At 37.5% G+C, this 72,089-nt stretch overlaps 1 protein-coding gene and 3 pseudogenes across 1 annotated transcript; all 4 read left to right on the top strand.

Annotated features, from left to right (window-relative positions):
• Positions 1–112, top strand: part of LOC123852072 (olfactory receptor 2T29-like) — a 961-nt pseudogene extending 849 nt beyond the window's left edge.
• An 11,279-nt stretch (positions 113–11,391) lies between these two features.
• Positions 11,392–12,374, top strand: LOC123853909 (olfactory receptor 2T29-like; annotated as a pseudogene).
• A 2,980-nt stretch (positions 12,375–15,354) lies between these two features.
• Positions 15,355–16,314, top strand: LOC123853912 (olfactory receptor 2T6-like). The gene has a single exon (XM_045888749.1). It carries the CDS (start codon positions 15,355–15,357, stop codon positions 16,312–16,314), a length of 960 nt encoding a protein of 319 aa, XP_045744705.1.
• Positions 16,315–48,004: 31,690 nt separating this feature from the next.
• Positions 48,005–49,087, top strand: LOC123841708 (olfactory receptor 2T1-like; annotated as a pseudogene).
• The last annotated feature ends 23,002 nt before the right edge of the window (positions 49,088–72,089 follow it).

A 72,089-nucleotide genomic window follows, 5' to 3' on the forward strand; every position in this document is an offset into this window, starting at 1 on the left:
CCTCACTCCTGTGTTAAACCCTTTAATCTATAGTCTCAGGAATAAGGATGTCATAGGAGCTCTGAAGAAAATATTGAATGTGGGACCTGCCTTTCAAGAAACTATAAAATAGGACATTTTTATATTAATGCTTTTATTCTTTTTCTCCAAATATTATAACTTCAGGGCGCCTGGGTGGCTCAGATGGTTAAGCGTCTGCCTTCGGCTCAGGTCATGATCCCAGGGTCCTGGGATCGAGTCCCACATCGGGCTCCCTGCTCCTTGGGAGCCTGCTTCTCCCTCTGCCTCTCTCTCTCTCTCTCTCTGTCTCTCATGAATAAATAAATAAAATCTTTTAAAAAAAACACAAATATTATAACTTCAGAATCTTATGCCAATATTATTCCATAGATTTTCATCTCATAATGCCTCCTATCATTTGCATACCTCTTTTGAGAATTACTTCTGTGTATTACAGAGCTCTTTGATTACATAATATTTGTCCATTCAAAATGAATTTTACTATCATATTGTACTGGCATTACATTTACTGACATTGATTATTACACACTTATTCTGTAGGAGAATATTCATACTTTTAGAAAATACATTATAAGAATATAGGGCAGTAAAGGTTATGAGGTAGTATTAAATTGTCTTTATTTTTTGTATTTGTCTTTAATAAGATAGATAAAAAGAGAGAAACAGAGTTTGACAGAATGAAGGAATAGGTACAATATTACCTATTTGAGAGAGAAAGAAAGACTGACAGAGAAATTATGAAGCAAATGGGTACAATTTTAACAGTAGGCAAAGAGTATATGGGTGTTCTTTGTACCTTCTTATTTGTACTACATTTATACAAATCTGAAATTAACCCCAAATAAAGAATTGAAACATCTTTCTCTCCCCCAACTTTAAAAGAATTGATTATCTGCTTTGTGGTTGTGTAAATAACATGATATCCTAGAAAACACTCACTCATTTCAGTTTGGCTTTTCATCACTGAGGTGATCGAATCATTGGTTCACATTTATTTGAAACTATCTTGTTCTACATGATCCATTCCTAAAGACATATAGTGGAAGTTAATAGTCACCACAATGTGGTAAATTTAGGATTCAGAATTGCATAGGGGATTGTGGGGGAAATGGAAACCCCACGGTGGAATGAAAATTTAGGGAAGGTTCTTTGCATGAGGTGACATTTGAATTGAAAGTTTTAAACTATGTAATTTATTAAACAAATAGATAGGGCACCAGATAGCCTTTCATTTATTCAATAAATATTTTATGATATATTATAATAAAGATATAGTTAAAGGTTATTAAAATATAAATAATATTTGAGTGCTATCTCTAAGAAATTTGAACTAGTAGTTGTAGTTGTATATTTCAATAAGTGGTAAAAATTATATGATATGCTTTGATGTTGATTTGGAAAGGGCACAACTCATAAGGACACATCAGTTATACTGTGATGTGTGAGTTCATTCAAGCCAAGAGGACTGAGAGAAGAAGTTGGAGTTGATTTTTGAATGGTGACTAGATGTTACCCTCAGATAAGTACTGGGTTTTGGGTTGAAGGGATTTACTCAGGGACAAGATGTCTCATAAAAGGCACAGAATGAGCAAAGGAGATGGTTGACCAAATAGGAGCAGTAAATATTCCAGTGGAACCTCCTTTTTTATCTTTAGTTTAGATACTCATTTCTCGCCTTTCCTTAACTCAGAGTTTTACAAAAAGCAATGAAGTTATTTGACTTATATTTTGGAAATGTTAAATCAGTGCTCACCAATTGGAACAGTACAAGCCTGAAGGCAAGAAGTCCAGGTAAGTAAGAATGGTGAACAAAATAGTGTTAATCTAACTGGAATGAACCATGCTTTAACATCAGGAGGCACTAGAGGAAAGATATTTGGGGTAAATATAACCCTGTTGAACTTGTACCATAAAACCACAGACATGGTTTTATGTCAAGCATTTTTCAACTGGCTGTGTCCAAATTCTTCAAATTGAGAATTGTCAGCTTGTTTCAAACATATACATTCTATTTTGCTTTGAGAGACACTCAATTATTGTATCACTGTAAAATAAGGATCTTGCAGTATTTGAGATTGCAAATTGGAAAACCAATTTCCAATATTTTTGCTTCAAACTGAATGAATAAAATAATGCATTCTTTTTTTTTACTTTTTTATTGTTATGTTAATCACCATATATTACATCATTAGTTTTTGATGCAGTGTTCCATGATTCATTGTTTGCATATAACACCCAGTGCTCCATGCAGAACGTGCCCTCTTCAATACCCATCACCAGGCTAACCCATCCCCCCACCCCCCTCCCCTCTAGAACCCTCAGTTTGTTTTTCAGAGTCCATTGTCTCTCATGGCTCATCTCCCCCTCCAATTTCCCCTCCTTCATTCTTCCCCTCCTACTATCTTCTTTTTTTTTTTTCTTAACATATATTGCATTATTTGTTTCAGAGGTACAGATCAGTGATTCAACACTCTTGCACAATTCACAGCGCTCACCATAGCACATACCCTCCCCAATGTCTATCACCCAGCCACCCCAAAAATAATGCATTCTTTAACTTTCAAAAAGAATTGAAGATAATGCATCTCCTCTCCAATATTCTAGACTATATCATAAACACATTTGATGCTTCCTTTTGTAACACCCTAGAAATGGAAGACAAAATATAATGAAGAGAAACATGATGTGAAGTAGAACAACTTTCTATGAATCATGACTTTATTTTTAATGTGTCTTAAACCAGAAATTTTTTTTAATATTCTAAAACAATGAGTTATCTTTTTTGCTTTATCTTTTTATTTTATTATTATTTTCTTAAATTTTTTCATTATGTTCAGTTAGCCAACATATAGTAGTACATCATAGGTTTTTGTTGTAGTGTTCAATAATTCATTAGTTGCCTATAGCACCCAGTGCTCATCCCAGCACATGCCCTCCTCAATACCCATCACGTGGTCACCCCATCCCCCCACCCCTCCCCTCTGCAACCCTCAGTTTGTTTCCTGGAGTCCAGAGTTCTCATGGTTTGTCTCACTATCTGATTTCTTCCCATTACTCAGGGACTCAGTTTTCCCTCCCTTCCCCTGTGGTCATCTGCTCTATTCCTTATGTTCCACATATGATTGAAACCATATGGTAATTCTCCTTCTCTGCTTGGTTTATTTCACTTAGCATAATCCTCTCCAGTTCCATGCATGTCAGTGCTAATGATAGGTATTCATCCTTTCTGATGGCTGAGTAATATCCCATTGTATATATGTACCACATCTTCTTTTTTTTTTAAGATTTTATTTATTTATTTGAGAGAGAGAGAATGAGAGAGAGAGAGAGAGCATGAGGCGGGGAGGGTCAGAGGGAGAAGCAGACTCCTCGCTGAACAAGGAGCCTGATGCGGGACTCGATCCCGGGACTCCAGGATCATGACCTGAGCTGAAGGCAGTCGCTTAACCAACTGAGCCACCCAGGCGCCCTGTACCACATCTTCTTTATCCATTCATCTCTTGAAGGGCATCTCAGCTCCTTCCACAGTTTGGCTATTGTGGACATTGCTGCTGTGAACATTGGGGTGCATGTGCCCTTCTTTTCACTACATCTGTACCTTTGCAGTAAATGCCCAGTAGTGAAATTGCTGGGTCATAGGGTAGCTCTATTTTTAACGTCTTGAGGAACCTCCCTACTGTTTTCCAGAGTGGCTGTACCAACTTGCATTCCCACCAACAATGTAAGAGGGTTCCCACTTCTCTACAACCCCACCAACACTTGTTATTTCCTGCCTAGTTAATTTTTGCCATTCTAACTGGTGTAAGGTGGTATCTCATTGTGGTTGTGATTTGTATTTCTCTGATGGCTATTGATGTTGAACATTTTCTCATGTATCTGTTAGCCATCTGAATGTCTTCTTTGGAGAAGTGTCTGGTTCATGTATTCTGCCCATTTCTTAACTTGATTATTTGTTTTCTGGGTGTTGAGTTTGAGAAGTTCTTTATAGATTTTGGATATTAGCCCTTTATCCTGTCTCACATTGAGGTCTTTCATCCATTTTGAGCTTATCTTTGTGTATGGTGTAAGAGAATGGTCTAGTTTCATTCTTCTGCATGTGGCTGTCCAGTTTCCCAGCACCATTTATTGAAGAGACTGTCGTTTCTTCATTGGATATTTTTTCCTGATTTGTTGAAGATTAGTTGACCATATAGTTGAGGGTCCATTTCTAGGCTTTCTATTCTGTTCCATTGATCTTTGGGCCTGTTTCTGTGTCAATAAAATGTCTTGATGGTCACAGCTTTGTAATATAACATGAAGTCAGGCATTGTGATGCCCCCAGCTTTGGTGTTCTTTTTCAACAATACCCTGGTGATTCAGGGTCTTTTCTGGTTCCATACAAATTTTAGGATTGTTCTTTCCAGCTCTGTTAAAAATGCCAATGGTATTTTGATAGGGATTGCTTTGGGAAAGTGTGAATTGCTTTGGGAAGCATAGACATTTTCATAATGTTTATTCTTCCAATCCATGGGCATGGAATGTCTTTCCATCTCTTTGTGTCTCCCTCAATTTTCTTCATAAGTGTTCTGCAGTTTCTAGATTATAGATCCTTTACCTCTTTGATTAGGTTTATTCCTAGGTATCTTGTGGTTTTTGGTGCTATTGTAAATGGAATTAATTCCTTAATTTCTGTTTCTTTAGTTACATTGTTAATGTATATAAATGCAACTGATTTCTGTGCATTAATTTTGTATCCTGCCACACTGAACACTACATAAAAAATTAATGATGTCCTATATGTTGGCTAGTTGAACATTGAAAAAAAGAAACACAAACTCTCAAAAAAAACTGAGTATAGTTGACACACAATGTTACATCAGTTTCAAGTGTACAACTTAGTGATTTGACAAGTTTATACATTATGCTGTGTTTGACACAGCATTCCATACATCACAGTATCATTGACTGTAATTCTTTATGCTCTGCTTTTTATTCCTATGACTCATTCCACTAATAAATTTTTATTAAAAATAAAAAATGGAAAAAAATGAAATAATAAATAAATGCAACATTAAGGTAATGTAGATTCCATGTGAATAACAGCAGAAAGTATATAATCAGCAATCTAATGAATTGAGCTCTAGATAAAAAATGTGAAAGAGAGTATCTCAATTTTAATTTCAACCATAGGACTAATTAATGGTATTAGCTTTGAAAAATTGATTGAACTATGAATTTCAGATTGTACATCAGTAAAAAGTAAAAAGAAAAATAGAAAAATTATATTTCAAATGTTTTCTTTAATCTTAAAATAAGAAAAAGATATATATTCACACCTATATGAAATATGCATTTTGTAAAATGAAAAGGCTACATATAAAACTAACTCATATATTTCATAGCCAAAAATTCATTAGTGATGTGATGTATGAATATTGTCAATCTTGGTTAAGATTTTGATACATATTGACATTAACAATAAAAGATTTTTTAAAAGGTGAGCAAAATACAGAACAGTGCAACAGGGATATCTATTAGCTTCTTTAGCTCTTATAATTGCATTCCTCTTTATAGTGTCAGAGGGGATTTGTTGACAAAAAACCTTCATCCACTCACTTAATGGGCATAGTAAAGCCCTCCTACTTCTCTCTGTACACTTAACCTGGTCACACTCCATTAGCCCATCTGGATGAGAATAGCTATATCATTTGATGTTGCATTCAACCAGACAAGCAGACAGAACTGCAAGAACAAAAGGGTGATTATTTTCTATCTTTACTTGTTCTGCTTCTGATATTTTCCATTATAGTTGTTGAAAATACGTCCTTAATTTTCTTTTTACCTATTTGTAAGTGGAAAAACAAATTTACCTTTTCTCTTGAATCTCTTTGTATAGCACATTAAAAATGTATTTTTGCTTTCTAGTTATTTGTGGATGGAAGAATATACACATTTCCTATATAATTGGATAATGTATCTGTTTTCCTGAGATAGAAATTTTACTGAAGATATATTGATTTTACTTAAAGTGGGGATAATTTTTGAGGGTTAGAAACAAATATCTCAATCATATTTATATTTTCTAATGAAACTGACAATGGGTGACCTAATACCCAAATTATCTACTATGGAGGGAAGAACTTGTCCCCCAAAATTCTGAGGCATATTTACAGCCATGGGCTCAACTCAATGTAGTTGTGTGGTGTTAAGCAGACCATAAGAATCTGAATTCCTTAATGTGTAAAAGGAGAAAATAGGATGAATATGTACGTCATAGGATCTTGGGAAAAATAAAATATGATAAAGCATTAGAACAATTCTTAGGATGCTGTCAGCTTCAAATAAAGGTTTAACATTAATCCACCACCACTATCAATGAATTTCCATGTTAAATATGCACCAAGTGGTTTATATGAAACTCAAGGAATTATATTAAAGAAGAGTAACGGTGAACAGAGGGACCAGTTGCTGTGCATAAAACAGACAGTGTTCACTTGTGTGTCTGGTAACCAGGTGGACTGTTCAGTGTAGCTTAATGGCAGTGACCCATATTCACAAAAGTACAGCAGAGATTTCCCAGTACCCCCCAAGTGCCCTTCTGTTCTCCCTTTGTTCACTCAGCAAGGTCTTCGCATTTGTTGCTCACTGTGCTGGTCCTTACTTTACTTTGACCACAAATATAGACTTTGTCATCAGGTGTGTTTTGTAATTTATCAGGTTGTTGTTTTCAGTTTTCACAGGGCTCAGATTTTATCTGTCAGTGAGGGTGGGATGTGATAGAAAGGCTATAGTTTTTGATGCGATGTGTCAAAAATTTGTTGAATAAATATATTAAGAATTCAAAATCATTTCAAGTGTTCTCAACATGCTAAAAGTTTTATCTGCTTTATCAACTTGGGAATATTATTAATTTGATGTTTTAATTAGTCTTAGAATTATTTCAAAAGTATAAAATATATTTTTAAAAGTATAAAACATATTTGAGATTTGGAAATTCTTCCCAAAATATCCAGATATGATAATTGCCTCTAATCTCTTCCCAGAAAGAGGAGTCAATATTTCCTTCCTCTTAGTAAGGACTTTTGAATTTTGACTTTTAACATGTCAGAAATTGAAAGTTTGCAAAGGTTTAAGCTTCAAAACAAAAAATGTAGAAGCTGTTATTCTCTTAAGAAAGGTCAGATGCATTTTGTGTTTATTGTTCTTATTTATTTTGTAGCTATTTTAGAATTCTGCTTTAAATCACATTTCTATTTTTGTCTCTGAATAGACTGACTGTGACCTCATTAATTGTAATTAGGTTTAATTTTGTTTTGATTCATCTTTAATATCTGATAAAGATGCTGGCTGTGAACAGCAAGATAAAGTAGTAAACAGTAAATTGGAGTCAGAAATATCTTAGCGCTGTTCAGTTTTCCTCTCTGCATCTCAGTTCCATGAACAATTAATTGCTATGTTCATTAAAGCAGGTAACATTTGGGAAAACAACTAAAGCTTTCTATGATAAATGGCAAAGACCCTCTTAAATACTACTTCCTATCCTCTGAAATATAAAGCAGATAGTAGAAACTTTAAGGAGATGAATTTCAAATTGGAAAAACATGTACTGGATACAAATTAGATAGATTTCTACAAAAAGCTCTGCTTAATCAGGGTTAAAATAAGAAATATACATATACATGTATATATATATTACTTAAAGTTTATATATTTTTATAGAATAATTATATATGTATATAATAAGTATATATAATACATATACACATATATTGTAAGACAAGACATTATCCTTACCTCTTTTTTTATGTATGTAGAGCAAATGAAGAAATAGTGTGTAGAGGATAAGCTGGACCCACAGCCAGTATGGCTTCAAAGTCTGGGTTCCAAAATGATGCCCCTAGCTATCCAAGGGTTTGGTCATTGGTGAGGACCATAATCTTGTTTTGGGGGATTTGTGGCTTACTCCATACAATCACAGTGCCTCACAATGTGACTTAATCTTATGAGAAAAAGGAGGTTCAAGCATTTCATATAGATTTTCCCCAAATTGTGTTGAAGTTACTTTTTATTTATTTTATTTTTCTTTTTTAAATTTTATTGTATTATGTTATGTTAATCACCATACATCATTATTTTTTTATGTATTCATCCACGATTCATTGTTTTCGTATAACACCCAGTGCTCCATGCAGTATGTGCTGTCCTTAATACCCATCACTGGGCTAACCCATCCCACCACCACCCTCCCCTCTAAAACCCTCATTTTGTTTCTCAGAGTCCATAGTCTCTCATGGGTTCATCTCTCCCTCTGATTTCCCTTCCTTCTCCTATGTCCTCCAGGCTATTCCTTATGTTCCACAAATAAGTGAAACCATAGGATAATTAACTTTCTCTGCTTGACTTATTTCACTTAGCATAATCTCCTCCAGTCCCATCCATGTGGATGTAAAAGTTGGGTATTCATCCTTTCTGATGGCTAAGTAATATTCCATTGTATATATGGACCACATCTTCCTTATCTATTCATCTATTGAAGGGCATCTCAGCTCTTTCCACAATTTGGCTATTGTGGACATTGCTGCTATGAACATTGGGGTGCATATGGCCCTTCTTTTCACTACATCTGTGTCTTTGGGGTAAATACCCAGGAGTGCAATTCCTGGGTCATAGGGTAGCTCTACTTTTAAATTTTTGAGGAACCTGCACACTTTTCCAAAGTGGCTGTACCAACTTGCATTCCCACCAACAGTGTAAGAGGGATCCCCTTTCTCCACAACCTCTCCAACATTTGTTGTTTCTTGCCTTGTCAATTTTTGCCATTCTAACTGGTGTAAGGTGGTATCTCAATGTGGTTTTGATTTGTTTCCCTGATGGCTAATGATGATGAACATTTTTTCATGTGTCTGTTAGCCATTTGTATGTCTTCTTCAGAGAATTGTGTGTTCATATCTTCCGCCCATTTTTTTATTTGATTATTTGTTTTTTGGGTGTTGAGTTTGAGAAGTTCTTTATAGATCTTGGATACCAGCCCTTTATCTGTAGTGTCATGTGCAAATATCTTCTCCCATTCTGTGGGTTGCCTCTTTGTTTTGTTGACTGTTTCCTTTGTTGTCCAGAAGCTTTTTATCTTGATGAAGTTCCAAAAGTTCGTTTTTCCTTTTGTTTCACTAGCTTTTGGAGAGGTATCTTGAAAGAAGTTGCTGTGGCCGATACTGCCTATGTTCTCCTCTAGGATTTTGATGAATTCCTGTCTCACATTGAGGTCTTTCATCCATTTTGAGTTTATCTTTGTGTATGGTGTTAGAGAATGGTCGAGTTTCATTCTTCTGCATGTGGCTGTCCAATTTTCCTAGCACCATTTGTTGAAGAGACTGTCTTTTCCATTGCAAGTCTTTTCCTGCTTTGTCGAAGATTACTTGACCATAGAGTTGAGGGTCCATATCTGGGCTCTCTATTCTGTTCCATTGGTCTATGTGTCTGTTTTTGTGCCAGTACCATGCTCTGTTGGTGATCACAGCTTTGTAATATAGCTTGAAATCAGGCAATGTGATGCCCCATGATTTGTTTTTTTCTTTTTCAATATTTCCTTGGGCATTCGGGGTCTTTTCTGATTCCATACAAATTTTAGGATTGTTTGTTCCAGCACTTTGAAAAATGTCATTGAAATTTTGATCAGGATGGCATTGCAGGATGATGATAGCATAGACATTTTAACAATGTTTATTCTTCCTATCCATGAACATGGAATGTTTTTCCATCTTTTTGTGTCTTCTTCAATTTCTTTCATGAGTGTTCTGTAGTTCCTAGAGTATAGACCCTTTACCTCTTTGGTTAGGTTTATTCCAAGGTACCTAATGGTTTTTGGTGCTATTGTAAATGGAATCGTTTCTCTAATTTCTCTTTCTGCAGTTGCATTGTTAGTGTATAAGAAAGCAACTGATTTCTGTGCATTGATTTTGTATTTTGCAACATTACTGAATTGCTGTATGAGTTCTAGTAATTTGGGGGTGGAGTCTTTTGGATTTTCCACATAAAGTATCATGTCAACTGAGAAAAGAGAGAGTTTGACTTCTTTTTTGCCAAACTGAATACCTTTTATTTTGTTGTTGTTGTTGTTGTTGTCTGATTGCTGTTGCTAAGACTTCTAGTACCAGGGCCTGATCGATTCCCTGGGGAATTCTACCAAACAGTCAAAGAAGAAATAATACCTATTCTACTGAAACTGTTTCAAAAAATAGAAACAGAAGGAAAGCTTCCAGACTCATTCTATGAGGCCAGCATTACCTTAATCCCCAAACCAGGCAAAGACCCCAACAAAAAGGAGTATTTCAGACCGATATCCCTGATGAATATGGATTCCAAAATCCTCAACAAAATCCTAGCTAATAGCATCCAAAAATACATTAAAAGGCTCATCCACCACGACCAAGTGGGATTTATCCCTGGGATGCAAGGGTGGTTCAACATTCACAAATCAAACAATGTGATAGAACACATTAATAAGAGGAGGGAGAAGAACTATATGGTCCTCTCAATGGATGCAGAAAAAGCATTTGACAAAATATAGCATCCTTTCCTGATTAAAACTCTTCAGAGTATAGGGATAGAGGGAACATTCCTCAAGTTCATAAAATCCATTTATGAAAAACCCACAGCAAATATCATCCTCAATGGGGAAAAGCTGAGAGCCTTTCCCTTAAGATCACGAACACATCAAGGATGACCACTCTTGCCACTATTGTCCAACATAGTACTAGAAGTCTTTTTTTTTATTATTATTTAAATTCAATTAGTGAACACAGAGTACATCATTAGTTTTTGATTATAATGTTCAATGATTCATTAGATTGTTCTCTTTTTCTGGGGTATTACTGACATATAACATTCTACTAGTTTCAGTGGTAGAAGGTAATGATTTGATATTTTTGTGCACTGTGAAATTATTTTTTCTGAAATAGAATATACCTTGAAGAGTTTTTAAAATCTCAGTTGGATTCTTAGACCAGAGAGGTTAATGATATTTGGATATCTACAACAAAGATTCTAGAAGGGTATATACATATATAATTTTTTTTTGCATTTTGATTCATTTTTTGTGTTTGCTTAAGGCAACTGCTAAACTAAACAAATTTACATGCTTATTGGTAAAGGATACTATAGCAAAAGGTAAGCTCACAATGCAATGAACAATGTAACATCACTATATGGTAAATTTATAGAATTATAGGTAATTTGTAATCTCTAAATCTACAGGACCATGGATTTTTTTCCTGCTAGCATAACTGGGTTCTCTTTCTCTCTTTCTCTCTCAACACATTCATTTCAAGGGGTGGTGTTTCATGATTGAATCATTAATCCCAAAGCTTTCCTAGGTTGCCCCAGTGAAATATCATGGAGAACACCTACTGGCTGGCTAACTACACTGGGAGATCAGATTTCATCCTGGTGGGAATCTTCAGTGAATCAAACACCCAGCTCTCCTTTGTTTGGTCATTTTTGTGGTTTTCCTAATGGCCTTGTCTGGAAACACCATCCTGATTCTACTGATACATTCTGATACCCACCTCCACACTCCCATGTACTTTTTCATCAGCAAGCTATCTCTCTTGGACATGATGTACATTTCTGTTACTGTACCCAAGATGCTTATGGACCAAGTCATGGGTATGAACAAGATCTCAGCCACAGAATGTGGGATACAAATGTTTCTCTATGTGACACTAGGAGGTTCAGAATTTTTTCTTCTAGCCTCCATGGCCTATGACCACTATGTGGCCATCTGCCATCCTCTCCATTACCCTGTCTTCATGAACCATCGGGTGTTGCTCCTCCTAGCATCTGGCTGCTGGTTCCTGGGCTCAGTGGATGGCTTCTTATTCACTCCCATCATCATGACCTTCCCCTTCTGCAGATCTCGGGAAATCCATCATTTTTTCTGTGAAGTCCCTGCTGTATTGAAACTCTCTTGTTCAGACACTTCTATCTATGAAATTTTCATTTACCTGTGCTGTGTCCTCATGCTTCTCATTCCTGTGACAGTCATTTTAGGCTCTTACTACTTTATCCTCATCACCGTCCATAGGATGAACTCAGCAGAAGGCCAGAAGAAGAACTTTGCCACTTGTTCTTCCCACATGACTGTGGTCATCCTCTTCTATGGGGCTGCCATTTATACTTACATGCTCCCCAACTCCTACCATACACCTGAGAAGGACATGATGGTATCTGTCTTTTACACCATACTCACTCCTGTGCTCTGGACATACAGAAGCCAAATAAAAAACCATCTCCTCCCCACTCCTCAACACACAATCCATTCAGCCTGTCTAAAATTAACAAGCAAAACTGTACAATCATGTTTTAATTTTTGTTGAAAGATTAGGAAAAAGTTAGAGAAAATATTAGATTTCTAGTTAGCTTACTTGTATTTTCCATCATTTGTACATGTTTCCCACTTTCCTGAGTCAGGTCTCCAATTCACTCTGTTGAGACTGTTCCTCTAAGCACCTCTCTTGTAGGCATTTTGGCAAAACTCTACTCCTCTTCTAAATAATTACATGAGGAAATTATTTCTGGGGTGTGGGGATGAAGATGGGAAAGCAGAATCTACCCCAGAGTAGATAATGACTCAGAGAGAGGCAGCCAGTCCTTTGAGTGGATCATTACTTGTCAGCCTCCTGTAATTTGGTGGGCAAAACTGGACAGATCTTTCCAAACCAGGTAATGACTAGTGTCCATCTTTTTATTTGTCAACATTGTTGAGAGGGAATTATTTTTTCAGCTTCAAAGTATATTAACTAACTGGAATTAAAATTTAAAAAAAAAACCTCAATAAAAGTAAATAGAAAGAAAAAAAAGTAAATTTGAGCCAGGCTATGTGGGGAGTTTGCAGACACCTTCAAATTATTTTTTTAAATATTCTGGTTGTTCATGCAATGGTAATTATTACCTAGTGTCTTATTCCTCAGTGATTAATCTGAAAGTGAAATTTAGAAATGATAATCTTTCTGGAATGAGTTTTTCCAGAAACTAGTTTGCACAAGTCCCAACCTCTCACTGAGAATTCCCACAAATGACAATCATTAGTGTGATCAAGAAGAATGTTCTGAAAGTCTATCATTTTAAGTAATTTGGAAGACAGTGCATGGAAGGATTGGGTAGTATGTGTTCCATGGGTTGTAACTAAGAAATGAAATGTTCCCACAGCAACAAATTGTGAGTATTCATAACACCAGAATAATCCCCCTACCATAGTAGCTTATGCTAGATTAGCAATTAAATATATTTAACTATATAATTAAATATAATTAATATATAATTAAATATATATTAACATTTGCATAAATAATATGATATTTAATCATTACAGCAACACATAGGGTTTCTGTGATGACCTTTTTTTTTTAAAGATTTTATTTATTTATTTGAGAGAGAGACACAGCGAGAGAGGGAATACAAGAGGTGGAATGGGAGAGGGAGAAGCAGGCTTCCCGCGGAGCAGGGAGCCCGATGCGGGGCTCGATTCCAGGACCCTGGGATCATGACCTGAGCCGAAGGCAGACGCTTAACGACTAAGCCACCCAGGCGCCCCTGTGATAACCTTTAATAAGGATAGTAGAACTGACACCATAAAGACCCCTTACTCCAAACTGCTGTTCCTGGCCCAGGACACTGCCTCCTAATTCCACACACATATAGCTGCATCACCTGCCTCTTTCCACGGTACAATAGCTCAGTACATGCAATGGGTAAAATAATTTTCCAATAATTGAAAAATTATATTTGGCCTTGGAAGAATGGCAAAACTAGTGAAGAATTTTGGGGAGGATTCTCTTATTTTCATTCTATATAAAAGATGCAAATATACTACCAGTAGGAGGATTCTCTTATTTTCATTCTATATAAAAGATGCAAATATACTACCAGTAGGAGGATTCTCTTATTTTCATTCTATATAAAAGATGCAAAGATACTACCAGTCCTTATACTCTCTGAGACCTTGCAGGATATCCTGTTGCCCTTTAACCTATGTAGTACTTCATGTACCCTTTTTTCGGGTATCATGCCTAAGGCTTATGACTGACCATATCAGGATGCTCTTGAGAGTAAAGCAAAAGGGGAGGAACACATGCTAAAACAACTGGGATCCTGGGACAGGAGGCACAACCAAGACTGCCCCAGAATTACCTGGATGGGAGTTCCCCTCTTGTAAATCTTACCAAGTCCACAAAAATGCAAAATCAAGTGGAAAAAAATCATTAGCTCAGATATACAAAAGGGAAACAAACAAAAACAACAGAGTGAACGTTTGTTTAAATTCTCAAAAAATATTACAAGTTGTCAACTAACCTCAATTCTGCTGATAATATTTAGAAAATAATTTGACTTCCTTACCTTGGCATACATGCCTTAAAATCTGACCTCTGGCAACTCACTGCCCTCTCAATCACAAGGCTCTGCTTGAACTATCCTGAACATTAGCTCATTTCTGCCTTAGGGATTTTAAATTGATATTCATTCTGCAGAAACACCTTTCCCCCAAATCTTCACATGGATTCTCCTTTGCTACACTTCATTGCTTATGTTAAACTTTTCCTCATAGTATTGATGAGCATTATCCAGAATCATCATTGTCCTTTATTTGCTTACTCTCTTTATCTTACAACTAGAGCCATAAGTCACATGAGACACCTCCTCTTTTGTTTATAATAGTATCCATAGTGTGTGGAACACAGGAAACTCTCCATAAATAAAGGTTGGAGTGTGAATGATTAAAAAAATCAACAAATGAGTGAAGAAACAAATAATGTTGATTAATGATCAGATGGACAATGTTGTAATCCAATTTACTATAGCTCATAATTTTCAGCTGTATCAACAACTTAATAGTTATTTCTAGATGAGGCTGATCACTTTTATAGTTGTGACAAAAATTCTCAACTCAATAAAACATCTTAATAAATTGTTTGGTTATTTGAACTAACTCGATTGTTTTGCAGTCATATCCATGTTTCAGATAAAGGAAGTCAACTCCAGATGAAGAAGACTCTCTGGGGCTCACATGTTCTGCAGTAATAACTAAACTCCCTTAAACCAATCATCAGTTGCCAAATGTTCATTCATCTTCATGCCACGGAGACTCAACTTTCGAATTATTCTTCAACAAGAAGAAATATCCAAGAACGAAAAAGTTGCAAATATACCCTACAACATATACACACATACTAAAGGCTTAATATTAGTTATGTAAATAATTTTAATTTAATAATGCTTCTATAATAAGACATATTATATACTGGAACTTTCATTAACACCCCACTTATTTCCTTATACCCCCAGGTCCAACTCAACACCATGGGTGGAGACAATAAAACCTTTTCAAGTGACTTCACCCTCACAGGGCTCTTCACTCAAAGTGCAGCCTCAGCCTTCCTTTTCAGCATCATCTGTGTCATCTTCTTCATGGCCATGATAGCTAATGGGGTCATGATCTTCCTGATTCACATAGACCCTCACCTCCACACCCCTATGTACTTCCTGCTCAGCCACCTCTCCTTTATTGACATGATGTACATCTCTACCATTGTGCCCAAGATGTTGGTCGATTATCTTGTGGGCAAGGGGACCATTTCCTTCATTGCCTGTACAGCCCAGTACTTTCTCTACATGGGCTTTGTGGGGGCTGAATTTTTCCTGCTGGGACTCATGGCTTATGACCGCTATGTGGCCATCTGCAACCCCCTTCGCTATCCTGTCCTTATGAGCCACCGGGTCTGTTGGGTGATCGTGGCCAGCTCTTGGTTTGGTGGTGCTTTGGACAGCTTCTTTCTCACCCCTATCACCATGAGTCTCCCATTCTGCAGTTCCCAAAAGATCAATCATTTCTTCTGTGAAGCGCCCACCATGCTGAGGCTGGCCTGTGGTGACAAAGCTGCCTATGAAATGATCATGTACATATGCTGTGTCGTGATGCTGTTGATCCCCTTCTCTGTGGTGATTGCTTCCTATGCCCAGATTCTCATCAGAGTGCACCAGATGAAGTCAGCAGAAGGGAAGAAGAAGGCCTTTGCCACCTGCTCATCACACATAATGGTGGTGGTGGTGTTTTACGGGGCTGCCCTATACACATATATGCTTCCCCAACCCTACCACACACCGATCAAAGACAAGGTCTTCTCTGCCTTTTACACCATTCTCACTCCTTTGTTAAATCCTCTCATCTACAGCTTGAGGAACACAGATGTAACCGGGGCCTTTAAAAGGGTTTTGGCAAGATGTCAAAGGGATCCTGGTGTGTCAAGGGAAGGATTCTGAAAGTCTAAGTCATCCACATCTGCTCAGGGGTACATGGGTGCTGTTATTCCGGGTTATACCGTGGGTAATATGAAAAATGCATTCAGCAACTGCCAATGCCAATTACGTTGAAAGATGCATCAGCACTACTTTCATCAAAAATGTGAAACCAATTGTAACATTCACACATGAATAATGCCAAAATGCCTAAATACCGTTGATGTTTATTCCTTCTTTGTGTCCACCCATTCTGTTACTGGACTCAGTGGGTACCTTTCCTCAGTGAGTGTAAGCCAATTGTACATCCAAGGCTTACACTCAGTCTGGTGTGGAAGCTTTTGTTTACTTACAGTAAGCAAGCAGAACACTGGAGATATTTCCTAAAGCAGTGTCTCTCCTGGGGATAGTGCAGTTAGCTTTTATTCAGTATGCAGAGGAGTCAGAGTCCAGAAGATCGCATATACACTAGGGAACTTACATATATCCTATTACTTAGGCATTCTAGTTTTACTGTGCATGCTTAGCATATACCACAAGTTCAAATAATGGCCTAAGCTCTAACCCTGAGAGGAGATTTTAGTATTATAATGCACTAAAGTTAACTGTAGAGCAGTCTCAGGGGGCTTCTGCACATGCTTCAACTCTGACCTGTTTCAAACTGGTTTTGTGTTAGATTTCATATCTGTGCATGTCATGTCCTCTTATAAAGGTGTTGGTGCTTTGCCTTTTCATGTGGTTCTTCTGAGTTGGGTTCCTGAAAAACATCTTATAGAAATAACTTTACATACCACCTGGAGTGACCCTTTATGTTGGTTACAATTCCAGTTATTATCTCATACTATTTCTCTGATTGTAATTAATGTATATTTGATCCCAAATGTCTGGTTAATATTATATACTCTGCTCACTTTCAGTGTTCTCACAAGAATTAGTGATTTTTATTACGCTGTTTAAATGGTCCACTGGTGGAGTTTATAGAAGGGTTAGGTGTGCATACATTTGAAAGATATTTAAAAGATACTAAAATATCAAAACACTTCAAAGGGAATACTTAAATAGGCTCAGATATTTAGAAAATCCAAACATCCTCTCTTTGAATAGCAACTGAAAACATTCTTCCTTTAGGTAAATTTGGAGCTGGAGAAAATAAACCGTGCACTTTTGCAGAAATGCAGATTAATCCTCTATAGGTCAATTTTATGGTGTTATATTTGTTAAATGGTAAATAGTTATTACATCAGAAGACACTGAGAGATGGGAGAGAAAAAAAGTGCTCCATTAATTCATAAATTCAGTAATCCTTTTTAAGTCTTCAATTCACTAAGATTTTTTTTAAAAGATTTTATTTATTTGACACAGAGAGAGAGGGAACACAAGCAGGGGGAGTGGGAGAGGGAGAAGCAGGCTTCCCACAGAGCAGGGAGCCCGATGAGGGGCTCGATCCCAGGACCCTGAGATCACGACCTGAGCTGAAGGCAGATGCCAAACGACTGAGCCACCCAGGTGCCCCAAGATTATTTTAATACTGTTTTTCTCATTTAACTTTATTTTTTAATTTAAATTCAATTAGTCAACCAATAGTACATCATTAGTTTCAGATGTAGTGTTCAATAATTCATCGGTTGTGTATAACACCCAGTGCTCATCACATCAAGTCTCCTCCTTAATGCCCACCAGACATTTACCCCATCCCCACCACCCTCTCCCTTCTATAATCCTCAGTTTGTTTCCCAGAATCCAGAGTCTCTCATGGTTGGTCTCCATCTCTGATTTCTTCCCATTCAGTTTTCCCTCCCTTCCCTTATTTGTTCTCCACGCTGATCCTTATATTCCACATATGAGTGAAACCAGATGATAATTGTCTTTCTCTGCTTGACTTATTTCACTTAACAAAATACCCTCTAGTTCCATCCATGTAGATGCAAATGGTGGGTATCCATCCTTTCTGATGGCCCAGTAGTATTCCATTGTATGTATGAACCACATCTTTTTTATATATTCATCTGTTGAAGGGCATCTCAGCTCCTTTGACAGTTTGGCTATTGTGGACATTGCTGTTATGAATATTGGGGTGCATGTGCCCCTTCTTTTCACTATATCTGTATCTTTGGGGTAAATACCTAGTAGTGCAATTGTTGGGTTGTAGAGTAGCTCTATTTATAACTTCCTGAGGAACCTCCATAATGGGGAGTGAACTGATCCTGAAAACTGGGCATTTATTTCAGCTCCATTTTTTTTCTTTTTCTTTTCTTCTTCCTTTCTTTCTTTCTTTCTTTCTTTCTTTCTTTCTTTCTTTCTTTCTTTCTTTCTTTCTTTCTTTCTTTTGAAGTGAAGTGAAAGTTTATTAAGTGAAGGTGAGAGCAGAAAGGAAAGAAGAAGCTCTCTAGAGTGAGAGGGGTCCCAAGTGGGTTGCCATTGAGGGCTTCTAGTGACAGTTCGTTATTGAGAACTGACTGGGAAGCTTGTGGCCTTGAGTTTCTGGTGCCGCCTCGGTTTGAGTTTAGACTATTGCTACAGTGTAATCATGGAAAATGGCCAAACTTCAAAGAATTAAGTCATTAAGGATGTTATCCATAGTTCAGCTCCATTTTTTCAAGAAATTCTGTCCATCATTTAATGTCAAGACACCCAATTTCTGTTTCTGTGAAATTTGAGCTAATATACGTTTTTCTTTGTAAGATTTTAAAGATTAAATATGAAAAATGTAACAAATTCTAGTATTATTTTAGCTATTCTTAACAAATGTAATTGCTTTTCATCTTCATTATATCTGTGCCTTTTCTCTTTTACTTACCCCAGATTCCATTTTCTATTCTTCACATATATAAGCACACTCCCTTGTTAAGTATGCTAAGGTACAAAAGACTGATAATGGGTAAAATTAATATTCCAACTACAAGAATTGAAAATAAATTTTACTAGGGCAATTAGAAAAAGGATAAATGGGCATACTTTCAAAATGTAGCAATTAAAACAATAAGGATATAGCACTACACACCTATTAGAATGGCTATAATCCAAAATACTGACAATGCCAAAAACTGGTGAGATACAATAACTGTCATTCATTGCTGGTGGGAATGCAAAATAGTACATCTACTTGAAAAGACAGTTTGGTGGTTTGTTACAAAACTAAACAGAGCCTTACCATACAATCTGGCAATTGTATTTCTCATGATTTATCCAACTAATTTGGAAACTTAAGTTTACACAAAAACCTGCAAGTGAATGTTTATAGCAGCTTTTTTCATAATCACCAAAAACTTAGAATTAATAAAAATATCTTTAGTAGGTGAATGGACAAACTACAGTACATTTACACAATGAAATATTTTTTCTTTTTTTTATTATGTTATGTTAATCACCATATATTACATCATTAGTTTTTGATGTAGTGTTCCATGATTCATTCTTTGCATATAACACCCAGTGTTCCATTCAGTACGTGCCCTCTTTAATACCCATCACCAGGCTAACCCATCCCCCCACCCCTCTCCCCTCTAGAACCCTCAGTTTGTTTCTCAGAGTCATACTCTCTCATGGTTTGTCTCCCCCTCTGATTCCACCCCTTCATTTTTCCCTTCCTACTATCTTCTTTTTTAAAAAACATATAATGTATTGTTTGTTTCAGAGGTACAGGTCTGTGATTCAACAGTCTTACACAATTCACAGTGTTCACCATTGCACATACCCTCCCCAATGTCTATCACCCAGCCGCCCCATCCTTCCTACCCCCCACCACTCCAGCAACCCTCAGTTTGTTTCCTGAGATTAAGAATTCCTCATATCAGTGAGGTCATATGATACATGTCTTTCTCTGATTGACTTATTTTACTCAGCATAATACCCTCCAGTTCCATCCACGTCATTGCAAATGGCAAGATTTCATTCCTTTTGAAGACTGCATAACATTCCATTGTATATATATACCACATCTTCTTTCTCCATTCATCTGTTGATGGACATGTCGACTCTTTCAACAGTTTAGCTATTGTGGACATTGCTGCATGTACCCCTTCAGATGCCTACATTTGTATCTTTGAGGTAAACACCCAGTAGTGCAATTGCTGGGTCACAGGGTAGCTCTATTTTCAACTTTTTGAGGAACCTCCATACTGTTTTCCAGAGTGGCTGCACCAGCTTGCATTCCCACCAACAGTGTAGGAGGGTTCCCCTTTCTCCACATCCCCGCCAACATCTGTCATTTCCTGACTTGTTAATTTTAGCCATTCTGACTGGTGTGAGGTGGTATCTCATTGAGGTTTTGATTTGGATTTCTCTGATGCTGAGCAATGTTGAGCACTTTCATGTGTCTGTTGGCCATTTGGATGTCTTCTTTGGAAAAATGTCTGTTCACGTCTTCTGCCCATTTCTTGATTGGATCATATGTTCTTTGGATGTGGAGTTTAATAAGTTCTTTATAGATTTTGGATACTAGCCCTTTATCTGATATATCATTTGCAAATATCTTCTCCCATTCTGTCGGTTGTCTTTTGGTTTTGTTGACTGTTTCTTTTGCTGTGCAAAAGCTTTTTATCTTGATGAAGTCCCAATAGCTCATTTTTGCCCTTGCTTCTCTTGACTTTGGCAATGATTCTAGGAAGAAATTGCTGCAACTGAGGTCAAAGAGGTTGCTGCCTGTGTTCTCCTGTAGGATTTTGATGGACTCCAGTCTCACATTGAGGTCATTTTGAGTCTACTTTTGCGTGTAGTGTAATGAAATGGTCCAGTTTCATTCTTCTGCATATGGCTGTCCAATTTTCCCAACACCATTGTTGAAGAGACTGTCTTTCTTCCATTGGACATTCTTCAGCTTTGTCAAAGATTAGTTGACCATACAGTTGAGGGTCCATTTCTGGGCTCTCTATTCTGTTCCATTGATCTATGTGGCCGTTTTTCAGCCAGTACCATAGTGTCTTGATGATGACAGCTTTGTAATAGAGCTTGAAGTCTGGAATTCTGATGCTACCAGCTTTGCTTTTCTTTATCAACATTCCTCTGGCTATGCGGGGTCTTTTCTGGTTCCATACAAATTTTAGGATTTTTTGTTCCATTTCTTTGAAAAAAGTGGTTGGTATTTTGATAGGGATTGTATTAAATGTATAGATTGCTCTAAGTAGCATTGACATCTTCACAATATTTGTTCTTCCAATCCATGAGCATGGAATGTTTTTGCATTTCTTTGTGTCTTCCTCAATTTCTTACATGAGTATTTTATAGTTTTCTGAGTACAGATTCTTTGCCTCTTTGGTTAGATTATTTCCTAGGTATCTTATGGTTTTGGGTACAGTTGTAAATGGGATTGACTCCTCAATTTCTCTTTCTTCTGTCTTGCTGTTGGTTATAGGAATGCCACTGATTTCTGTGCATTGATTTTATATCCTGCCACTTGACTGAATTCCTGTATGAGTTCTAGGAGTTTTGGGGTGGAGTCTTTTGGGTTTTCCACATAAAGTATCATATCATTGGCAAACAGTGAGAGTTTGACTTCTTCTTTGCCGATTCAGATGCCTTTTATTTCTTTTTGTTGTCTGATTGCTGTGGCTACGACTTCTAATACTATGTTGAATAGCAGTGGTGATAGTGGACATCCCTGCCATGTTCCTGATCTTAGGGGGAGAGCTCTCAATTTTTCCCCATTGAGAATATTTGCTGTGGGTTTTTCATAGATGGCTTTTATGATATTGATGTATGTACCCTCTATCCCTATACTCTGAAGAGTTTTGATTAAGAAAGGATGCTGTACTTTGTCGAATGCTTTTTCTGCATCTATTGAGAGGATCATATGGTTCTTGTTCTTTCTTTTATTAATGTATTGTATCACGTTGATTGATTTGAGGATGTTGAACTAACCTTGCAGCCCAGGGATAAATCCCACTTGGTCGTGGTGAATAATCCTTTTAATGTACTGTTGGATCCTACTGGCTAGTATTTTGGTGAGAATTTTTGCATCCATGTTCATCAAGGATATTGGTCTGCAATTCTCCTTTTTGATGGGGTCTGTCTGGTTTGGGGATCAAGGTAATGCTGGCCTCATAAAGCGAGTTTGGAACTTTTCCTTCCATTTCTATTTTTTGCAACAGTTTCAGACGAATAGGTATTAATTCTTCTTTAAAGGTTTGGTAGAATTCCCCTGGGAAGCCATCTGGCCCTGGGCTTTTGTTTGTTGGGAGATTTGTGAAGACTGCTTCAATTTCCTTAGTGGTTATAGGTATGTTCAGGTTCTCTATTTCTCCCTGGTTCAGTTTTGGTAGTTGATAGATCTCTAGGAATGCATCCATTTCTTCCAGATTATCTAATTTGCTGGCCTAGAGTTCCTCATAATATGTTCTTAGAATTGTTTGTATTTCTTTGGTGTTGGTTGTGATCTCTCCTTTTTCATTCATGATTTTGTTGATTTGGGTCATTTCTCTTTTCTTTTTGATAAGTCTGGCCAGGACTTTATCAATCTTGTGAATTCGTTTAAAGAACCAGCTCCTAGTTTGTTTGATCTGTTCTACTGTTCTTTTAGTTTCTATTTCATTGATTTCTGCTCCGATCTTTATTATTTCTCTTCTCCTGCTGGGTTTAGGCTTTATTTGCTGTTCTTTCTCCAGCTCCTTTAGGTGTAGGGTTAGGTTGTGTATTTGAGACCTTTCTGTGTTTCTTGAGAAAGGCTTGTATTGCTATATACTTTCCTCTTAGGACTGACTTTGCTGCATCCCAAAGATTCTGAACAGTTGTGTTTTCATTTTCAATGGTTTCCATGAATGTTTTTAATTCTCTTTAATTTCTTGGTTGACCCATTCATTCTTTAGTAGGATGCTCTTTAGCCTCCATGTATTTGAGTTCTTTCTGACTTTCCTCTTGTGATTGAGTTCTAGTTTCAAAGCATTGTGGTCTGAAAATAGGCAGGGAATGATCCCAATCTTTTGGTACTGGTTGAGGCCTGATTTGTGACCTAGGATGTGATCTATTCTGGAGAATGTTCCATGGGCACTAGAGAAGAATGTGTATTCTGTTGTTTGGGGATGGAATGTTGTGAATAGATCTGTGAAGTTCATTTGGTCCAGTGTGTCATTTAAAGTCTTTATTTCCTTGTTGATCTTTTGCTTAGATGATCTGTCCATTTCAGTGAGGGGGGTGTTAAAGTCCTCCACTATTATTGTATTGTTGTCAATGTGTTTCTTTGCTTTTGTTATTAATTGCCTTATATAATTGGCTGCTCCCATGTTAGGGGCATAGATATTTACAATTGTTAGATCTTCTTGTTGGTAGACCCTTTAAGTAGGATATAGTGTCCTTCTTCATCTCTTATTACAGTCTTTGGTTTAAAATCTAATTTGTCTGATATAAGGATTGCCACCCCAGCTTTCTTTTGGTGTCCATTAGCATGGTAAATTGTTTTCCACCCCCTCACTTTCAATCTGGGGGTGTCTTTGGGTCTAAAATGAGTCTCTTGCCGACAGCATATCAATGGGTCTTGTTTTTTTATCCAATCTGATAACTTGTGTCTTTGATTGAGGCATTTAGCCCATTTACATGCAGGGTAACTATTGAAAGTTATGAATTTAGTGCCACTGTATTGCCTCTAAGGTGATTGTTACTGTATATTTTTTGTGTTCCTTTCGGTCTATGTTACTTTTAGGCTCTCTCTTTGTTTAGAGGACCCCTTTCAGTATCTCTTGTAAGGCTGGTTTCATGTTTGCAAATTCCTTTATTTTTTGTTTGCCCTGAAGCTTTTTATCTCTCCTTCTATTTTCAATGACAGCCTAGCTGGATAGAGTATTCTTGGCTGCATATTTTTCTCATTTAGTGCTCTGAATATATCCTGCCAGTCCTTTCTGGCCTGCCAGGTCTCTGTGGATAGGTCTGCTGCCAATCTAATATTTCTAACATTGTAGGTTACAAATCTCTTTTCCTGAGCTGCTTTCAAGATTTTCTTTTTGTCTCTGAGACTCATAAGTTTTACTATTAGATATTGGGGTGTTGACTTATTTTTATTGATTTTGAGAGGGGTTCTCTGTGCCTCCTGGATTTTGATGCCTTAAACAATGGAGTATTATACAGCAATAAAAAACTGAGCTATTAAGCCATGAAAATACAGGAAGGAGTTTTCAATGTTTAGTACTAAGTGAAAGAAAATAGTCTGAAAAAGCTACATGCTATATGATTCCAGCTATATGACATTCTGGAAAAGGAAAAACTATGGAAAAAATAAAAGATTAATGATTGCCAGGGGCTAATGGAGAGGAAAGGATGAATAGTCAGAACACAAAGGGTTTTAGGGCACTGAATCTATTCAGTATGATGCTGTAGTGGGAGTTACAAGACCTTATGCATTTGTCAAAATACATAGAATAGACTGAGTGAATCCTAATGTAAACAATAGGCTATAGTTAATAATAATGTATGAAATTAGTTCTTTAGTTGTAACAAATGTACCACACTAATACAAGTTGTTAATAATAGGGGAAAGGGAAAGAATATACAGCAATTCTCTGTACCATCTGCTAAACTTTCAGTAAACCAAAAAAACCAGAATATCATTTTACTAATAAAAAAAACTTCTTACAAACCATATAACCCTCTGATACTGTACTTCACTGAAGAAATCAGGGGCACCTGGGTGGCTCAGTCAGTTAAGCATCTGCCTTCAGCTCAGGTCATGATTTCAGGGTCCTGGGATCCAGCACCACATTGGACTCCCTCCTCAGCAGGGAGTCTGCTTGTCCATTTCCCCTTGCCCCTCACCCCCTGCCTGTGCATGTGCTCTCTCTCTCTCTCTCAAATAAATAAATAAAGCCCTTAAAAGAAAAGAAATCCTTAGAAGCTGTCACCAAAATATAGTAGAGCTTGTAGAAATAAGGTGGAGTTGAGCATTAGATGATAAAATCTCATTAATCTTATTAGCCTTTTTTTTAGGATTTGGCCGTGAGCATTTGGGGGATGGGGAACAACAAGGCTAATATATTTTGGAAATAAAAGTTAATTAGCATAATATGAACCAAATCCTATTTTGTTTCACTTGTGCTAATGGTAGCATTTCCTTGGAACTCTGCATTCCAGGTCAGGATCCTTTCTCCTCCTCAATATGTAAGAAGGTACTGGTAATGCACAATCTGTGTGTAGAGGATAAATAAATGGTCTATATTTCCCTGTGCTCTGTATTCTTCTCCACACTAGGAGAGAATAATATTTCAAAAGAAAGCTGCTACTGCAGGAGAAATCCCTCATTAGAGTGTGTGGCATGGTTTTCTTCTCAGAGTATATTTTGTCATTCATTATAAGTCTCAAGCACTAAAAGTGTTATGTATTTTAGACAATCATAGCTGTGCAAAGATAGTAGAAAATTTTGAAGTCCTTTAAAGAAATGTGAAGCCATTCCTCCACTTGTGAGCCATCCAGCCATAGGTTCAGAAAAATCAGGTTTAGCATCAGTGTTGGAACCTATGGAAAATGTCTCAGAACTTTGTGTTCCCTCTGATAGAAACCCACAAGCAAAAGGTGTAACTTGTGTTCATTAAATAATTAGTAATGACTGAAAGAGTGGTTCGTTTGGCTCTCAGTTCTGCTAGTCATTCACTCTGTCACTTAGATGACTCTGCTTCTTCAGCCTCAGTTTCTCCATAAATGAATGAGCAATATTCTTGCAGATATAATTGCTGATTCCTTCAGAAAGAAATTACCTTGACAACAATGAGTAGTGCACAGACCCTTGCAGCAACTACAGGAAAAACATGACGAAAGTTCTTAAATTTTGGTTTCTATTCTGATATTTAGAATACCATGAACATGTTTTGCTAAAAATATGTACTTATATATAGCAGATATAGTGATTTTTGTCATTAATTGGTGTCTCTAAGAAGCACAGGATCATCCATGGAAAGGAGGGAGGGTGAACCGATTGAGGACTATGGTGGGACAAGGGAGCCACTGGTCTTCCAGGATCTGCCCAAGGGCCTGACAATCAATTAGCACTCTGTAAATGATGCCCAAAGGAAATGTGGGGAATCCTTCATACAGGAGAAAAATTCAAGAGACTAAGTAATTCTAGAGGAAATCTTGTCAATGACTGATAAATGGGTTCATGTCATGTGCCAATTTCAATGACTGCTCTTGGCTTCCTAGATTTCTGTGTTGAGGATTTTGTCAAAAAAAAAGGCTAGAGTTAAGCTTTGTAAGAAGAGTGATGCAATCTCATTAACCAGGATGGACATAGGCTAGATCCTGGGGAATGAGTCCCACGGTTTAGGTACCAAGTACAAATGCCCTGTATTTGTGATTACTGATCTTGTTCAAACTGATCATTACAGAGGTAAGGAAGCAGAGTACAGCAAGCTGTATTAGGTTACACAATTTGCTGTCAACAGCAGCACTGGCACAAAATTCAGATCTCTTGCTTCAAATGTGTTTATCTACAGACCTATTTTTGCTGATGAGCAAATGCAACAACTGTTGACAAAAAGTGTAATGTGTCTATGAGATGAAGGAGCACAAATGCATGCACACACACACACACTTTGTAAAAAATGGTTGCCAAGACAAGGAAGAAGTAAAATTTTCAGTTTTTGCAGATGACATTATACTCTATATAGGAAACCCAAAACATGCCACCAAAAATGCTAGAACTAATAAACAAATTTAGTAAAGTTGCAGGATACAAAATAAGCATACAGAACTCTGTTGCATTTCTATACAATAATGAAGCTGCAGAAAGAGAAATTAAGGAATCAATCCCATTTACAATTGCACCAAAAATTACAAAATACTTAGAAATAAACCTAAGCAAAGAGGTAAAAGACCTGTTCTCTGAAAACTATAGAACGCTGATGAAATAAATTGAAGATGACACAAAGAAATGGAAAGATATTCCATAGTCATGAATTGAAGAAAACACATTGATAAAGTCTCTATACTACCCAAAGCAATCTACACATTTAATGCAATCCTTACCACAATATCATCAGCTTTTTCACTGAGCCAGAACAAACCATCTTAAAATTTGTATGGAACCACAAAAACCCGAAATAGCCAAAGCAATACTGAAAAAGAAAAGAAAAGCTGGAGGCACCACAATTCCAGACTAAGTTATGTTACAAAGCTGTGGTCCTCAAGGCAGTATGGTTCTGGCACAAAAACAGACAAATAGATCAATGGAATAGAATAGAAGACAGAAATGAACCCACAATTATATGGTCAATTAATCTGGAACAAAGCAGGAAAGACTAACTAAGGGGGGAAAGACCATCTTGTCAACAAATGGTGTTGGGAAAACTGGAGAGCAACATGCAGAAGAATGAACTTGGACCACTTTCTTTCACCATACACACACACACACACACACAAACTGAATTAAAGACCTAAATGTGAGACCTGAAACCATAAAACGCTTAGAGGAGAACACAGGCAGTAACCTCTTTGACATCAGCCTTAGCAACATTCTAGGTATGTCTCCTGAGGCAAGAGAAACAAAAGCAAAAATAAACTATTGGGACCTCATCAAAATAAAAAGCTTCTGTACAGCAAAGGAAACAATCAACAAAACTAAAAGGCAACCTATGAATGGAAGAAGATATTTGCAAATGACACATCTGAAAAAAGGGTTAGTATCCAAAATATATAAAGAAATTATAAAACTCAAAAACCAAAAAATTAATAATCCAATTAAAAATGGGCAGAAGACATGAATAGACATTTTTCCAAAGAGGACATCCAGTTGACCAACAAACACATGAAAAGATGCTCAGCATCACTCATCATCAAGGAAATACAAATCAGAACTATAATGAGATATCATTTCACACTGGTCAGAATGGCTAAAATCGAGAACACAAAAACAGGTGTTAGAGAGGATGTGGAGAAAGGGGAACCTTCTTGCACTGTTGGTGGGAATGCAAACTGTTCTCACCATTCTGGAAAACAGTATAGAGTTTTCTCAAGAAGTTAAAAATAGAACTACCCTATGATCCAACAATCATACTACTATTTACTTCCAAAATACAAAAATACTAATTCAAAGGGATACATACACAATAGCCAAATTATGGAAATAGCCCAAGTGTCCATTGACTGATGCATGGATAAAGAAGATGTGGTGTAGACATACAATGGACTATTATTCAGCCTTAAAAAAGGAGTGAAATCTTGCCATATGCGAGGATGTGGATGGAGCTAGAGAGCATTGTGCTAAGCGAAATAAGTCAGTTAGAGAAATAAAAATACCATATAATTTCACTCCTATGTGGAATTTAAGAAACAAAACAAAACAAAACAAAACAAAACAAAACAAAAAAAAAGGAGAAAGAGAGAGGCAAACCAAGAAACAGACTCTTAACTATAGAGATAAATCTCATGGTTACCAGAGCGGAGGTGGGTGGGTGGGTGGGTTAAGTTTGTGATGGGGATTAAGGAGAGCACTTTTATGGTCACAGGGTGATGTATGGAGGTGTGGAATCACTATATTGTACACCTGAACCTAATATTATACTGTATGTTAACTAGTGGAATCTGAATAAAAACTCTTTAGAAAAAAAAAAAGAGATGGCCTCCAAGAGGTTAAATTCAGAAATCACTGCTGATAGAAAAATTTTGGAGGATTACAAAAAAAAATGTGGAAGTATAATTCCTTACCATGATACACTATACTTGCCTTAAACTAAGAAAAGATCCAGGTATAATGGTAAAGCAATATACCCATTATTAATAAATTAAAAATAAAGACAAGAAAGGGCACCTGGGACATTCAGTTGGTTAAGTGTGCAACTGTTGATTTTGGCTCAGGTCATGATCTCAGGTGGTGAGATCAAGCCTTGCAGCAGGCTCTGTGCTGAGCATGGAGACTGATTAGGGTTCTCTTTTCCTCTCCCTCTGTTCCTCTCCCTCCCTCTCTCTCTCTCACACACACACAAATAAATAAATAAATCTTTGAAAATAAATAAATAAATAAATACATTCATACATACATACACACAAGAAAGTCCATTTTCACCATGTTGATTGATTGACATAGTTTTGGAAATCTTAAGCAATATAATAAAGATAAAAAATAAGTCCCTCTGTTTTAGAATAAAGAAAATCAAATCTTTATTTTTTGCATTTGATGACTGTGCAAAGTAAACACAATGTGACCCTCTACAAAACTGTTTACTAATTAGATGTTATATGTAGGAGAGCAAAATTTAAAAATACATTAATATTTGGGGCACCTGGGTGGCACAGCCAGCTAAGCATCCAACTCTTGGTGTCAGCTCAGGTCATGATCTCAGGGTTGTTAGATGGAGCCCCACGTTGGGCTCCATGCCCAATGGGGAGTCTGCTTGAGATTCTCTCTCTCCCTCTGCCCCCCCCCACTCACACACACTCTTACTCTCTTTCTCAAAATAAAAAAATAAATCTTAAAAATATACATTAATATTTAAAAACCAGAAGTCCCTCACTTTCCCAGCAATAAACATTGGCAAATATCAAAAATTACAAAAACAATAGCAAATGAGCTACTTATGAGTGAATTTAATGAGAAATATACAGAATTAATATAATGTAAAATATGGAAAAATATACATAGCATGCACACAAACAAACACACAAATATCCACATACCACATACAAATTTAACTCTTCACAAAGGAAGGTAACTGAATACCCAACTAAAGCAGAGTCTAATACACTCCTAGTTGAGAGAAGAAACTTTATAAAGATATCTATATTCTTCAAATGAATGGTAAGTCTAGTGTTACTCCAATAAGAACTATAAAAGGTTTTGTTGGGGCACATGGGTGGCTCAGTCTGTTAAGCATCTCCCTTCAGCTCAGGTCATGATCCCAGGGTCCTGGGATCGAGCCCCACATCAGACTCCCTGTTCAGCAGGTAACCTGCTCCTCCCTCTCCCTCTGCCTGCCACTCCACTTGCTTCTGCTCTCTCTTTCTCTGTCAAATAAATAAATAAAATTTTTATTTTTTATTTTTTATTTTTATTTAAATAAATTTATTTTTATTTAAATAAGATAAAAATTATATTTTTATTTTATTTTATTTATCTTTTTATTTTTTATTTATTTTACTAAAGATAATTTTTTAAATAAATATCTTTTATTAAAGATTTATTTATTTTTATTGAAATAAATAATCTTTTAAAAAATTTTAAAAAGATAAAAGGTTTTTGTTGTTGTTTTGAAACATAACAATGAAGTTCTAGAGTTGTTTTCCTTTCTTAAATAAATGGTCAAATAATCATAAAATTGAAAAAGGAAGAAAAAGACCATTATATTTAACACATATAGTACAGAGAACAAATAACATCTTAAAATAATCCAAATGGTGAGGTACAGTTTGAAGAGTTAGAAAGTTAGTCCATGAAAAATGTAAAAATGTAGTATATGAAAAAAGAAAACCGATATTGAAACTCATCATATAAAGGAATAGTTTCTCAATAATTGGTTTTAGGATAAATACATAGTTATTCAGAGAGAATACAGTAAATCTCTCCTTCAAAATCATATCACAAAATTCCAGCTTCAAAGAATTAAGTGTAAAAAACAAACACAGACAAGAAAACTAATAAAAGTTAAAAAATATTGCTCAAGTTTGAAGCTATTTAGACATTTTCTAATCATAGAATTAGTAGAAGAAACTACAGAAGTAATGTTGATGATTTTTACTTCATAACTTAAAAAAATATTATTTAACAAAAAAGCCATGAACAATAATGAAAAAATAGAAAAAAAATAAGAAAATGCAAACAGTATTTGAAACATATTGGCAGACACATAGTCATACTTAATATGCAAAGAGGTTAAATAAGTTTTTAAAATAACACTTCTTTTTTTTTAAAGATTTTATTTATTTATTTGAGAGAGAGAATGAGAGACAGAGAGCACAAGAGGGAAGAGGGTCAGAGGGAGAAGCAGACCCCCCGCCGAGCAGGGAGCCCGATGCGGGACTCGATCCCGGGACTCCAGGATCATGACCTGAGCCAAAGGCAGTGGCTTAACCAACTGAGCCACCCAGGCGCCCTAAAATAACACTTCTAATAAATAAAAGAAATAATATTGGAGATAATTTTTAAGATAATAAATATTAACACATTCAAGAAGTTTCAACCTCACTAATTTTTTTAAATAATAATTAAATTCAGTCATCTAGGGTCAATATTACCAGAAATGTAAATGTGTGTTCCTATTTACTTCTCTTTAGAGACCATTGTGAGGATGTCGGGGAAATAGGAACTAGCAACCAATAGGAAAGTAAACTGATGATGTAAAATGCAACTAAAAAAAGAAATATTGAAAAAGAAAAACAAAGCTGGGGGCATCACGTTGCCTGATTTCAAGCTATATTACAAAGCCGTGATCACCAAGATAGCATGGTACTGACACAAAAATGGACATAGACCAACAGAACAGAATAGAGAGCCCAGATATGGGCCCTCAACTCTATGGTCAAGTAATCTTCCACAAAACAGGAAAAAATATCCAATAGAAAAAAGACAGCCTCTTCAATAAATTGTGCTAGGAAAATTGGACAGCTATATACAGAAGAATGAAACTCAACCATTCTCTAACTCCAAACACAACAATAAACTCAAAATGGATGAAAGACCTCAGTGCGAGATTGGAATCCATCAAAATCCTAGAGGAGAACATAGACAATAACCTCTTTGACATCAGCCACAGCAACTTCTTTCAAGATACATCTCCAAGGCAAGTGAAAGAAAACCAAAAATGAACTTTTGGGACTTCATCAAGATAAAAATCTTCTGCATAGCAAAGGAAACAGTCAACAAAGAGGTAACCCACAGAATGGAAGAAGATATTTGCAAATGACACTACAGATAAAGGGCTGATCTATAAAGAACTTCTCAAACTCAACACCCAAAAAACAAATAATCAAGTAAAAAAAAATGGGCAGAAGACATGAACAGACCTTCTGCAAAGAAGACATACAAGTGGCTAACAGACACATGAAAAATGTTCATCATCATTAGCCATCAGGGAAATCAAATCAAAAGCACATTGAGATACCACCTTACACCAGTTAGAATGGCAAAAATGGACAGGGAAAGAAACAACAAATGTTGGAGAGGTTGTGGAGAAAGGGGAACCCTCTTACACTGTTGGTGGGAATGCAAGTTGGTACAGCCACTTTGGAAAACAGTGTGGAGGTTCCTCACAAATTTAAAAATAGAGCTTCCCTGTGACCCAGCAATTGCGCTCCTGGGTATTTACCTCAAAGACACAGATGTAGTGAAAAGAAGGGCCATATGCACCCCAATGTTCATAGCAGCAATGTCCACAATAGCCAAACTGTGGAAAGAGCCAAGATGCCCTTCAACAGATGAATGGATAAAGATGTGGTTCATATATACAATGGAATATTACTCAGCCATCAGAAAGGATGAATACCCAACTTTTACATCCACATGGATGGGACTGGAGGAGATTATGCTAAGAGAAATAAGTCAAGCAGAGAAAGTCAATTATCCTATGGTTTCACTTATTTGTGGAACATAAGGAATAGCATGGAGGACATTAGGGGAAGGAAGGGAAAGATGAAGGGTGGGGGGAAATTGGAGGGGGAGATGAACCATGAGAGACTATGGACTCTGAGAAACAATCTGAGGGTTTTAGAGGGAGGAGAGTGGTGGGACGGGTTAGCCCAGTGATGGGTATTAAGAAGGGCACATATTGCATGGAGCACTGGGTATTATGCACAATGAGTCATCGAACACTACATCAAAAACTAATGATGTACTGTATGGTGACTAACATAACACAATAAAATAAGATACAATTTAAAAAATGAAATCAAAACTTTAAATATATTTAAACAAACTGACTAAATAATTCTGAATGAAGAAAATGTGAGAAAAAACACCCAAAAATCCACACTCAAAATTAAGTATAAGGATATTTATCATTGCATAATTTATTACTGCCACAATTAAAGCAATATATGTATCAAAAATAAGGCATTGGTTAAATATAATGGAGCATATCCATGTAGAATACCCTGTGAACATTGAACACTACCTTTGGAAGAATATTTCACATCAGAGATACTTCTTATGAAGTAGTTTGTGAACAATGTAAATTACCAAATTATATGAAATACATACATATACCTATGCATATATGTTTGTATGTAAATGTTATATATGTGTGTGTATATATATATATATATATAATACTTATTATGTGTCCATACACACAGTGGAAATGCAATTTTGTCATGATGACGTTCCATATGGTATGTTTTTATCAACTATCTCTGGATATTAAGGGAGCTTATAAATTTTGGGGGGACCTTCTAGATTTTTAAACATTTTCTTATTTTCCTCAGTGCATGTATTGCCTTAATACACAGATATAATAATTATTAGAATATCAATAAAATGCTAAAATAAATAACATGAATTGGGCTATTTTTCATCTTTTTATGTCTTTTCACATTAGTCCACACATTTCTCTAGGAGGAAAAGCTGCTGGAGGAAATTTCTGATGAAATGCTCAGAAAATCAGGAACTTGCCTTTGTGAGCCCAGTGATGGAAACAGTTTTCTCAAAGCCCATATGACTCTAGGGCTCACTCTCTTCCACCCCATGAAACACTTCTAATTAGCTGTGACAAATCTCTTAGTGTCCACTGCAATCCACAGGGAAGAGACCTACTCTTTCCAAGAGCACTTCATTTCATGGCCTACTCACAAAACTATTTAAGCTCTTGCCTCTTCTCACCCTGGGTGCTCCCCTTGGCACCCAGGAATCCAAACAGAGAACACCCAGAGAGGATTCAGCATCCTTTAATGGTCTGAAGCTTTCTTTCTGCCTTCTTAGTGTTTCACAGTTGTCTCTCTTTGGTTTCTAGATATTGTCTTGTAAAGATAGGAAGCAAGAATTAACACACTTTTGTAGAAGGCTGGAAAATTTGTATGATTTTTCCTTGCAATTTAAAATGTTTCAGGGATTTTAGGATGACTTTTTTTTAATCATACTTCCTTCTGCAGAGTTATATTGCAAAATAGTTCTTAATAAATTGCTGCACATCTCTCTTTGTGCTAATTCCATCATCAGTTGCTAAGGATACTTCTAGACTATAGTTCAGGAAATTCAAGATCATAAATCCAAATTAAAAACAAACAAACAAACAAACAAAACCCTCTGTGTGCTGCATTTTCATGCAGAGGACACCTGGACGTACAGATTGACCAGATCTTGAAAGTTTTCCCATTGTGGTTACCCATGACTGTGAATAACTTTGTGTTTTTCTTTCTCAGCATAAACTAGAAGATAAATTAAATCCACTAATCTTAATCATTTCTCTTCTAGTAACAGATCACCTTCTCTTTTCTGAAGTCTTTGTTCACTCCTCATTCCTTACTTCACTACATAAATTCTTTTTTTTTTTTTAAGATTTTATTTATTTATTTGACAGAAAGAGACATGGCGAGAGAGGGAACACAAGCAGGGGGAGTGGGAGAGGGAGAAGCAGACTCCCTGCCAAGCAGGGAGCCCAATTCGGGGCTCGATCCCAGGACCCTGGGATCATGACCTGAGCCGAAGGCAGACACTTAACGACTGAGCCATCCAGGCACCCCTTAACTACATAAATTCTTACAGTTTCCTGATGAGTTCTTGTTATTTTTGTCGTTACTGTTGTTGTTGTTGTTTACTAAATTTTATATGACCATCTATACCTTTGAACAATGCACCCTACTCTGAATGGCTATCTGGTAAGTGACAGGGGCGATCATCTTTAGTCGGACCTCTGTTTAGTATAAAATTAGGCATAGGGTGATTTTTTTATATTGATGATGTGCATTACCTTCTTAATTTTTTTTAACCCCTTTGCTTTTATTTTTTTTATTTTTTATTTTTTTATATATTTTTTATTTTTTTTATTCCTATGTTAATCCCCATACATTACATCATTAGTTTTAGATGAAGTGTTCCATGATTCATTGTTTGTGCATAACGCCCAGTGCTCCATGCAGAATGTGCCCTCCTCAATACCCACCACCAGGCTAACCCATCCTCCCACCCCCCTCCCCTCTAGAAACCTGTTTGTTTTACAGAGTCCATCGTCTCTCATGGTTCGTCTAACCCTCTGATTTCCCCCGCTTCATTCTTCCCCTCCTGCTACCTTCTTCTTCTTTGTTTTTTCTTAACATATATTGCATTATTTGTTTCAGAGGTACAGATCTGAGATTCAATAGTCTTGCACAATTCACAGCGCTTACCAGAGCACATACCCTCCCCAGTGTCTATCACGCAGTCACCCCATCCCTCCCACCCCACCCCCCACTCCAGCAACCCTCAGTTTGTTACCTGCAATTAAGAATTCCTCGTATCAGTGAGATCGTACGATACATGTCTTTCTCTGTTTGACTTATTTCACTCAACATAATACCCTCCAGTTCCAGCCACGTCGTTGCAAATGACAAGATCTCATTCCTTTTGATGGCTGCATAATATTCCATTGCATATATATACCACCTCTTCTTTATCCATTCATCTGTCGATGGACATCTTGGCTCTTTCCACAGTTTGGCTATTGTGGACATTGCTGCTATAAACATCGGGATGCACGTACCCCTTCGGATCCCTACTTTTGTATCTTTGGGGTAAATACCCAGTAGTGCAATTGCTGGATCATATGGTAGCTCTATTTTCAACTTTTTGAGGAACCTCCATACTGTTTTCCGGAGTGGCTGCACCAGCTTGCATTCCCACCAACAGTGTAGGAGGGTTCCCCTTTCTCCGCATCCCCGCCAACATCTGTTGTTTCCTGACTTGTTAATTTTAGCCATTCTGACTGGTGTGAGGTGGTATCTCTTGAGGTTTTGATTTGGATTTCCCTGATGCCGAGCGATGTGGAGCACTTTTTCATGTGTCTGTTGGCCATTTGGATGTCTTCTTTGGAAAAATGTCTGTTCATGTCTTCTGCCCATTTCTTGATTGGATTCTTTGTTCTTTGGGTGTTGAGTTTGATGAGTTCTTTATAGATTTTGGATACTAGCCTTTATCTGATATGTCATTTGCAAATATCTTCTCCCATTCTGTCGGTTGTCTTTTGGTTTTGTTGACTGTTTCCTTTGCTTTGCAAAAGTTTTTATCTTGATGAAGTCCCAATAGTTCCTTTTTGCCCTTGCTTCCCTTGCCTTTGGCGATGTCTCTAGGAAGAAGTTGCTTCGGCTGAGGTTGAAGAGGTTGCTGCCTGTGTTCTCCTTTAGGATTTTGATGGACTCCTGTCTCACATTGAGGTCTTTCAACCATTTGGAGTCTATTTTTGTGTGTGGTGTAAGGAAATGGTCCAGTTTCATTCTTCTGCATGTGGCTATCCAATTTTCCCACACCATTTGTTGAAGAGACTATCTTTGTTCCATTGGACATTCTTTCCTGCTTTGTAGAAGATTAGTTGACCATAGAGTTGAGGGTCCATTTCTGGGCTCTCTATTCTGTTCCATTGATCTATGTGTCTGTTTTTGTGCCAGTACCATGCTGTCTTGATGATGACAGCTTTGTAATAGAGCTTTAAGTCCGGATTGTGATGCCGCCAGCTTTGCTTTTCTTTTTCAACATTCCTCTGGCTATGCGGGGTCTTTTCTGGTTCCATACAAATTTTAGGATGATTTGTTCCATTTCTTTGAAAAAAGTGGATGGTATTTTGATGGGGATTGCATTGAATGTGTAGATTGCTCTAGGTAGCATTGACATCTTCACAATATTTGTTCTTCCAATCCATGAGCATGGAACGTTTTTCCATTTCTTTGTGTCTTCCTCAATTTCTTTCATGAGTATTTTATAGTTTTCTGAGTACAGATCCTTTGTCTCTTTGGTTAGACTGATTCCTAGGTATCTTATGGTTTTGGGTGCAATTGTAAATGGGATCCACTCCTTAATTTCTCTTTCTTCTGTCTTGTAGTTGGTGTATAGGAATGCCACTGACTTCTGTGCATTGATTTTATATCCTGCCACTTTACTGAATTCCTATATGAGTTCTAGCAGTTTTAGGGTGGAGTCTTTGGGGTTTTCCACATAAAGTGTCATATCATCTGCAAAGAGTGAGAGTTTGACTTCTTCTTTGCCAATTTGGATGCCTTTGATTTCTTTTTGTTGTCTGATTGCTATGGCTAGGACTTCCAATACTATGTTGAATAGCAGTGGTGATAGTGGACATCCCTGCCGCGTTCCTGACCTTAGGGGGAAAGCTCTCAGTTTTTCCCCATTGAGAATGATATTTGCTGTAGGTTTTTCATAGATGGCTTTTATGATATTGAGGTATGTACCCTCGATCCCTATACTCTGAAGAGTTTTGATCAAGAAAGGATGCTGTACTTTGTCAAAAGCTTTTTCTGCATCTATTGAGAGGATCATATGATTCTTGTTCTTTCTTTTGTTAATGTATTGAATCACATTGATTGATTTGTGGATGTTGAAGCAACCTTGCAGCCCAGGGATAAATCCCACTTGGTCGTGGTGAAGAATCTTTTAATGTACTGTTGGATCCTATTGGCTAGTATTTTGGTGAGAATTTTTGCATCCATGTTCATCAGGGATATTGGTCTGTAATTCTCCTTTTTGATGGGGTCTTTGTCTGGTTTTGGGATCAAGGTAACGCTGGCCTCATAAAAGGAGTTTGGAAGTTTTCCTTCCATTTCTATTTTTTGGAACAGTTTCAGAAGAATAGGTATTAATTCTTCTTGAAATGTTTGGTAGAATTCCCCTGGGAAGCCATCTGGCCCTGGGCTTTTGTTTGTTGGGAGATTTGTGATGACTGCTTCAATTTCCTTAGTGGTTATAGGTCTGTTCAGGTTTTCTATTTCTTCCTGGTTCAGTTTTGGTAGTTGATACATCTCTACAAATGCATCCATTTCTTCCAGGTTATCTAATTTGCTGGCATAGAGTTGCTCATAATATGTTCTTATAATTGTTTGTATTTCTTTGGTGTTAGTTGTGATCTCTCCTCTTTCATTCATGATTTTGTTAATTTGGGTCATTTCTCTTTTCTTTTGTTAAGTCTGGCCAGGGGTTTATCAATCTTGTTAATTCTTTCAAAGAACCAGCTCCTAGTTTTGTTGATCTGTTCTACTGTTCTTTTAGTTTCTATTTCATTGATTTCTGCTCCGATCTTTATTATTTCTCTTCTCCTGCTGGGTTTAGGCTTTATTTGCTGTTCTTTCTCCAGCTCCTTTAGGTGTAGGGTTAGGTTGTGTATTTGAGACCTTTCTGTGTTTCTTGAGAAAGGCTTGTATTGCTATATACTTTCCTCTTAGGACTGCCTTTGCTGCATCCCAAAGATTTTGAATAGTTGTGTTTTCATTTTCATTGGTTTCCATGTATTTTTTTAATTCTTCTTTAATTTCCTGGTTCACCCATTCATTCTTCAGTAGGATGCTCTTTAGCCTCCATGTATTTGAGTTCTTTCCGACTTTCCTCTTGTGATTGAGTTCTAGTTTCAAAGCATTGTGGTCTGAAAATAGGCAGGGAGTGATCCCAATCTTTTGGTACTGGTTGAGACCTGATTTATGACCTAGGATGTGATTGATTCTGGAGAATGTTCCATGGGCACTAGAGAAGAATGTGTATTCCATTGCTTTGGGGTGAAGTCCATTTGGTCCAGTGTGTCATTTAAAGTCTTTATTTCCTTGTTGATCTTTTGCTTAGACGATTTGTCCATTTCAGTGAGGGGGGTGTTAAAGTCCCCCCTATTATTGTATTGTTGTCCATGTGTTTCTTTGCTTTTGTTATTAATTGCCTTATATAATTGGCTGCTCCCATGTTAGGGGCATAGATACTTACAATTGTTAGATCTCCTTGTTGGATAGATCCTTTAAATATGATATAGTGTCCTTCCTCATCTCTTATTACAGTCTTTGGTTTAAAGTCTAAGTAGTCTGATATAAGGATTGCCACCCCAGCTTTCTTTTGGTGTCCATTAGCATGGTAAATTGTTTTCCACCCCCTCACTTTCAATCTGGGGGTGTCTTTGGGTCTAAAATGAGTCTCTTGCAGACAGCATATCGATGGGTCTTGTTTTTTAATCCAGTCTGATAGCCTGTGTCTTTTGATTGGGGCATTGAGCCCATTTACATTCAGGGTAACTATTGAAAGATAGGAATTTAGTGCCATTGTTTGGCCTGTAAGGTGACTGTTATTGTATATTGTCTGTGTTCCTTTCTGGTCTATGTTGCTTTTAGGCTCTCTCTTTGCTTAGAGGACCCCTTTCAAGATTTCCTGTAGGGCTGGTTTTGTGTTTGCAAATTCCTTTAGTTTTTGTTTGTCCTGGAAGCTTTTTATCTCTCCTTCAATTTTCAATGACAGCCTAGCTGGATAGAGTATTCTTGGCTGCATATTTTTCTCATTTAGTGCTCTGAATATATCCTGCCAGTCCTTTCTGGCCTGCCAGGTCTCTGTGGATAGGTCTGTTGCCAATCTAATGTTTCTACCCTTGTAGGTTATATATCTCTTCTCCTGAGCTGCTTTCAGGATTTTCTCTTTGTCTATGAGACTCATAAGTTTTACTATTAGATGTCGGGTGTTGACCTATTTTTATTGATTTTGAGAGGGGTTCTCTGTGCTTCCTGGATTTTCATGCCTGTTTCCTTTCCCAAATTAAGGAAGTTCTCTGCTATAATTTGCTCCATTATACCTTCTGCCCCTCTCTCTCTTTCTTCTTCTTCTGGGATCCCAATTATTCTAATGTTGTTTCATCTTCTGGTATCGCTTATCTCTTGAATTCTGCCCTCGTGATCCAGTAGTTGTTTATCTCTCTTTTTTCTCAGCTTCCTTATTTTCCATCATTTCATCTTCTATATTACTGATTCTCTCTTCTGCCTCATTTATTCTAGCAGTTAGCGCCCCCATTTTTTATTGTACCTCATTAATAGCCTTTTTGATTTCTACTTGGTTGGATTTTAGTTCTTTTACTTCTCCAGAAAGGGTTTCTCTAATAACTTCCATATTTTTTTCAAGCCCAGCTAGTATCTTTAAAGTGATGATTCTGAACTCTAGATCTGACATCGTACTAATGTCCGTATTGAGTAGGTCCCTGGCAGTCGGTACTAGCTCTTGTTCTTTTTTTGAGGTGATTTTTTTCCGTCTTGTCATTTTGTGCAGAGGAGAATAGATTAATGAGAGAACAAAATGCTAGCTGAGTAATAACGTCCCCAGAAAATATAAACAAATCAGAAAAGACCTGAAGCAGTGGGAAAAGAAAGGGGTAGAGAGAAAAAAGAAAAAGAAAAAAAAAGAAAAAGAAAAAGATAAAGATAAAAACAAAAACAAAACAAAACAACAACAACAACAACAAGAAAAAAAAACCAGAATGTGATCAAATATGATCAGGCTGGTATATAGATCAGTGCCACACACTAGATTTGGGGCGTATTTTGGTCTTTTAGGAGAAAGTGCCTCCCAAAATTTTAAAGAAAAAAAACTTATATATGTACAAAAATAAGGGTTGATATGATGAAGGGATGGAATATGACTGTAAAGATGGAAATTATAAAAAATTTTATAAAAGGACTTGATAAGAAGTTGTTTGAAAAAAAGAAAGAAGAGGATTTTAAAAAAGAAAAAAGAAAAAGAAAAAAAAGGGAGAGGATGTGATCAGGCAGGGGAATAGAAAACACCATATACTAGAGATTTAGGGTATATTTTAATCTGTTAGAAGAAACTATCTCAAAATTTTAAAGAGAGAACAACTTATACATGCCAAAAATATGGGTAACTACTATGAAGGGATAGAATATGACTCTAAAAATGAAAAATAAAAATGTTTTTTTTTAAAAAAAGGGATTGATAAGATGTTGGTTGAAAAAGGGAAAAAGAAAAATTCAAAAAGAAATAAAAAGACAAAAAGACAGTTTAAAAAAAATTAACTTTGAAAGACTAAAGAATCATGGTAAAAAAGCCATGAATTCTATGTGTAGTATTCCCCTAGCGCTGGAGTTCTGCCGTTCTCATTGATCAGAAAACTTGGTCTTACCTGGCTGTTCTCGCTGATCTTCTGGGGAGGGGCCTGTTGCCGTGTTTTCCAAATGTCTTTGCCGGAGGCAGAATTGCCCCGCCCTTGCCCCCTCCCGGCTAAGTAATCTGCTCGGGTTTGCTCTCCGGGGCTTTTGTTCCCTGCGAGCTTTCCGTACAGCTTTGGAGGCGGAGAGTGAAAATGGCGGCCTCCCAATCTCCGCTCCTCAGTGAGCCCCCAGAGAAAAGCCGTCAGTCACTCCCGTCTCCCTGGTCTCCGGCCGCACTCCGTGCTCACCCGGCCTGTGACCGCGCTCCTCTATCTCTGGCACCCGGCCCCGTGTGGAGTCTCCAAACCCAGCAGATCCCTGTGGTGCACTCCCGCGCGGCTCCTCATGGGGGAGGAAGGTGAGTCTCCCCAGATCTGCCGCTTGTTGGGTCCCTGCTGGAGGAGCAGTGGCCTGACTGTGCCGCGGATCACGGTTTATGGCGACCCCGAGCTGAGGGCCCGCGCCTGGGCTCCGCCTCTGCAGTCGGCTTCCCTGCTCCATTACCTGGGAGCTCTGCCACACTCAGGCACCCCCGGTCTTTCTGTGACCCCGAGGGTCCTGAGACCACACTGTCCCGGAGGGTCCCACCCCCCGCTTAGCCACCAGAGTGACATCCCTCGGCGGGGCAGACTTTTAAAAGTTCCGATTTTGTGCTCTGCGGCTCTATCACTTGCCACAAGCGGCCGTCGGAGGCCCCTCCCCCGCCATCTATCCTCCCGAATATCGCCTCGGATTCACTTCTCCGCACATCCTACCTTCCAGAAAGTGGTCACTTTTCTGATGAGAGAGTTGTTGCTCTTCTTTTCTTCGCTCTCCTGTTGAGTTTGTAGGTGTTCAGAATGGTTTGATCCCTATCCAGCTGAATTCCTGAGAGGAGACCAAATCCAGGTTTCCTACTCCTCCGCCATCTTGCTCTGCCCCTCAACCCCTTTGCTGCATTACCTTCTTAATTTATGCATACCAAGAAATGTGTATAGAAAGCTGCTTTTAATACATAGCATTCAGATTGCATGGTTGAGAAAAGCATTGAGGAATGTGGGGTGATGAGGTTAAACATGGGAGGATATTGGGCAAATGAATAAATCATTTGAAGCTTTCTGTAAATTAAATTATTGAATTTAATAGTTGGAAGTTTTTCTAAACAATGCAAAATTCTTGATCAAATTTAAGCAATTCAGTGAATCATTTAGGATTCTAGATCATCTAGACCAACTCTGTGTATTCTTCATTTCCTATTACCTTAATGAAAACCCAGGTCAATAAAATTGTTCAGGAAGATCACAGGTGACAGATCAAATCCTGATGAGCACCTAGCCTGGCTCTTCAAAGGAGACTTTAAATATTTGGTGAATAAGGAAATTACTGAGCTTCCTCAGTATTCCATAGAGGTCTGAATGAATCAACTCTCTTTATATGATATAAATAAGATTATGCAAGTTAAATATAAGGAAATGGAGGCAGGATTGTCTACAACTCATGGCCTGCAAATCTCATGTGCGAGCTTGGTGAGGTAATGACTCCTCCACGTCCCCCACCCCAACTACATTGAGAAGAAGATGGCCTGTTTAATTATTTCTGGAATTTACCTAGAGTGTGCATGGCAAATATCCAGTTGTAATGGTGCTATTGAGTAGAATAGTGCAAAGAATCTTCTTTTCTATAAAATACCTTGTCTGTGTGTACATGATCTTAGCAAAATCTTTCCTTCTCTCTTTTTTTTTCTTTTTCTAATGATTTAAGCAGAAATTGACCTTGTGAATTAGACAGGATAGGGACAATACTACTTTAAATACACAGAGAGGTTAAATGAAAAACTTGCACTTAGTCTCAGTTTATAGGGCACCAATTACACAAGCCTTCTTATTTCCCTGCTGGGGTTCCCCACCACCACCACTGTCATGATTGCCTTCGTATCCTTGCCCTCTTTTTACAGAAGAGGATACTGAAGTTTGGGAAGTGGAGGTGCATGCCTTAATGACACATAGGCCTTCCGACTTTAAGCCCAGAGCTCTGGCCTTGTTGTCAGTGATGCAAACATTTTACATATCACATTTCCATAATGTTCTTAAAGGTTGTACAAATGCCTGTATTCTTCAATTCCACTCTGGAAGTGGTTTACAGGCATTTTTTTTTTTTAAATGCCCACCATACCATAGAATAAACTTCAATCAGAAACAGTGGGTCTCGTACTGCATGGAGCACTGGGTGTTATATGAAAACAATGGATCGTAGATCACCACATCAAAAACCAATGATGTATTGTATGGTGACTAACATAACATAATAAAATTTTTTAAAAAAAAGAAACAGTGGGTCTCTGTAGTTGTGCTTATCCAGGTATGTGATCTCTTTAGGGATTCTGGCAGAAGGGGTATATGTTTGACAAAGGAATGTGGTTGTAAGTAACTCCTTGGAGTGATGTTCTAAAAAGCAACAGACACTTGGTGAAATTGTCTAATTACATTGACATTTCATTGTCTAATAATTCTATGATTCTTATTTCAATTTGATTTTATTATTAATGATTACAACTTTTTGAGATACTATGTCAAATTTAGGAACACAGAGATTTAGGAATAAATGTTAAGGTTTTGTATTTAGTTTCAAAACTGCACAACTATGAATTGTCCTGGCTTAAGAAACTCTTATGTAAAAATTCAACAGAAGACTTTTAATTACACATAATGTGCCAAAAGTGTGATATATTTATATAAGAACAGAGAAAAGTAGTATTTCTAGTGTATTCTGTACTGAATAAACTTCACCTGAAAATGAGATGTTGCATTTTAAAATGACATTGCCAAAGATCATCTCAAGTTATTACCTGGAACTTGAGCATTTTGGCAAGGTCTTCATGAATGCATACAAGAATCAGGAAGCATGGCTTGACACAGAGAAGCATGAAGAAAGCCTAACCATATTCACATTATGAGAGGCTGGGAGTTAAAAAGGAAAGAAGCTGTGTTTGAGCAGATCTAGAGGGAAGAAGGAGGTTCTGTGAGGCACTTTTTAATCCAGGTGAGCACAGAGCTTCCTAGCAATGGGGCTGTTGCACTGAAAAAACAAGGAGTATGCTCTTTCATTTGGCAGAAAGATTCTAGTGGAACTTGATTCAAAAGATGGGCTTAGTGATCATCCCAGGCCTGAGCACAAATCATATCCTAACTTCAAGTTAGGTGGGAGAAGTAACTTCAAATATCCCCACTCAACCAAATGTGTATCCCTTACAAAATAAGAGAGAATATTTGTAAATGTCAGGATGGAATAAATGCATTGTTTGTTTGTTTTTTCAATTTGTGATATAGTGTAACAAATAGTAATTTAAGTAAGTTTTGAAATGAATTTCATCCAATAAAGTCAAGCCAATTTTATTTGATAATTTTTTTTCTTGTGTTCTCATAATTTTCGGTCCAAGCATGTATATACTTCTCATAGATATTTGGATTCTCTTCAGGCTTAAATGTGATGCATGTATTTCTGAGAATTTATTCTAAAGGCCATTTCCTTCAAGTGAAGAGACAATTAGAGAAAAAATATATAGAATTTAACTGCTGAAGTAGTTTTGCTAAGATTGCCAGAGTCCATTGAACTGAAGTTCAAGAGTATTTTACAATTCAAATTCATGGATTTTAGTTGAATGTGTATATTGCTTACAAAGAAATTCGAGATTCTCACATACTTATCAATAGTTTTGATAACATACATAATGATGACTAACATATGTGGGTAAAACATTGGCATTTTGCTTTTCATTTTATAAAATATATCACCTAAGAATTTCTCATTTGATCCATAGAGCAACCCTGTATGTTATATTATCTAAATTTAATATAAATGGAAACTGAGGCTCAAAGTTTGAGAATCCAAGGTAACAGAATTCATTAATGTCAGGAAAAGAACTCGCTTCATCTGATTCTAAATTTTGCTTTACTCTATGTCTGCTACATCATTTCAGAAAAAATTTCTGTATGAAGTTACATAATAATTCTAACCATAACAAAGCAATACAATCTGTGGTCAGCAGAAATTCAACAAATACAGGTCCTTCTCATTATGCCTCCTCATAGTAAGATAGCAGATGATAAATTTAACCAAATGGGGCTTGTTCTCTGACCAATTAGAACTTGTGTTGTTGGTGTTGTTTTAGCTTCAGAGGTAGAATTTAGTGATTCATCCGTCGCAAATAACACCCAGTGCTTAATACATCAAGTGCCCTCCTTAATGTCATCACCCAATTATCCCTCAGCAACCCTGTTTGTTTCCTAGAGTTAAGATCTCTTATGGTTTGCCTCCCACTCAATTTTCATCTTATTTTATTTTTCCTTCCCTTCCCTCTAATGTTCATCTGTTTTGTTTCTTAGATTCCACATATGAGTGAAATCATATGGTATTGCCTTTCTCTGACTGATTTATTTCGCTTAGCATAATACCCTCTAGATCCATCCACATTGTTACAAATGGCAAGATTTCCTTATTTTGATGGCTGAGTAATATATATATATATATATATGACACAACTTATTTATCCATTCATCTATCGATGGACATGTGAGCTCTTTCCATAGTTTGGCACTGCTAGGTATTTATCCAAAGGATACAAACATAGTTATTCAAAGGGATACATGCTCCCCAATGTTTATAGCAGCAATGTCCACAATAGCCAATTAGATCTTTTTATATGCAAAAAAGAGAGTAAGGCCAGCCAGCTGAAAGCTAGAGAAGACTTTAGAGTTTGCCTTTAGAGTTTGCCTTTGTTACTGCTAGTATGATAGGATGAGATAGAAAAAAGAAAGAAAGAAAGAAAAAACTAGAGGGGCAGAATATTTTTATAAAAGATTTTGGAATGCCTGTGAATGGTGAACTTGACCTTGACATAGATATTTGACCTTGGAAAGCAATACTTAATCTTCTCTCTGTTACTGGGATCTTAGGGCATGATAAGAGTTAAACCCAAAATGTGGGAGGTGTGGAAACAGAATTCAACTAATATTTAAGCTATTCCATAAACTTGACAACATTTTCCCTATAGACACATATGTGAATGGGCTCCATTAAGGAAAATTAGAAAGAAGAAAAATGAGGCAGATTGGAAATAATGAAATGGTACATGGTGTCAGGGAAATTTATGAAATTTGGCTCAAATATTTTGAAATTAGCACCAAAAGAAGAAGATAAATAGGAAAAACAAAGCTTATTCTGTTAAAAATCAGCAGTCGTGATTATAATTTATGTGATGTATTTTCAATTATGACATTTTTATTAGTCACATTAATGATTACATATAGTTAAAATTTAACAGATTCACATTGTTGGCACATTTAATTTGACAACTAATGTAAATGTCTAGGTTTTTTAGAATACAGGTAAGAACACAGTGATTTGAGACTGCCTGGTCCAAACATCTCTGCCACTAAAGCATATGTGACCATTAGAACATTATTCATAATTCTGCCATCAGTGAGAAAGGGGATTATAGTTCTTCTATTCTTAGGTTTACTGTGAAACTCAACAAGTCAAAAGATATGAAGCACTTGGCACAAAGTAAACTCTTCACAATTATTCACTTTTTTAAAGATTTTATTTATTTATTTGTCAGAGAGAGAGGGAGAGAGAGAGAGAGCACAAGCAGGGGGAGCGGCAGGCAGAGGGAGAAGCAGGCTCCCCGCTGAGCAAGGAGCCCAGGATCCTGGGATCATGACCTGAGCCGAAGGCAGATGCTTAACCTAATGAGCTACCCAGGCGTCCCTTCACAATTATTCTTATTAGCTTTTTGTTTTCTGTGCAGTTGACTCAAATGCTCATATTTTTAGAATATTTATAGGAACATAGATTAGTTTGGTCAATCTACCTCAAAAACATATTGGTAAAATATATCTTGCCTTGACATATTTAATGTTAAAGCACACAAAAAATCATCCTCAACTTCAAAAAACTTTGTTGGAGAGTTTCACAACTGTAGATGTATCATCACCTGAAATTACATAAAACAGTCAATCAGTTTTTCTTAATTACTAGTCACTATGAAAAAAATTTTCAATTTCCAAAAATAATAGGTGGTTTATAGCTTACCATGTGTGTCCCTGTGCTATTTCCTCTGAATCTTAATTGCTAATGTTAATGCTGATAGCTGACTAATGCTGATGCTAATACATAATCTTAATGCCAATTCATCATCCTAAAATTAAATTTCTTTCTTAAAAATAAACAAAAGTAATTCTACAAGAGTGACTTGCCTTTTTTTTTTCTGAGTTTGCAAGAGCAGTTTCCATTTCCCACTTTATTTTCTCCCATACAATTTCATCTGCAACACAGATGAACTGACACCAAGAGGATACTCGTAATTCTCACAACGCATATAGCAGATCACTCATTTGTACCTAAATGGCAGAGAAAGACTATTTACTGTCAGTACTGAGATGTTTTTAAGATGGTGGTAATGTTGATTATAATAAAGATTCATTTAATAAGGATATCAATTTAAACACATCTAAGGTAGTATGTACACACACACACCAGACCAGGGTATGTTTAACTGAATAACATGGTTTACACCCTTATGTGTTGTTAAATGTATCACTGTAGTACAATAGCATCTGTTGACATCGTCTTGTCCAATGTAAAGAACTACTGATTCAAGGTGATCAATTTTATGTAAAAAACATTCTAGAATAGTTTAGTTGCTAGATATCTATGCCAAAGTTGTAAGAAAATATTTTTAAATGTTTTCCTCCAGCTTTTAGAAGTTCATTGCCTGAGTCAACCCATATGTTGTTATGTTAATTCTCTGAGAATATTTTCATTTTATTTGGAAGATTCTAAGTCACAGCAGCACCGTCATGGGATCAATGGAAGTGTACAACACATCCTCTGCAGACTTTACCTTCATAGGACTGTTCAACAAGAAGGACATCTCAGGCCTTCTTTTTGCCATTATCTCTACCATCTTTTTCACTGCATTGATGGCCAATGGGGTCATGATTTTCTTGATCCGCACTGATTCACGACTTCACACTCCCATGTACTTCCTGCTTAGCCACCTCTCCTTCATTGATATGATGTACAGCTCTACCATTGTGCCCAAGATGCTGGTTGATTACCTGCTGGGTCAAGAAACATCTCCTTTATGGGATGCACAGCCCAGCATTTCCTCTACCTCACCCTCGTGGGAGCTGAGTTCTTCCTGTTGGGCCTCATGGCCTATGATCACTATGTAGCCATCTGCAACCCCCTTCGCTATCCTGTCCTTATGAGCTGACGGGTCTGTTGGATGATCATAGCAGGTTCCTGGTTTAGGGGCTCTTTGGATGGCTTCCTTCTAACTCCCATTACCATGAGCTTTCCTTTCTGCAACTCCCGGGAAATTAACCATTTCTTCTGTGAGGCACCTGCAGTCCTGTGGTTGGCATGTGCAGACACAGCCCTCTATGAGACAGTAATGTATGTGTGCTGTGTTCTGATGCTGCTGATTCCTTTCTCTGTGGTGATCGCGTCCTATGCCTGAATCCTGACCACAGTCTACCACATGAGTTCAGTGGAGGGGAGGAAGAAAGCATTTGCCACCTGTTCATCTCACATGACAGTGGTGACCTTGTTCTATGGGGCTGCCATGTACACTTATATGCTTCCACACTCTTACCACAGGCCAGCCCGGGACAAAGTGTTTTCTGTGTTCTACACAATCCTTACACCAATGCTAAATCTGCTCATCTACAGTCTGAGGAACAAGGACATGACTGGAGCTCTGAAGAGGGCACTAGGCAGGTTCAAGGGTACACAAAGAGTGTCAGGAGAAGTGTTTTGATAGTGGCATCTTTTATGTGACTATCAAATGGGAGCCTTTGTGAACAAAGTGGCCATGTTCTCAACAAAAGATTAAACTGGAGAGTAGGTTCAATTGTGCAGGGAAAAAAAGGAAAAAAAATCAATATAAAAATGCATCCTCTTGATCTTCATTTCTTCATCTCTTCTTTCCTTTCTTATGTCTTCCCTTTATTCTATCCTGTTCACATGTATTCAAAATAAATGCCCAGTGTTTTTAAGGAATTGAAAATAAAATTTTTTGCTTTGCAGTTTCACCTTTTGGAGATGACATAAATTGCATGCAATTTTAAATGGCATGAACTATGTCGAGGAGTGCAGGAGGGAAGTTGGTACTTTTGGTATGTATGACACTGCTGTATAACTCTAGGTACCATCTAAAAATAAGAAAAATATGTTCTTTATTTTGAAGACTATACCTGACCCAGCCTTTTAGGAAGACCATTGTGTAGCTACCTATGTGTTCCAATTTGTCAGTTGGTCAGAAGAGTCACTGAATACAGTTTTCTCAATTAGCCGTTGCACTCCCTGAAATAATTATGTGTGTTTTACTTTAAGTAGCAATACAGTATTTAACTTTTTGTTTGTTTGTAACACATAAGTGAAAATTATTTGTCAGATAAGTTAAAATTGATGGCTGAGAACAAAGGACATTGCCCAGAAAAGACAACATTAGGGTATCATATACTTAAAAGTTTACTAAATGTCAGAGAAACACACAAGGATATGGGCTGAGAGGATACTAAAATTATTTTTCAAATATATCACAGAGTCATCAGGGTTAATCATATACCAGCCAGATAATAGGAGTTTGCTCATATTCCATATTCATACTCCCCACTGATCCAGGAATTGAGGACAATAAGCATGTGGCAAATCATGTTCAATGTTGCATTTGATTATATAAGGAGTTTACCCAGGTATCATAGGGGTCACTTTATTAAATTATTAATAATATTGATCAATGATATTAGTCAATCTGTCTAAAACTTAACTATTCACATACTTTGTAAGGTTCATCATGCTCTAACAACCTTGTAACAAATAAACCACATATTATCAGCTTTAACTGAACAGCTGAAAGCAGTGGGGGTCAAGGAAGTAAGGGACTTCTGTAAGGTAATATTTAAAATTAGTTCATTAAGCTGCAAAATTTCAAGGAATGTGATTGATTGAATACTTTATCTTTCAGATACAGCTTCCTCATTCATTCATTCATGTATTCATTTATTCATCATAGCTGTGAGCAAGATAGGAAAAGCACCTACACTCAAAAAGTTTACATTCTAACGGGGGGAAAGGCAATGAAAAGAAAAAAAAAAAGCAGTCAATTTATATCCCCACAACATTGTATATAGTAACAGCGACTAAAGCTGAACATATCTGTTCTCTGTGCCCCAGAAGAAACATACTGGGGTCAATTTCTAACAAATATGTATACACAGTCTTTACCAAAATATATGTAATAATAGAAAAAAATAAGAAGCTGCTCAAAAGCTCACTGGTGGTGACATGGATAAATAAATTGTGACATTGTCATACAATAAGAATAGACATTCTACTAATACTACTTACAATGATATAGATTAATCTCAGAAACATGTCGAACTGAAGAAGAAAGTTACAAAACAATACATTTATATAAACTAGCCTATGCTTGGAAGATGAGTGGCTGAAAGAGTATGTAGGTGTGTTCTGGGGTGCTGGTAGTTTTCTGTTTCTTCATGTGGATTCTGATTACACACCCAGTGTTCAGTGTGAGAAAATTTATCAAGTTCAAACTTTTTGTATGTCTAATATTTTTTTTAAAGATTTTATTTATTTATTTGAGACAGAGAGAATGAGAGAGAGAGAGCACATGAGAGGGGGGAGGGTCAGAGGGAGAAGCAGGCTCCCTGCCGAGCAGGGAGCCCGATGCGGGACTCGATCCCGGGACTCCAGGATCATGACCTGAGCCGAAGGCAGTCGCTTAACCAACTGAGCCACCCAGGCGCCCTGTATGTCTAATATTTTTGTATGTTTATTTTGCTTCAATAAAAAGTTAAAATATAACTCAGATATATATCACATTTTCTTTATCCATTCATTCATCAATAGCTGCTTAAGTTGCTTCCATGTCTTGACTATTGTGACCAATGATGCAATAAACATGGGTATGCAGATATCCCTCCACATAGTGATTTTGTTTCCTTCAGATATATTTCCAGAAGTGTAATTGTTGAATTATATGGTAGTACTATTGTTTTTATTTTTGGAGGAACTTTCATACTGTTTTCCAAAATGGCTGCACTAATTTACATTCTCACAAACAGTGCACGAGGGTTCCCTTGACAACACTTGTTATCTCTTATCTTTTTAATGACAACCATTCTAACAGGTGTAAGTTTCTAGCTCATTAAACTAATGCAATGTTGTATGTCAATTTTATCTTAAAACTAGGAAAATATAACATGATATAATGAAGTGTATACAAGAAATACATTAACACAGTGGGATAATGGAGATCAGTGAAGGCTACTCTATCTACCATGTTCAAGGAAGGACTTTCTGAGGAGACTCTAATTGGGCAAGAAAGTAGAGAGGCTTCCAGGTAGGAAGAATAGCAGGTGTCTATGTCTTGAAATGGGGAAGATATGTTCAGAAGATGGGACAGTGAAATTGAAATATTAAGTTTGAAATGTCTATTGAATATATGTTCAAGTGTCAGATAAGAAGCTAGATATTTCAGTTTGTATATCATTTGAGTTGTTAAGTGTGAAGATAGATTTTAGGAGTCATTTATAAGCATATTTTATGTAACCACAGGAGATTACATTAGGAGATCAACCCTAGTTGGGGGACTGCATATTTAAAAAAGAAAAAACTAAAGAATAGGTCAAAATATTTCAATGCATAAATGCCAAGCCATGAAAGGAGTAGGTGACAATAAAGGGATAGAAAAGATGTAGAACACCCAGGGCAGTGTGGTGTGATAGAAACCTAGAAGAGACAGTCTTTCTCATAGAAAGGAAGAGTCTACAATGTGAAATACTGGATATAATTTAATTAAATTTGAAACAAAAAGTTGATCACCTGAGTAGGGAAACTAATATTTTTTTTTTATGTCCTTGACAGAGAGGTTTCAATGAGCTAAAATGGTGGCTGAGTAGGAGGACTTCGGTTTGTGTCATCCTCTGAACATAACTAGATAATTATCAAGTCATCCTAAATACCCCAGAAATCGACCTGAATACAGACAGAACAAACTCCACAACTTAAGGAAGAGAAGAAGCCACATTGAAGAAGATAGAAAGTACAGAGACATGGTTTGGGGGAGAACAGATCACAGTTGCTGTGGAGGGGAGGGAGCTATGGTTGCAGAGGAAGACAAGAGAGAGGAACACACAGGAAAACACACAAGGAGAACATTTCCCCAAAGCCATTGGTTGGGAAGTAATAGGGACTGATTTTCATGAGTTCATGCAACCAGTGGGGCTTAAAGACTGGAGTTTTAAGGGTTCCCTGTCTTGGCTGGGATAGAGCCCTGAGGGTGTTGCCCCACTCTTGTAGGGAAGGCAGGCAAACAAACCTGGGAAGACAGTGTGGAAACAGTGATCTGAAGAATACTTGGGGCATACAGAGGGGAGATTATTTGCTCTTCTTCGAACATGTCACTAAGAGGCAAGATCCAGGGAGAAACATTTAAGGGGACAAAGGATGCACCAGCAGGCACCATTAGCACCCCCACCCATCTCTTATTATAAACACAGAGCAACCTGCAGATAGCAGCTCAGTTCCAACACTGGGTGCCTAACCACTTATACCATGTCCCAAAATATTGAGCTCTGCCCTTCTTGGTGAAGCTCATCTCAGTCCCAGCATGGTGGGCCCCCTCCACAGAAGAACAGGGCAAGTCCCTGCCCACACCATGACCCTAAAGCCTGGAGTTTTAAAACTTAGCATGTTTGGCTAGGATAGAACCCAGAGGGCTCTGTGCTGCTCCTGGGGAGAAGACAGGCAAACAACCTGGAGGCTGACAGTGTAGAAATAGAAATCTGAAAAAAAATACCTGGGACATGCAGCAGGAAGATTATTTACCCTTCTTGAAATGCCTGCCTGAGAGACAGTGGTGCCTCTCCAGGGACAGGAGAGCTGGTTAGCACCATTTTCCATCCCCAACCCTCAGGATAAACACAGAGCCACCTGTTCGAAGCAGTATAGTGGATACCCTGGATGCTTAACTTGCTTACACTAAGCCTCACACCTTCTCACTCAATTTTGCCACAGTCCCTGGGAGGCAGGCCACTCATCCAAAAGACCAGCAAAAACTCCTACCCACAATACATCTCCGAGTTTTTCAGTACCTCAGTAGTGGTGGAGGTGGTGACAGGACACATTTCACAAGCATACAAAAGCACACCTAGGCAAAGCTTGCCACATGCAGGTCTGAGATCAAACACTGACCACTTCATGCAAGGAGAACCTCTGAAGATAACTGGCTTGAAGAATAGTGCAGGCAGAACACAATAGCAGAGCACATGCAACACACAATGGAAACACTTCCTTAAGTTCCAGGCCCTGGGCATGACATGACATCTTCTTCATAAAGTCATTACTTTCATGAGCAAGAAACATAACTGGTTTTTCTATTAGGCAGAAGAAGAAGGCAGAGAATAGACAAAATGAGAAGAGAGGATTTACCCAAATTAAAGAAGAAGATAAGACCACAGCCAGAGGTCTAAGCAAAACAGAAATAGCTAATATGCCTGATGGGAAATTTAGAGCAACAATGATAAAGGTATTCACTGGGCTTGAGAAAAGAATTGAAGCCATCAGTGTTACCATTACTACAAAGACAAAAATGCTTTAAAAAGATTCAAAGATAAACAATGGAGGAAACAAGAGCAAAAACACATGTGATGCAATGGACAGCAAGCTGGAAGAAGCAGAAGAATGAATGACCTGGAAGACAAAGTAATGGAAGCAATGAAGCTGAACAAAAGAGAAAGAACCATAAAATAGGAAAATCGACTTAGGAAATTCAGTATGTCCATCAAACGTAATAACATCATAACATAGTAGTCCCAGAAAGATGAGAGAAAAGGTACAGAATTTTTTAAGGAAATAATAGCTAAAAATGACCCTAATTTGGAAAACAAAAAAGACATCCAGATCCATGAGTCATAGAGAACTTCCATCAAAATCAACAAAAGCAAGTAACACCAAGACATTTTGTAATTAAGTGTGAAAAATATAGTGATAAAAAAACAAATCTTAAAAACACTAAAGGAAAGGATATCTAAAAGTACCTGGGAAAACCCATAAGACTAGCTGGAGATTTCTCAACAGAATATTGGTAAGCCAGAAGGGAGTAGCATGATATTTTCAAAATGATGACTGGGAAAAATCTGCAGCCAAGATCACTCTATCGAGCAAGAATATCATTCCAAATAGAAGGAAAGATAAAGAATTTCCCAGATAATTAGAAACTAAAGGAGTTCATAATCACTAAGCCAGCCCTGAAAGAAATTTTAAGGGGGACACTTTGGAGGAAAAAAGACCAAGAACAACAAAGACTAGAAAGGTCCAGAGAGCATCAGCAGAAACACCAACTCTACAGGTAACAAAATGGCACTAAATTCATATATTTCAATAATCACTCTGAGTATAAATGGATTAAATGCTCCAGTAAAAAAGAGGGTATCCGAATTGAAAAAAAAAATAAGATCCATCTATATGCTGCCTACAAAAGACTCATTTTAGACCTAAAGACTCCTGCAGGGCGCCTGGGTGGCTCAGTTGGTTAAGCGTCTGCCTTCGGCTCAGGTCATGATCCCGGAGTCCTGGGATCGAGTCTCACATCGGGCTCCCAGCGCCTGCTTCTCCCTCTGACCCTATCCCCTCTCATGCTGTTTCTCTCTCTCTCTCTCTGTCAAATAAATAAATAAATAAATAATAAAAATAAATAAATAAATAAAGACTCCTGCAGATTGAAATTGAGGGGATGGAGAACCATCTATCATGCTAATGGTTGTCAAAAGAAAATCAGAGTAAATACATATATATATATACATATATATATAGTTTTTTTAAGATTTTATTCATTTATTTGACAGAGAGAGCGATCACAAGTAGGCAGACAGGCAGGCAGAGGGAGAGGGAGGCTCCCCACTGAGCAGAGCCAGATGTGGGGCTCGATCCCAGGACCCGGGATCATGACATGAGCTGAAGGCAGATACTTAACATTCTGAGGCACCCAAGAGTCCCTATATCATTAGTTTTGGATGTGGTGATCCATGATCCATTGTTTTCGTATAACACCCAGTGCTCCATGCAGTATGTGCTGTCCTTAATACCCATCACCGGGCTAACCAATCCCCCGCCCCCCAAAAAAATCCCTGTTTGTTTCTCAGCGTCCATAGTCTCTCATGGTTCATCTCTCCCTCCAAAATCCCCCCCCTTCATTTTTCCCTTCCTTCTCCTAATGTCCTCCATGCTATTCCTTATGTTCCAGAAATAAGTGAAACCATATGATAATTGACTTTCTCTGCTTGACTTACTGCACTTAGCGTAATCTCCTCCAGTCCCATCCATGTGGATGTAAAAGTTGGGTATTCATCCTTTCTGATGGCTGAGTAAAATTCCATTGTATATATGGACCACGTCTTCTTCATCCATTCATCTGTTGAAGGGCATCTCGGCTCTCTCCACAGTTTGGCTATTGCGGACATTGCTGTTATGAACATTGGGGTGCATATGGCCCTTCTTTTCACTACATCTGTGTCTTTGGGGTAAATACCCAGGAGTGCAATTGCTGGGTCACAGGGAAGCTCTATTTTTAAATATGTGAGGAACCTCCACACTGTTTTTCAAAGTGGCTGTACCAACTTGCAGTCCCACCAACAGTGTAAGAGGGTTCCCCTTTCTCCACAACCTCTCCAACATTTGTTGTTTCTTGGCTTGTCCATTTTTGCCATTCTAACTTGTATAAGGTGGTATCTCAATGTGGTTTTGATTTGAATTTCCCTGATGGCTAATGGTGATGAACATTTTTTCATGTGTCTGTTAGCCATTTGTATGTCTTCTTCAGAGAAGTGTCTGTTCATATTTCCTGCCCATTTTTTACTTGATTATTTGTTTTTGGGTGTTGAGTTTGAGAAGTTCTTTATAGATCTTGAATACCAGCCCTTTATCTATAGTGCCATTTGCAAAGATCTTCTCCCATTCTGTGGGTTGCCTCTTCATTTTGTTGACTGTTTCCTTTGCTGTGCAGAAGCTTTTTATCTTGATGAAGTCCCAAAAGTTCATTTTTGCTTTTGTTTCACTAGCCTTTGGAGATGTATCTTGAAAGGAGTTGCTGTGGCCGATGTCAAAGAGGTTACTGCCTATGTTCTCCTCTAGGATTTGGATGGATTCCTGTCTCACGTTGAGGTCTTTCATACATTTTGAGTTTATCTTTGTGAATGGTGTTAGAGAATGGTCGAGTTTCATTCTTCTGCATGTGGCTGTCCAATTATCCCAGCACCATTTATTGAAGAGACTGTCTTTTTTCCATTGCATGTTTTTTCCTGCTTTGTTGAAGATTATTTGACAATAGAGTTGAGGGTCCATATCTGGGTTCTCTATTCTGCTTCTTTGATCTACATGTCTGTTTTTGTGCCAGTACCATGCTGTCTTGGTGATCACTGCTTTGTAATATAGCTTGAAATCAGGCAGCATGATGCCCCCAGCTTTGTTTTTCTTTTTCAACATTTTCAACATGATTCAGGGTCTTTTTTGATTCCATACAAATTTTAGGATTGTTTGTTCCAGCACTTTGAAAAATGTCATTGGAATTTTGATAGGGATGGCATTGAAGGTATAGATTGCTCTGGGTAGCATAGACATTTTAACAATGTTTATTCTTCCGATCCATGAGCATGGAATATTTGTCCATCTTTTTGTGTCTTCTTCAATTTCTTTCATGAGTGTTCTGTAGTTCCTAGAGTATAGATCCTTTACCTCTTTGGTTAGGTTTATTCTGAGGTATCTTATGGTTTTTGGTGCTGTTGTAAATGGAATCGTGCCTCTAATTTCTCTTTCTACAGTTGCATTGATTTCTGTGCATGGATTTTGTATCCTGCCACATTACTGAATTGCTGGATGAGTTCTAGTAATTTGGGGGTAGAGTCTTTTGTGTTTTCCACATAAAGTATCATGTCATCTGCAAAAAGAGAGAGTTTGACTTCTTCTTTGCCAATTTGAATACCTTTTATTTCTTTTTGTTGTCTGATTGCTCTTGCCAGGACTTCCAGTACTATGTTGAACAATAGGGGCAAGAGTGGGCATCCTTGGGGCGCCTGGGTGGCTCAGTCGTTAGGCGTCTGTCTTCGGCTCAGGTCATGATCCCAGGGTCCTGGGATCAGGCCCCGTGTCGGGCTCCCTGCTCCGCGGGAAGCCTGCTTCTCCCTCTCCCACTCCCCCTGCTTGTGTTCCTGCTCTCACTGTGTCTCTCTCTGTCAAATAAATAAATAAAATCTTAAAAAAAAAAAAAGAGTGGGCATCCTTGACGTGCTCCTGATCTTAAGGGAAAGGCTCTCAGCTTTTCCCCATTGAGGATGATATTCACTGTGGGTTTTTCATAGATGGATTTTATGAACTTGAGGAATGTTCCTTCTATCCCCATACTCTGAAGAGTTTTAATCAGGAAAGGATGTTGTATTTTGTGAAGTGCTTTTTCTGCATCAATTGAGAGGACCATATCGTTCTTCTCCATCCTCTTATTAATATGTTCTACCACATTGATTGATTTGAGAATGTTGAACCACGCTTGCATACGGGGGATAAATCCCACTTGTTCATGGAGGATGATTCTCTTAATGTATTGTTGGATCCTGTTAGCTAGGATTTTGTTGAGGATTTTGGAATCCATATTCATCAGGGATATCAGTCTGAAATTCTCCTTTTTGATGGGGTCTTTGCCTGGTTTGGGGATTAAGGTAGTGCTGGTCTCATAGAATGAGTTTGGAAGCTTTCCTTCTGTTTCTATTTTTTGAAACAGCTTCAGTAGAATAGGTATTATTTCTTGTTTGAATGTTTGGTAGAATTCCCCAGGGAATCCATCAGGCCCTGGACTCTTGTGTTTTGGGAGGTTTTGGATCACTGCTTCAATCTCATTACTGGTTATTGGCCTATTCAGGTTATCAATTTCTTCCTGTTTCAGTCTTGGCAGCTTATAGCTTTCCAGGAAGGCCTCCATTTCATCCAGATTGCTCAGTTTATTGGCATAGTTGTTGATAATAATTTCTAATAATTGTTTCCATTTCCTTGGTGTTAGTCGTGACCTCTCCCCTTTCATTCATAATTTTCTTAATTTGGGTATTTTCTCTTTTCTTTTCGATAAGTCTGGCCAGTGGTTTATTGATCTTACTAATTCTTTCAAAGGACCAACTTCTAGTTTTATTGATCTGATCTACTGTGTTTCTGGTTTCTAATTCATTGATCGTGCTCCAATCTTAATTATTTCTCTTCTAATGCATGGCTTAGGCATCGTTTGTTGCTTTTTTTCTAGTTCTTTAAGGTGTAGTTTGTTGCTGATTTCAGAATTTTTCTATTTTTTTGAGTGAGTCTTGGATGGCTATGTTTTTCCCCCTTAGGACCGCCTTTGCAGTATCCCATAGGTTTTGGACTGATGCCTTTTCATTCTCATTGGTTTCCATGAATTGTTTAAGTTCTTCTTTGATTTCCTGGTTGACCCAAACATTCTTGAGCAGAGTGGTCTTTAGCTTCCAAGTGTTTAAATTTTTGCGAAATTTTTTCTTATGATTGAGTCCCAGTTTTAAAGCATTGTGGTCTGAGAATATGCAGCAAATAATCTCAATCTTTTGGTATCGGTTGAGACCTGATTTGTGACCCAGTATGTGGTCTATTTGGGAGAAAGTTCCATATGTGCTCGAGAAGAATGAGTATTATGTTGTTTTATGGTGGAATGTTCTGTATATACCTATGAGGTCCATCTGGTCCAGTGTATCATTCAAAGCTCTTGTTTCTTTGTTGATTGTCTGCTTAGATGATCTGTCTATTGCTGAGAGTGGAGTATTGAGGTCTCCTACAATTAACGTATTGTTAACAATATGACTTTATTTTGGTTAACAGTTGGCTTTTGTAGATGGCTGCTCCCATGTTAGGGGCGTAGATATTTACAATTGTTAGATCTTCTTGTTGGATAGACCCTTTAAGAATGATATAGTGTCCTTCTGTGTTTCTAACTACAGACTTTATTTTAAAATCTAATTTGTCTGATATAAGAATTGCTACCCCAGCTTTCTTTTGAGGTTCGCTGGCGTGGAAGATGAATCTCCATCCCTTCACTTTCAGTCTGGTTCAAAATGAGTCTCTTGAAGACAGCATATGGTTTGGTCCTGTCTTTTTATCCAATCTGCAACCCTGTGCCATTTTATGGGAGCATTTAGGCCATTCACGTTGAGAGTGATTATTGAAAGATATGAATTAATTGTCATCGTGCTGCCTGTGAAGACGTTGTTTTTATTAGATTGTCTCTGTAAATTTCTGTTGTATATCACTCTTGGGGTCTTTCTCCTTTTATAGAACCCCCCCTTAATATTTCTTGCAGGGCTGGTTTAGTGGCCACATATTCTTTCAGTTTCTGCCGGTCTTGGAAGCGCTGCATCTCTCCATCCATTCTAAATGACAGCCTTGCCAGGTAAAGTATTCTTGGCTGCATGTTCTTCTTTTTTAGTACCCTGAATATGTCTTGCCAGGCCTTTCTGTCTTGCCAGTCTCTGTGGATAGGTCTGATATTATTCTGATGTTCCTCCCTCTGTACGTAAGGAATGTCTTCCCCCTAACTGCCCTTAAGATGGTTTCCTTGGTTCTAAGACTTGTGAGTTTTACTATTACATGCCAGGGTGTTGGCCTGTCTTCCTTTATCTTGGGAGGGGTCCTCTCTGCCTCTAGGATGTGAATGTTTGTTTCATTCCCCAGATTAGGGAAGTTCTCATCTATGATTTGCTCAAATATATCTTCTATTCCTCTCTCTCTCTCCACTCTTTCCGGGATTCCAATAATTCTGACATTGGAATGCTTCATGGTGTCACTTATTTCTCTGATTCTGTTTTCATGGATTCTGAGTTGTTTTTCCTTGGCCTCCTCTTTTCCCTTTTTATCTATTAAATTTTCTTCCAGGTCACTTATTCATTCTTTTGCCTCACTTACCCTAGCTGTTAGATTATCTAGATTAGATTGGATCTCATTGATAGCATTTTTAAATTCTGCCAATTCAGCTTTCATTTCTGCCCTTAGAGACTCTATGTTGCCATTAATTGATTTCTCCATTCTAGCCATTGTCTTCACAATTGCTAGCCTGAATTCCATCTCCAACATCTTGGTTATATCTGCATCCATTTGTAAATCTGCAGCATAAGTCATAATCTCTGAGCCTTTTCTATGTTGGGGGTTCCTCCTTCTAGTCATTTTGTTGATGGTCGGTTGAGGGTATGTATAGAGTCCAAATTATTGACCAGAACCCAAGCAAGATGCACCTGTTTTCTCGGGACCTCAGGGTTGCTGGCCTCTTGTTTTCCCAGCCTGTCTTCTGGGGGAGGGGCCTGTCGTGCTGTTACTCAGGCAACCTTGTTTGGGCAGAGTTGCCCTGCCCCCCTGTGGTGGGGGATGGGCTCAGTGGAAACTGGTTTTTTGAGGCTTTTTTTCCCTGGTGGATTTCTGCATCTCTTCCAAGAGTCAGAGCAGAAGACACCATTTCCAACCCTCTGCCTCAGAGCACAGAGATCACAGTCTCTTTGTCAGTGAGCTCTGCAAGCCACAGTATCTCCGTTTCTTTCCGTGCTGTTATAAACTGCAGAGTCCTGGGTTGTGGGCTCCTCAGCAAGGCTCCCAGTCCTTGCCTCCAGGTCGGGGCATGTCTCTGCCCCTTTTGCTTCTAAAACCACCAGCTGCCCCTAGTTTGCTTGTGTGACCTTGCTGCTGCTCCAGGTTTCTGTCCAGGGGACTGCCCTAAAGTCCTTTCCCCACCACTACTGGTCTGTGAGTCTGTGCCCAGTCCCCAGCGTTGGAGGCTATCATTCACCAGCTGTGTAGAATCCCCACGGCCAGGCTCCCTCCCACTGCCGTTTATCCTCCAATATCTGCCTGCGGAATCACGGCTCCCCGCTTGGTACCTCAAAACCAACCGCCTGTGATATTCTGTTTGTAGAGATCCAAGATTATCTTCTTACATCTCAGGCTGATTTCATAGGTGTTCAGCTAGTAGATATTCAGCTCAGTTCTGGGGACCAGTTGGAATAGGGTCCCCTACTCCTCTGCCATCTTTTTTCCCAATTGAAGTTTTAATCATGTTTTTGTTATATATGGTCTGAGTGACCTTCATTATGTTTCCTAACTTCTCAGTTCCAGTTTCAAAAAGAGGAACAAGTTAATCAAAAGTCAAGGAGGGGGAAAGAATTTTTAGGAGATTTTCTGTCTTTTACTGCTGCTTCTTGAGGTAAAGGAAGTTGGGCCTCTGTCCTATGTCTACTTAGCTTTCTTCTGTGTGTTCTCAAGGAACAGATCTCATCATGACTCTCTCTTGACTCATTAAGTAGCTTATAACTTAGAGACTAAACTCATAGCCATTTATGATGGTATTTGACACTTTTATATTTCTCCCCTTTATGCCTTAGCTTGCTGACCTGTTTCCACAGTCAGAAGAAATCTATAAGTAAATAAAAATCCCCACAGGATTATTTTCAAATCTATCTAGGTATCCAATAGGTATTGCTATGGACCAACTTGGCATCATTCTTTTGCCACCTTGTGGGTTAATTAATGACAATACATTATCCTCACACAACACTATATGTCCTTGGTGTATTCCTTAATCACTAGGGAAATAAAATAAAATTTAAAAAAACATGAAAAACAACAGAATTATATTATAGGTGACTTTGATGGATTAATGTTGATTTTCTTTTTCTTTTTGTCATTAAACATTATCTTCCTTGAGCAGGTGTTTGGTTATCATCATCATCATTATCAGAGGCATTTTATGTTTAAGAGCACAAGATGATCTGAGCTACAACCCCCGTCACCACCGACAGCATTTGGCAAATTACTTAACCTCTTTGTGCCTCATTGTCTTTATTTGTGTGGACATCAAGTAAGTTAATATGAGTGGAGCTCTTTCTTGGCTCCTAGTCTTTGTGTTAGTTATTATCATCAGCACTTTAACCATCATTATCATCCCCGGCACCCAGGATACATTCTGGATCAAGGGCTGTCTTGAGAGTCAGGTACATAAATGTGAGACTTATGAGATAAGGGCATTTTACCATTTTCAGGTCCCTGGACTTTTCATAGATAAAAAGTGGTTCATCATTATGCCTGCCTCATTGGATGGAGGAAGGTTTGATGGGAACACTGATATTCTTAGTTACCTCTCAGTAATAGTCCTGAGGTGTGAACTATCATTAACCCATTGCAGTGATGTTTGCAGCTGCTCTCATCACCAGGCACTGGACTTACCTGTCCTGTCTCATTTGTACACCATACTACTATAAAAACAATTAGGAAGATACAATAAAATGTTTTCTTTCTTATTTTCTCCACATATATTTCTGTAATTACCAATTTAATAGTAGTTTATTGCTTTAAATATCTTTCTAAGGCAATTTCCCTCCTTTCATTTTGTAAAACTAAAAGGAAGTTGGTTATCCAAAGTTTTACAGCATAGACGAAGAAATTGTTTGGTACATTAACTTGTTGTTATTTTCTATAAAATTTTCTTTTAATGCTTAATATGTTTTCCTCTGTTTACCATTCTAGCACATTTAGGACATCATTGAACAGTCCTTATAACTTAAAAATGGATGCATATTATCTTGTTCCATGACAGACATTTTCTCTAAGCTGTCATTAAGGTATTTCTCTTATAATAAGAACATTCAAAATTAAAAATAATTTTGCCACAGATTAATATGTTTTACTTAAGCAAAATGTTAGTTACCATTGGCATCCTTCTGAGGAACTACAGGGGGTGGAGATGAGGTCTGTCAGGTGCACATACACAGATATCATGTGCTGTACTAGGGGCTAGATTATAGCATGGTGGAAGGAAAGAAGCCTTTTCCTTCACATGGCTTATAATGTAGTCTGGTTGCAGTCTGTGAGTTTTTCTCCTTGAGTTAAAGGAAGCCCTACCTTTGTCATCTGGTTATGTAGCATTCTTTTGAGAATCCATAGTGATGTAAATGGTATGTTTGACTACCAGTGATCCTTTCCCTTCTCCTGGCCTTTACACACATATGAAAATATTCTCCCATTATCCTAAGGAAGTTATAGCTCCACTGAATTTGTCAAAGTAAAATTCAATCTTTGTATTATTAAGATGGTATACATGTTGACAACAGTCATTAGCACTGTGGTTGCATTTCCTTAAATGCACAAATGTTTTTTCTTTTCTTCCTGGTTAATTACATCTCATCTTGGTTAGCTGATTTTAATTTGCTTCCCTGCCATGTGTATATACTTTCTCTTGATAAATATTCTCTAGAAATTGTGAATACTTCAGAATTCTCCCAATTTCTTCTTTCTATGGCACCCCTTCTACAACCTCTGTCTTCCTGGTCCCACTCACACCGCTTGGGTGAGGCTTACCTGAAGAGACAGCTCTTGCAGTCTCCTCACCACCAAACCCCATCCCTGCTCTCCTTCTTCTCTTTAACCCATGCTTTCCTCTTTCTTGATTTTCCCTCATTTTAGAGGAGCATTTTTTTCTATTCTTTCCTTTTGGAATTCCTATTATTTACCTTTTTGTTTTCTTAAATTGAACCTCAAATTTTATTTCTTATTTCCACCTTTTCATATTTGCCTTTTAGTTCTACATTGTCTCTACTGTCATAATTTAAATATTATTTATTATATTTTATACTCACTTATTTCTCTAATGCTGTTTTTATAACATGATGTTCTAGCTAACACCTGTTCTCATCTTTTTTTTTTTTTTTTGAGATAGAGAGAGAGAGCATGAGAGGGGGGAGGGTCAGAGGGAGAAGCAGACTCCCCACCAAGCAGGGAGCCCAATGTGGGAATCGACACCGGGACTTCAGGATCACAACCTGAGCCCAAGGCAGCCGCCCAACCAACTGAGCCACCCAGGTGCCCTTGTTCTCATCTTTCTGAACAGATTAATCACAGTTCTTCTTTTAACTTATTTTGAATTATTTTGTTCACTGCATATTCTATGTTCTTTTTTCTCTCTACTTATATGTTTTGATTTTTTTGTTTATTTGGTTTTTTTCTTTGTTTTGTTTTTAGAAGCTCTCCTCAAAAAGACTAGTGATCACTGGTTCTCTGCTGATGCAAAGGTCTCTGGGCCAGAGCAAGTCTTAATAACTGGCAAACTTCATTAAACTATGATCTCAATGATGCATTGATCTGTGAAACCCCAAATGTCAGTATATCTAGGTTTTGCTTATTTATTTGTTTGTTATGCAGTGGTTTGTTTCTTCTGGGAGGAGTCCCTCTGAGGGCTTCCAGCATTTGTGAACTAAATAGAGCAAAGGGGATGGAGGTTCTCATAACTCAGCATCTCAACTTTCCACTTATTCAGCTATATCATACTTATTTTTTCCAAGTCCAGATCCCTTGGTTTTCACATCACCATTAAGTAAAGTTCTAGGGTTGTGCCAGGTAGGGATGGAGCAGTTGTGAACTGATGATGTGAATAAGGGGATTTGGAAGCTAAAAGATTTCTATCCAAACCTCTGTTTCAGTTCTACCAGTAGTGTTTAGAGATACCTGGTTACTCCAAATTCAAGCTGTTAGTGGTGTTCTCCCAACATTCTTTAACTTGCTTCTGAACTTCCCTGATTTCCTCCTTAGCTTTCTGCATTTTTTAAATTAATTATTTTTTAATTTAAATTTTCAGTACTTAACTGGGCAATATTGGTTACAGGAATGGAATTCAGTGATTCATCATTTATATATAATACCCAGTATTCATGATAACAAGTGCCCTTCTTAATCCCCATCACCCATCTAGCTCATTCCTCACCCACCTCCATACATCAACCCTCAGTTTGTTCCCTATCATTAAGAGACTTTTATGATTTGTTTCCCTCTCCCTTTTTTTCTTATCCCTCTTCCCATATGTTCATGTGTTTTGTTTCTTAAAGTCCACATATGAATGAGATCTTGTGGTATTTGTCTTTCTCTGACTGTCTTATTTCACTTAGCATAATACACTCTAGCTACACGTACATCATTATAAATGGCAAGATTTCATTCTTTTTGATGGCTGAGTAATAATCTAATATATATATTCTTATATATATATTAGAATTAAGCAAGATTTCATTCTTTTTGATGGTTGAGTAATATTCTAATATATATATTAGAATATATATATTAGATTATATATAAATATATAATATATATTAATGATCACTGTTGCATTTCCTTAAAGACACAAAGACATGAATAGACACTTTTCCAAAAAGGACATCCAGAGAGCTAACAGACACATGAAAAGATGCTTATCATCACTCATCATGAGGGAAATACAAATCAAGATCATTATGAGATATCTTCTCACACCTGTCAGGATGGCTAAAATTAACAAAAAAGGAACAACAGATGTTGGCAAGGATGCAGAGAAAAGGGAACATTTTTGCACTGCTGGTGAGAAAGCAAACTGGTGCAACCCCTTCAGAGAACAGTATGGAGGTTCCACAAAATGTTAAAAATAGAACTACCTTATAAACTAGCAATTGCACTACTAGGTATTTACCCAAAGGATACAAAAATACAGATTCAAAAGGATACATGCACCCCAATGTGTACAACAGCATTATCAAAATTTCCAGAGAATGTTTATCAAGAGGAAATATATACACATGGCAGAGAAGCAAATTAAAATCAACGAACCAAGATGAGGTGTAATTAACCAGGAAGAAAAGGAAAACATTTGTGTCTTTAAGGAAATGCAACCAGGTGTGTGTATATATATATACATATTCACTTCTTTTTTTATCCATTCACCAGTCAGTGGACACTTGGGCTCCCTCCATAGTTTGGATATTGGTTTTTTTTTTTTCTTTTTACACAAACATATATGCAATTTATTAAGCATGTATGTAAATAGACATATACACATAAATGTGAGCCTGGAGTCCATCAAAATCTTAGAGGAGAACTCAGGCAGCAACCTCTTTGATCTCAGACACAGCAACTTCTTCCTAGAAACATCACCAAAGGCAAAGGAAGCAAGAGCAAAATGAACTATTGGGACCTCATCAAGATAAAAAGCTTTTGCACAGCAAAGGAAACAGTTAACAAAACCATAGTTTGGATATTGTTTTAGAAACACAAAGGGCAGGGACACTTCCAGCCCCCTGGGATGATCTCTGAGAGTCATTGTGGGTGTGCATCATGGGAGGCTGTGTTTTTTGGCAATGCAAAAAGAAATGGAGACTGTTTGTCCTGAAGGGTTTAGTGGAGAGAGCAGACTGCAATTTCTCTGCTCTGGGCTAGAGGTGTGGGTGCAGCCATTTTTGCTCTGACCCTCAGAAGAGGCATTGAAAGCCACCAGGGAACAAAAGCACAGAAGATGGGTTTCCACCAAGCCCATCCCCTTAACAGGGGGCAGGGCAACTCTGCCCAAGCAGAGTTATCAGAGAAACAGTACAGCAGGCCTCTCCCCCAGAAGACAGGCTGGAAGAACAAGAAGACAACAACCCTATGGACCAGAAAAGACTGTAAAATACCAGTACCAGGGGAAAATAGTATATTGAGATCCAGGCATTGCCTAATGGCTTATTTTTTCAGATAAAACTCTCTTTTTTCTTTCCCTTATGCTTGTTCTCTGTTTTTTCTTTTTACATTTTTCTCATTTCAAATAGATGTTTATTATATCAACTTACATTTTATATTAGCTTTTTAACTTGTATTTTTTCAAATATATATGTTTTATTGTAGTCCTTTTTTCATTATTAAATTTTACCTTATACAAGTTTTACTTTCCTTGTAATTTTGGGAAGTAGTGTCCTCCCACACACAAACCAACATACACCCAGGAACAACTGAAACACCCTGCTTTGTCCACACAGAGATTATAGCCTCCCTTCTCATCGCCCTCTTTTTAAAAATTTTTTACTTTAATAATTTTATTATGTTTCATTTTGACTTTTTTTTTTCAGTGGTGGATTCTAACTGCTTCAGATTTTGTTAAGGTACATGTTGCTTTGGTCATGGTTGATATTTTCGACTCTGCTCATTCACTCAACTATCCCTCAACAGAATGACCAGGAACTCTCAAGGAAGAAAAGCAACAGAGTCAATGTTCTCTGCCACAGAACTAATGGATATGGATTCAAGCAAAATGTCAGAGATAGACTTCAGGATAGCAATCATAAAGTCAATAGCTAGACTTGAAAAAAGCATTAATAACAATATAGAATCTCTAAGAGCAGAAATGATATCTAATCAGACTGAACTAAAAAATGTTTTGAATGAGATGCTGTCTAAATTAGATACTCAAACAGCCAGGGTAACAGAGGCAGAAAAGAGAATAGTGATCTAGAAGACAAGCTGATGGAAAAGAAGGAAGGGGAGGAAAACAGAGATAGGTCAATAGTAGCACATGAGAAAAAGGATTGCAGAGATTAATGATGTCATGAAACATTCCAATGTCAGAATTATTAGGGTGCTTAAGGGGGTGGAGAGAGAGAGAGGGCTAGAAGGTATATTTGAACAAATCATAGCTGAGAACATCCCTAATCTGGAGAAGGAAACAAGCATTCATATCCAAGAGACAGAGAGGCCCCAAGATCAATGAGAACAGACTCACACCATGACATATAATAGTACAATTTGGAAATCTTAGATCCAAGGAAACAATCTTGAAAGCAGCAAGAGGGAAGAGATTTCTCTTGTACAGAGGGAGGAACATCAGAATAACATCAGACCTGTCCACAGAGACCTAGCAAGCCAGAAAGGGCTGGCAAGATATATTCAGGGTACTAAATAGAAGATCATGCATGCAAGGATACTTTATCCAGCAAGGCTGTCATTCAGAATGGATGGAGAGATAAAGAGCTTTCAGGACAGGAAGAAACTGAAAGAATAGGTGACCACAACCCAGCAGGGCAAGAAACTTTCAGGGGGATTCTGTAAACCAAGAGAAACCCCAGGAGTCACATAGACCAGAAAGAAACAGAAAATCTATAGAAACAGGGACTTTATATACAATACAATAACCCTAAACTCATACCTTTCAATAGTTACTCTAAATGTAAATGGGCTGAATGCTCTGATCAAAAGAAACAGGATTGCAGAATGGATAAAAAAAGCAGGACCCATCCATATGCTGTCTACAAGAGACTCATTTTGAACCTAAAGACACCTCCAGATTGAAAGTGAGGAGATGGAGAAACATTTACCATGCTAATGGACATCAAAAGAAAGCTGGGGTAGCAATTCTCTTATCACACAAATTCGATTTTAACAAAAGACTGTAATAAGAGATGAAGAGGGACACTATATTATACTTAAAGGGTCCATCAAACAAGAAGACCTAATAATTGTAAATATCTATGCCCCCAACATGGGAGCAGCCAATTATATAAACCAATTAATAACCAAAAAGAAACATATTGACATTAATATATTAATAGTAGAAGACCTCAACACTCCAATCACAGCAACGGACAGATCATCTAAGCAGAAGATCAACAAAGAAACAAGAACTTTGAAGGACACATTGGACTAGATGGACTTTGTAGATACGTACAGAACATTACCTCTTAAAAAACAAAATACTCATTCTTCTCAAATACACATGAAACTTTCTCCAGAATAGACCACATACTGGGTCATAAATCAGGTCTCCACTGAAACCAAAAGATTGATATTATTCCCTGCATGTTATCAGACCACAGTGCTTTGATACTGGAACTCAATCACAGGAAAAAATATAGAAGGAATTCAAACACTTGGAAGTTAAAATGCATCCTGCTAAAGAATGATTGGGTCAACCAGGAAATTAAAGAAGAAATTAAACAATTCATGGAAACCAATGAGAATGAAAACACATTGGTCCAAGACCTATGGGATACTGCAAAGGCTGTCCTAAGGGGGAAAAACGTAGCCATCCAAGCTTCTCTCAAAAAAATTAGAAAAATCCCAAATACACAACCTTACACCTAAATACTGGGAAAAAGAACAGCAAAGAAAGCTTGGAAGATAAATAATGAAGATCAGAGCAGAAATCAATGAAATAGAAACTAGAAGAACAGTAGAACAGATGAACAAAACTAGAAGCTGGTTCTTTGAAAAAATTAATAAGATCGATAAACCTCTGGCCAGACTTATCCAAAAGAAAACAAAAAGGGCCCAGATTAATAAAATCATGAATGAAGGGGGAGAGAGTACAACCAATACCAATGTAATATAGATAATTGTAGAAATATATTATGAGCAACTATATGTCAACATATTAGGCAATCTGGAAGAAATGGATACATTCCTGGAAACTGATAAACTACCAAGACTGAAATGGGAAGAGGAAGAAAATCTGAACAGTCCAATAACTAGTAACAAGATAGAAGCAGTAATCAAAAACTTCCCAAAAAATAAGAGTCTGAGACCAGATGGCTTCCCAGGGGAATTCTATCAAACAAAGAATAAATCATACCTATTCTTCAGAAGCCATTTCAAAAAATAGTTTGGAAGGAATATTTCCAAACTCATTCTATGAGGCCAACATTACCTTGATCCCCATACCAGACAAAGACCCCATCAAAAAGGAGGATTATAGACCAATGTCCCTGATGAACATGGATGCCAAATACTCAACACAATCCGAGCCAATAGGATCCATAGGTATATTAAAAGGATTATCCATCACAACCAGGTGGGATTTATTCCTAGGATGCAAGGGTGGTTCAACATTTACAAATCAATCAACGTGATAGAGCACATTAATAAAAAACAAGAACCATATGATCCTCTCAATTGATGCAGAAAAAGCATTTGACAAAATACAGCATTCTTTCCTGATTAAAACTCTTCAGAGTATAAGGATAGAGGGAACATACTTCAATATCATAAAAGCCATCTATGAAAACACCACAGTGAATATCATTCTCAATGGGGAAAATCTGAGAGCCATTCCCTTAAGGTCAGGAACATGACAGGGATGCCCACTCTCACCACTATTGTTCAGCATAGTAGTAGAAGTCCTAGCCTCAGCAATCAGACAAGAAAAAAGAAATAAAAGGCATTCAAATTGGTAAAGAAGATGTCAAACTCTCTCTCTCGGCAGATGACATGATACTTTATGTGGACAACCCAAAAGACTCCACCACAAAATTACTATAACTTATACAGCAGTTTAGTAATGTGGCAGGATACAAAATCAATGCACAGAAATTAGTTGCATTTCTATACACTAATTATGTAACTGAAGAAAGAGAAATTCAGGAATTGATTCCATTTACAACAGCACCAAAAACCATAAGATACCTCGGAATAAACTTAACCAAAAAGGTAAAGGATCTATACTCTAAAACTAAAGAACACTTATGAAAGAAATTGAGGAAGACACAAAGACACAAAAAACATTCCATGCTCATGGATTGGAAGAATAAACTGTGAAAATGTCTATGCTGCCCAGGGTAATCTACACTTTCAATGCAATCCCTATTAAAATTCCATCAACGTTTTTCAAGGAGCTGGAACAAACAATCCTAAAATTTCTGTGGAACCAGAAAAGATTCCAAATAGCCAGGGGAATGTTGAAACAGAAAACCAAAGCTGGGGGCATCACAATGTGTGACTTCACACTCTATTAAAAAGCTGTGATCATCAAAACAGCATGGTATTGGCACAAAGACAGACACATAAATCAATGGAACAGAATAAACACCCCAGAAATGGACCCTCAACTCTGTGGTAAGCTAATCTTCGACAAATCAGGAAAAAAATATCCAATGGAAAAGACAGTCTCTTTAGTAAATGATGCTGGGAAAATTGGACAGCCACATGCAGAAGAATGAAGCCGGACCATTTTCTTACAGCATACACAAAGATAAACTGAAAAGGGATGAAAGACCTCAATTTGAGACAGGAATCCATCAAAATCTCAGAGTAGAACATAGGCAATAATCTCTTCAACACTGGCCACAGCAACTTTTTTCAAGACATGTTTCTAAAGGCAAGGGAAACAAAACAACTTTAACAACTTCACATCTACAATTCAGCAGTATTAAGCATAGGCATCATGTTGTATTTTATATTCTCAGTACTTATTTATCTTATAATTGGAGTATCTTTTGAACACTTTTCTCCAATTCTCCCTCACCACCCCCTGAAACTGATTACCACAAATCTGGTCATATTATATAGATTTGTAGATATATGTGTGTGTGTGTGTGTGTGTTCATATTACATATTATATTACATATATATAATGCTTCAAAATAAAAGGGTGTGGGGGGAGTGGCAAGATGACAGAAGAGTAGGGAACCTCGTTTCATCTGGTCCACTGAAATTAGCTAGATAACTATCAAATTATACTGAACACTTGAGATGTTAGAAAAGAATTGCTGGAATTCTACAAATAGAAAAGCGACCACTTTTTGCAAAGTAGGAGTGTGGAGAAATGAAACTGAGGGGATATATTGGAAGATAAACAGTGAGGGGAGGGAGCCTCTGTAAGTGGGCTACTGGAAGGTGATATAGCTCCAGAACACAGAATCAGAACCTTTAGAAATCTGCTCCAGTGAGAGATGTCTCAGCCTGACAGGTGCTCAGGTACTGAAGCAGGGCAGAATCCTAGGTGGGACAATGTGGTCTCAGGATCCCCACAGTCACAGAAAGAACAGGGGTGCATGAGCCAGCAGAGTTCCCAAGCATTGGAGTGGGGAAACTGGTACAGTCAGTGAACCCAGGAGGGGGATCTCAGTTTGGTACATCATGAACCATGAACAGCAGAATGATCAGTCAGCAGCTCT

Source organism: Mirounga angustirostris, unplaced genomic scaffold (genome assembly GCF_029215605.1).
Source record: "Mirounga angustirostris isolate CCGP_5_RB_7025 unplaced genomic scaffold, mMirAng1.0.hap1 SCAF_7, whole genome shotgun sequence".
Lineage (NCBI taxonomy): Eukaryota > Metazoa > Chordata > Mammalia > Carnivora > Phocidae > Mirounga > Mirounga angustirostris.

Excerpts from the sequence above, each read along its gene's own strand:
- LOC123853912 (XM_045888749.1), top strand. The coding sequence starts at position 15,355 with ATGGGTGGAGACAATAAAACCTTTTCAAGTGACTTCACCCTCACAGGG.